This window comes from Aegilops tauschii, chromosome 3 (assembly GCF_002575655.3).
Source record: "Aegilops tauschii subsp. strangulata cultivar AL8/78 chromosome 3, Aet v6.0, whole genome shotgun sequence".
Lineage (NCBI taxonomy): Eukaryota > Viridiplantae > Streptophyta > Magnoliopsida > Poales > Poaceae > Aegilops > Aegilops tauschii.
Genome location: NC_053037.3, coordinates 373,332,609 through 373,404,368, shown reverse-complemented (window position 1 = coordinate 373,404,368; position 71,760 = coordinate 373,332,609). Strand labels below are relative to the sequence as shown.

The window sequence follows — 71,760 nt, the reverse complement described above, 5'->3', positions numbered from 1 at the left end:
TTAGTATGAATTAGTTTTGAGTTTTGCCTTATGATCCTTCTGTGTAATCGAGTCTGTGAGCTATATAATAAACATTAGTGTTGAGTCAAGGGCTTGATTATTTTGCTATGATCTTGAGGAAATAAAAGAAAAGAGTATAGAATAAAAAGAAATAAACGAGATCATATTGATCTTAGGGAGAGTAATGACTTCACATATAAAGAGTATGATGAATAAAAGTTGTTGAGAGTTGACAAACTTAGTTTTGGTCATCGTTGCAATTAATAGGAAGTAATAAAGAAAGAGAGGTTTCCACATATAAATATACTATCTTGGACGTCTTTTATGATTGTGAGCACTCATTAAAAGTATGACATGCTAAAGGGTTGATGTTGGACAAGGAAGACAACGTAATGGGTTATGTTTTCTTATATCTAAAACAAAGTATATTGTCATGGATCATCCAACATGTGGAGCTTGCCTTTCCCTCTCATGCTACCCAAATTCTTTGCACCAAGTAGAGATATTACTTGTGCTTCCGAATATCCTTAAACCCAGTTTTGCCATGAGAGTCCACCATATCTACCTATGGATTGAGTAAGATCCTTCAAATAAGTTGTCATGTTGCTTGCAATAAAAAATGCTTTCTAATTATGTATGGCTTATTAGTGTGGAGAAACTAAGCTTTATATGATCTTGTGATATGGAAGCAATAAAAGCGACAGACTGCATATAAAGGTCCATATCACAAGTGGCAATATAAAGTGACGTTCTTTTGCATTAAGATTTTGTGCATCCAACCATAAAAGCACATGACAACCTCGGCTTCCCTCTTCGAAGGGCCTATCTTTTACTTTTGTCTTACCTTATGCAAGAGTCATGGTGATCTTCACCTTTTCTTTTTTACATTTTATCCTTTTGCAAGCACATTGTGTTGGAAAGATCTTGATATATATATATCCAATTGGATGTAAGTTAGCATGAATTATTATTGTTGACATTACCCTTGAGGTAAAAGGTTGGGAGGAAACACTATAAGCCCCTATCTTTCTATGTGTCCGATTAAAACTCCATACCCATAAGTATTGCGTCAGTGTTAGCAATTGTGAAAGACTAAATGATAGTTGAGTATGTGGACTTGCTGAAAAGCTCTTATATTGACTCTTTCCGATGTTATGATAAATTGCAATTGCTTCAATGACCGAGATCATAGTTTGTTAGTTCTCAATGAAGTTTCTGATTCATACTTGAAATTGTGAATAGATTATTACTTGAGCATAAGGAATCATATGACAATATCCATATATGTTGATGTTAAAAGAATGATCATGATGCCCTCATGTCCGTATTTTATTTTATTGACACCTCTATCGCTAAACATGTGGACATATTTATCGTTATCGGCTTTTGCTTGAGGACAAGCGAGGTCTAAGCTTGGGGGAGTTGATGCGTCCATTTTGCATCATGCTTTTATATCAATATTTATTGCAATATGGGCTGTTATTACACGTTATGTCACAATACTTATGCCTATTCTCTCTTATTTTACAAGGTTTACATGAAGAGGGAGAATGCCGGCAGCTGGAATTCTGGGCTGGAAAAGGAGCAAATATTAGAGACCTATTCTACACAGCTCCAAAAGTCCTGAAACTTCACGGAAGTTATTTTTGGAATTAATAAAAAATATTGGTGGAAGAAAATACCAAAGGGGGCGCACACCCTGGCCACGAGGGTGGGGGCGCGCCCCCTGCCTCATGGGCCCCCTGGCTGGCCCCCGGTGCCCATCTTCTGCTATATGAAGTCTTTCGTCTGAGGAAAAATCAGAAGCAAGCTTTCGGGAAGAAACTCCGCCGCCACGAGGCGGAACCTTGGCGGAACCAATCTAGGGCTCCGGTAGAGCTGTTCTGCCGGGGAAACTTCCCTCCGGGAGGGGGAAATCATCGCCATCGTCATCACCAACGATCCTATCATCGGGAGGGGGTCAATATCCATCAACATCTTCACCAGCACCATCTCCTCTCAAACCCTAGTTCATCTCTTGTATCCAATCTTTGTCCCAAAGCCTCAGATTGGTACCTGTGGGTTGCTAGTAGTGTTGACTACTCCTTGTAGTTGATGCTAGTTGGTTTATTTGGTGGAAGATCATATGTTCAGATCCATTATACATATTAATACCCCTCTGATTATGAACATGAATATGATTTGTGAGTAGTTATGTTTGTTCCTGAGGACATGGGCGAAGTCTTGTTATAAGTAGTCATGTGAATTTGGTATTCGTTCGATATTTTGATGAGATGTATGTTGTCTTTGAAGGAAATATGCCCTAGAGGCAATAATAAAGTTCTTATTTATTTCCTTATATCATGATAAATGTTTATTATTCATGCTAGAATTGTATTAACCGGCAACATAATACATGTGTGAATACATAGACAAACAGAGTGTCACTAGTATGCCTCTACTTGACTAGCTCGTTAATTAAAGATGGTTATGTTTCCTAACCATAGACATGAGTTGTCATTTGATTAACGGGATCACATCATTAGGAGAATGATGTGATTGACTTGACCCATTCCGTTAGCTTAGCACTTGATCGTTTAGTTTGTTGCTATTGCTTTCTTCATGACTTATACATGTTCCTATGACTATGATATTATGCAACTCCCGTTTACCGGAGGAACACTTTGTGTGCTACCAAACGTCACAACGTAACTGGGTGATTATAAAGGTGCTCTACAGGTGTCTCCAAAGGTACTTGTTGGGTTGGCGTATTTCGAGATTAGGATTTGTCACTCCGATTGTCGGAGAGGTATCTCTGGGCCCACTCGGTAATGCACATCACTTAAGCCTTGCAAGCATTGCAACTAATGAGTTAGTTGCGGGATGATGTATTACGGAGCGAGTAAAGAGACTTGCTGGTAACGAGATTGAACTAGGTATTGAGATACCGACGATCGAATCTCGGGCAAGTAACATACCGATGACAAAGGGAACAACGTATGTTGTTATGCGGTCTGACCGATAAAGATCTTCGTAGAATATGTGGGAGCCAATATGAGCATCCAGGTTCCGCTATTGGTTATTGACCGGAGACGTGTCTCGGTCATGTCTACATAGTTCTCGAACCCGTAGGGTCCGCACGCTTAACGTTTTGATGACAGTTATATTATGAGTTTATATGTTTTGATGTACCGAAGGTTGTTCGGACATGAAGATTGATATATTGGAAGCCTATATTTGGATATCGGAAGTGTTCCGGGTAAAATCGGGATTTTACCGGAGTACCGGAGGGGTTACCGGAACCCCCCCGGGGGTTAATGGGCCATACTGGGCCTTAGTGGAGAAGAGGAGAGGCGGCCAGGGCAAGGGCCTTAGTGACGAAACTCTCCCTTAACACTCGGCTGGATCGGAGTTCGAGGGACGTCATCGGGCTGAACGTGTGCTGAACTCGGAGGTGTCGTGCGTTCGGTACTTGATCGGTCGGATCGTGAAGACGTACGAGTACATCAACCGCGTTGTGCTAACGCTTCCGCTTTCGGTCTACGGGGGTACGTGGACAACACTCTCCCCTCTCGTTGCTATGCATTACCATGATCTTGCGTGTGCGTAGGATCTTTTTTTGAAACTACTACGTTCCCCAACAATGGCATCCGGGCCAGGTTTTATGCATAGATGTCATATGCACGAGCAGAACACAAGTGAGTTGTGGGTGATATAAGTCATACTGCTTACCAGCATGTCATACTTTGGTTCGGCGGTATTGTTGGATGAAGCGGCCCGGACCGACATTATGCGTACGCTTACGCGAGACTGGTTCTACCGACGTGCTTTGCACACAGGTGGCTGGCGGGTGTCAGTTTCTCCAACTTTAGTTGAACCGAGTGTGGCTACGCCCGGTCCTTGCGAAGGTTAATACAGCACCAACTTGACAAACTATCGTTGTGGTTTTGATGCGTAGGTAAGAACGGTTCTTGCTCAGCCCGTAGCAGCCACGTAAAACTTGCAACAACAAAGTAGAGGACGTCTAACTTGTTTTTGCAGGGCATGTTGTGATGTGATATGGTCAAAGCATGATGCTAAATTTTATTGTATGACATGATCATGTTTTGTAACCGAGTTATCGGCAACTGGCAGGAGCCATATGGTTGTCGCTTTATTGTATGCAATGCAATCGCCCTGTAATGCTTTACTTTATCACTAAGCGGTAGCGATAGTCGTAGAAGCATAAGATTGGCGAGACGACAACGATGCTACGATGGAGATCAAGGTGTCACGCCGGTGACGATGGTGATCATGACGGTGCTTCGGAGATGGAGATCACAAGCACAAGATGATGATGGACATATCATATCACTTATATTGATTGCATGTGATGTTTATCTTTTATGCATCTTATCTTGCTTTGATTGACGGTAGCATTATAAGATGATCTCTCACTAAATTTCAAGATAAAAGTGTTCTCCCTGAGTATGCACCGTTGCCAAAGTTCGTCGTGCCCAGACACCACGTGATGATCGGGTGTGATAAGCTCTACGTCCATCTACAATGGGTGCAACCCTGTTTTGCACATGCAGAATACTCAGGTTAAACTTGATGAGCCTAGCATATGCAGATATGGCCTCGGAACACTGAGACCGAAAGGTCGAGCGTGAATCATATAGTAGATATGATCAACATAGTGATGTTCACCATTGAAAGCTACTCCATTTCACGTGATGATCGGTTATGGTTTAGTTGATATGGATCACGTGATCACTTAGAGGATTAGAGGGATGTCTATCTAAGTGGGAGTTCTTAAGTAATATGATTAATTGAACTTAAATTTATCATGAACTTAGTCCTGGTGGTATTAGCATATCTATGTTGTAGATCAATAGCTCGCGTTTAGCTCCCCTGTTTTATGTTTTATATATGTTCCTAGAGAAAACTAAGTTGAAAGATGTTAGTAGCAATGATGTGGATTGGATCCGTGATCTGAGGTTTATCCTCATTGCTGCACAGAAGAATTATGTCCTTAATGCACCGCTAGGTGACAGACCTATTGTAGGAGCAGATGCAGACGTTATGAATGTTTGGCTAGCTCAATATGATGACTACTTGATAGTTTAGTGCACCATGCTTAACGGCTTAGAATCGGGATTTCAAAGACGTTTTGAACGTCATGGACCATATGAGATGTTCCAGGAGTTGAAGTTAATATTTCAAGCAAATACCCAAGTTGAGAGATATGAAGTCTTCAACAAGTTCTATAGCTAAAAGATGGAGGAGAATAGCTCAAGCAGTGAGCATGTGCTCAGATTGTCTGGGTACTACAATCGCTTGAATCAAGTGGGAGTTAATCTTCCAGATAAAATAGTGTTTGACAGAATTCTCTAGTCACCATCACCAAGTTAGTACAGCTTCGTGATGAACTATAATATGCAAGGGATGACGAAAGTAATTCCCAAGCTCTCCGTGATGCTGAAATAGACGAAGGTAGAAATCAAGAAAAACATCAAGTGTTGATGGTTAACAAGACCACTAGTTTCAAGAAAAGGGCAAAGGGAAGAAGGGGAACTTCAATAAGAACGGCAAGCAAGTTGTTGCTCAAGTGAACAAGCCCAAATCTGGACCTAAGCCTGAGACTGAGTGCTTCTACTGCAAAGGGACTGGTCACTGGAAGCGGAACTACCCCAAATAATTGGCGGATAAGAAGGATGGCAAAGTGAACAAAAGTATATTTGATATACATGTTATTGATGTGTACTTTACTAGTGTTTATAGCAACCCCTGGTACTTGATACTGGTTTAGTTGCTAAAGAGTAGTAACTCGAAACGGGAGTTGCATAATGAACAGAAACTAGTTAAGGATGAAGTGACGATGTGTATTGGAAGTGGTTCCAAGACTGATATGATCATCATCGCACACTCCCTATACTTTCGGGATTAGTGTTGAACCTAAATAAGTGTTATTTGGTGTTTGCGTTGAGCATGAATATGATTTGATCATGTTTATTGCAATACGGTTATTCATTTAAGTTAGAGAACAATTGTTGTTCTGTTTACATGAATAAAACCTTCTATGGCCATACACACCAACGAATATGGTTTGTTGGATCTCGATCGTAGTGATACACATATTCATAATATTGAAGCCAAGAAGATGCAAAGTTAATAATGATAGTGCAACTTATTTGTGGCACTGCTGTGTAGGTCATATTGGTGTAAAGCGCATGAAGAAACTCCATGCTGATGGGCTTTTGGAGTCACTTGATTATGAATCACTTGATGCTTGCGAACCATGCCTCTCGGGCAAGATGACTAAAACACCGTTCTCCGGAACAATGGAGCAAGCAACAAATTTGTTGGAAATCATACATATTGATGTATGTGGTCCGATGAGTGTTGAAGCTCGCGGCGGGTATCGTTATTTTTCTGACCTTCACAGATGATTTGAGCAGATATGGCTATATCTACTTGATGAAACATAAGTCTGAAACATTTGAAAAGTTCAAAGAATTTCAGAGTGAAGTGGAAAATCATCGTGACAAGAAAATAAGGTTTCTACGATCTGATCGCGGAGACAAATATTTGAGTTACGAGTTTGGTCTTCAATTAAAACAATGTGGAATAGTCTCACAAACTCATGCCACCTGGAACACCACAGCATAATGGTGTGTCCGAACATCGTAACTGTACTTTATTAGATATGGTGCAATCTATGATGTCTCTTACCGATTTACCACTATCGTTTTGGGGTTATGCATTAGAGACAGCTGCATTCACGTTAAATAGGGCACCATCTAAATCCGTTGAGACAGCACCATATGAACTGTGGTTTGGCAAGAAACCAAAGTTGTCGTTTCTTAAAGTTTGGGGTTGCGATGCTTATGTGAAAAAGTTTCATCCTGATAAGCTCAAACCCAAATCGGAGAAAAATGTCTTCATAGGATACCCAAAGGAGACAGTTGGGTACACCTTCTATCACAGATCTGAAGGCAAGACATTCGTTGCTAAGAATGGATCCTTTCTAGAGAAGGAGTTTCTCTCAAAAGAAGTGAGTGGGAGGAAAGTAGAACTTGATGAGGTAACTGTACCTGCTCCCTTATTGGAAAGTAGTTCATCACAGAAATCTGTTCCTGTGACTCCTACACCAATTAGTGAGGAAGCTAATGATGATGATCATGTAACTTCAGATCAAGTTACTACCGAACCTCGTAGGTCAACCAGAGTGAGATCCACACCAGAGTGGTACGGTAATCCTATTCTGGAGGTCATGTTACTTGACCATGACGAACCTACGAACTATGAGGAAGCGATGATGAGCCCAGATTCCGCGAAATGGTTTGAGGCCATGAAATCTGAGATGGGATCCATGTATGAGAACAAAGTATGGACTTTGATTGACCTGCCCAAATGATCGGCGAGCCATTGAGATTAAATGGATCTTCAAGAGGAAGACGGACGCTGATAGTAGTGTTACTATCTACAAAGCTAGAATTGTCGCAAAAGGTTTTTGACAAGTTCAAGGTGTTGACTATGATGAGAGTTTCTCACTTGTATCTATGCTTAAGTCTGTCCGAATCATGTTAGCAATTGCCGCATTTTATGAAATCTGGCAAATGGATAAACAAAACTGCATTCCTTAATGGATTTATTAAAGAAGAGTTGTATATGATACAACCAGAAGGTTTTGTCAATCCGAAAGGTGCTAACAAAATATGCAAGCTCCAGCGATCCATCTATGGACTGGTGCAAGCATCTCGGAGTTGGAATATACGCTTTGATAAGTTGATCAAAGCATATAGTTTTATACAGACTTGCGGTGAAGCCTGTATTTACAAGAAAGTGAGTGGGAGCACTACAGCATTTCTGATAAGTATACGTGTATGACATATTGTTGATCGGAGATAATGTAGAATTATTCTGCAAAGCATAAAGGAGTGTTTGAAAGGAGTTTTTCAAAGAAAGACCTCGGTGAAGCTGCTTACATATTGAGCATCAAGATCTATAGAGATAGATCAAGACGCTTGATAAGTTTTTCAATGAGTACATACCTTGACAAGATTTTGAAGTAGTTCAAAATGGAATAGTCAAAGAAAGAGTTCTTGCCTGTGTTACAAGGTGTGAAACTGAGTAAGACTCAAAGCCCGACCACGGTAGAATATAGAAAGAGAATGAAAGTCATTCCCTATGCCTTGGCCATAGGTTCTATAAAGTATGTCATGCTGTGTACCAGATCTATTGTATACCCTACACTGATTTTGGCAAGGGAGTACAATAGTGAGCTAGGAGTAGATCACTGGACAGCGGTCAAAATTATCCTTAATGGAATAAGGATATGTTTCTCGATTATGGAGGTGACAAAAAGGTTCGTCGTAAAGGGTTACGTCAATGCAAATTTTGACACTAATCCAGATGACTCTAAATCTCAATCTGGATACATATTGAAAGTGGGAGCAATTAGCTAGAGTAGCTCCGTGCAGAGCATTGTTGACATAGAAATTTGTAAAATACATACGGATCTGAATGTGGCAGACCCGTTGGCTAAACTTCTCTCGCAAGCAAAACATGATCGCACCTTAGTACTCTTTGGGTGTTAATCACATAGCGATGTGAACTAGATTATTGACTCTAGTAAACCCTTTGGGTGTTGGTCACATGATGATGTGAACTATGGGTGTTAATCACATGGTGATGTGAACTATTGGTATTAAATCACATGGTGATGTGAACTAGATTATTGACTCTAGTGCAAGTGGGAGACTGAAGGAAATATGCCCTAGAGGCAATAATAAAGTTATTATTTATTTCCTTATATCATGATAAATGTTTATTATTCATGCTAGAATTGTATTAACCAGAAACATAATACATGTGTGAATACATAGACAAACAGAGTGTCACTAGTATGCCTCTACTTGACTAGCTCGTTAATTAAAGATGGTTATGTTTCCTAACCATAGACATGAGTTGTCATTTGATTAACGGGATCACATCATTAGGATAATGATGTGATTGACTTGACCCATTCCGTTAGCTTAGCACTTGATCGTTTAGTTTGTTGCTATTGCTTTCTTCATGACTTATACATGTTCCTATGACTATGAGATTATGCAACTCCCGTTTACCGGAGGAATACTTTGTGTGCTACCAAACGTCACAACGTAACTGGGTGATTATAAAGGTGCTCTACAGGTGTCTCCGAAGGTACTTGTTGGGTTGGCGTGTTTCGAGATTAGGATTTGTCACTCCGATTGTCGGAGAGGTATCTCTGGGCCCACTCGGTAATGCACATCACTTAAGCCTTGCAAGCATTGCAACTAATGAGTTAGTTGCGGGATGATGTATTACGGAACGAGTAAAGAGACATGCCGGTAACGAGATTGAACTAGGTATTGAGATACCGACGACCGAATCTCGGGCAAGTAACATACCGATGACAAAGGGAACAACGTATGTTGTTATGCGGTCTGACCGATAAAGATCTTTGTAGAATATGTGGGAGCCAATATGAGCATCCAGGTTCCGCTATTGGTTATTGACCGAAGACGTGTCTCGGTCATGTCTACATAGTTCTCGAACCCGTAGGGTCCGCACGCTTAACGTTTCGATGACAGTTATATTATGAGTTTATATGTTTTGATGTACCGAAGGTTGTTCGGAGTCCCGGATGTGATCACGGACATGACGAGGAGTCTCGAAATGGTCGAGACATGAAGATCGATATATTGGAAGCCTATATTTGGATATCGGAAGTGTTCCGGGTAAAATCGGGATTTTACCGGAGTACCGGAGGGGTTACCGGAACCCCCCCGGGGGTTAATAGGCCATAGTGGGCCTTAGTGGAGAAGAGGAGAGGCGGCCAGGGCAAGGGCCGCGCGCCCCTCCCCCTAGTCCGAATAGGACAAGGAGAGGGGGGCGGCGCCCCCCTTTCCTTCTTCTCCTCCACCTCTTTCCCCCTCTTCTCCTAATCCAACAAGGAAAAGGGAGGGAGTCCTACTCCCGGTGGGAGTAGGACTCCTCCTGGCGCGCCCCCTCCTGGCCGGCCGCACCTCCCCCCTTGCTCCTTTATATACGGGGGCAGGGGGCACCCTAGAGACACAACAATTGATTTGATCTTTTAGCCGTGTGCGGTGCCCCCCTCCACCATAGTCCACCTTGATAATACTGTAGCGGTGCTTAGGCGAAGCCCCGCGTCGGTAGAACATCATCATCGTCACCACACCGTCGTGCTGACGAAACTCTCCCTTAACACTCGGCTGGATCGGAGTTCGAGGGACGTCATCGGGCTGAACGTGTGCTGAACTCGGAGGTGCCGTGTGTTCGGTACTTGATCGGTCGGGTCGTGAAGACGTACGACTACATCAACCGCGTTGTGCTAACGCTTCCGCTTTCGGTCTACGAGGGTACGTGGACAACACTCTCCCCTCTCGTTGCTATGCATCACCATGATCTTGCGTGTGCGTAGGAATTTTTTTTAAATTACTACGTTCCCCAACAGTCTTTCCTCTAGTGGTGTTATGTGAACGTCGACTACATGACACTTCACCATTGTTTGGGCCTAGAGGAAGGCATTGGGAAGTAATAAGTAGATGATGGGTTGCTAGAGTGACAGAAGCTTAAACCCTAGTTTATGAGTTGCTTCGTAAGGGGCTGATTTGGATCCATATGTTTCATGCTATGGTTAGGTTTACCTTAATACTTCTTTTGTAGTTGCGGATGCTTGCAATAGGGGTTAATCATAAGTGGGATGCTTGTCCAAGAAAGGACAGCACCCAAGCACCGGTCCACCCACATACCAAATTATCAAAGTAACGAACGCGAATCAAATGAGCGTGATGAAAACTAGCTTGACGATAATTCCCATGTGTCCTCGGGAGCGCTTTTCTTTATATAAGAGTTTGTCGTGCTTGTCCTTTGCTACAAAAAGGATTGGGCCATCTTGCTGCACCTTATTTACTTTCATTTCTTGTTACCCGTTACAAATTACCTTATCACAAAACTATCTGTTACCGATAATTTCAGTGCTTGCAGAGAATACCTTGCTGAAAACCGCTTATCATTTCCTTCTGCTCCTCGTTGGGTTCGACACTCTTACTTATCGAAAGGACTACAATAGATCCCCTATACTTGTGGGTCATCACTTCCCTTTACCCTTTTTCTTGAAACTGGTGGTCTTGTTGACCATCAACACTTGATGCTCCTTCTTGATTTCTACCTCCGCAGCCTTTAGCATCGCGAAGAGCTCGGGAATTGTCTTATCCATCCCTTGCATATTATAGTTCATCACGAAACTCTTGTAGCTTGGTGGGAGTGGTTGAAGAATTCTGTCAATGACACTATCATCTGGAAGATTAACTCCCAGTTGAATCAAGTGATTGTTATACCCAGACATTTTGAGTATATGCTCACTGACAGAACTATTCTCCTCCATCTTGCAGCTTTAGAACTTATTGGAGACTTCATATCTCTCAATCCGGGCATTTGCTTGAAATATTAACTTCAACTCCTGGAACATCTCATATGCTCCATGACGTTCAAAACGTCGTTGAAGTCCCGGTTCTAAGCCGTAAAGCATGGCACACTGAACTATCGAGTAGTCATCAGCTTTGCTCTGCCGGATGTTCATAGCATCTGGCGTTGCTCCTGCAGCGGTTTGGCACCTAGTGGTGCTTCCAGGACGTAATTCTTCCGTGCAGCAATGAGGATAATCCTCAAGTTACGGACCCAGTCCGTGTAATTGCTACCATCATCTTTCAACTTTGCTTTCTCAAGGAACACATTAAAATTCAACGGAACAACAGCACGGGCCACCTATCTACAAACAACATAGACATGCAAAATACTATCAGGTACTAAGTTCATGATAAATTAAAGTTCAATTAATCGTATTACTTAAGAACTCCCACTTAGATAGACATCCCTCTAATCATCTAAGTGATCACGTGATCCAAATCAACTAAACCATGTCCGATCATCACGTGAGATGTAGTAGTTTTCAATGGTGAACATCACTATGTTGATCATATCTACTATATGATTCACGCTCGACCTTTCGGTCTCAGTGTTCCGAGGCCATATCTGCATATGCTAGGCTCGTCAAGTTTAACCCGAGTATTCTGCGTGTGCAAAACTGGCTTGCACCTGTTGTATGTGAACGTAGAGCTTATCACACCCGATCATCACATGGTGTCTCGGCACGACGAACTTTCGCAACGGTGCATACTCAGGGAGAACACTTATACCTTGAAATTTAGTGAGAGATCATCTTATAATGCTACCGTCAATCAAAGCAAGATAAGATGCATAAAAGATAAACATCACATGCAATCAATATGAGTGATATGATATGGCCATCATCATCTTGTGCCTTTGATCTCCATCTCCAAAGCACCGTCATGATCACCACGTCATCGGCGCGACACCTTGATCTCCATCGTAGCATCGTTGCCGTCTCGCCAACTATTGCTTCTACGACTATCGCTACCGCTTAGTGATAAAGTAAAGCAATTACATGGCGATTGCATTTCATACAATAAAGCGACAACCATATGACTCCTGCCAGTTGCCGATAACTCTGTTACAAAACATGATCATCTCATACAATAAAATTTAGCATCATGTCTTGACCATATCACATCACAGCATGCCCTGCAAAAACAAGTTAGACGTCCTCTACTTTGTTGTTGCAAGTTTTACGTGGCTGCTACGGGCTGAGCAAGAACCGTTCATACGCATCAAAACCACAACGATATTTCGTCAAGTATGTGCTGTTTTAACCTTCACAAGGACCGGGCGTAGCCACACTCGATTCAACTAAAGTTGGATAAACTGACACCCGCCAGCCACCTGTGTGCTAAGCACGTCGGTAGAACCAGTCTCGCGTAAGCGTACGCGTAATGTCGGTCCGGGCCGCTTCATCCAACAATACCGCCGAATCAAAGTGTGACATGCTGGTAAGCAGTATGACTTGTATCGCCCACAACTCACTTGTGTTCTACTCGTGCATATAACATCTACGCATAAACCTGGCTCGGATGCCACTGTTGGGGAACGTAGTAATTTCAAAAAAAATCCTACGCACACGCAAGATCATGGTGATGCATAGCAACAAGAGGGGAGAGTGTCGTCCACGTACCCTCGTAGACCGTAAGCGGAAGCGTTATGAGAACGCGATTGATGTAGTCGTACGTCTTCACGATCCGACCGATCAAGTACCAAACGCATGGCACCTCCGAGTTCAGCACACATTCAGCTCGGTGGCGTCCCACGAACTCCGATCCAACAGAGCTTCGAGGGAGAGTTCCGTCAGCACGACGGCGTGATGACGGTGATGATGATGCTACCGACGCAGGGCTTCGCCTAAGCACCGCTACGATATGACCGAGGTGGATTATGGTGGAGGGGGGGGTTCCGCACACGGCTAAAAGATCAACTGATCAACTTGTGTGTCTATGGGGTGCCCCCTCCCCCGTATATAAAGGAGTGGAGGAGGGGGAGGGGCTGGCCCTCCTAGGCGCGCCCCAAGGGGAGTCCTACTCCCATCGGGAGTAGGACTCCAACCCTTCCTTGAGTAGGAGTAGGAGAGGGGGAAGGAGGAGAGAGGAGGAAGGAAAGGGGGGCGCCCCCTCCTTGTCCAATTCGGACTAGAGGGGGAGGGGGGGCGCGGCCTACCCTGGCCGCCCCTCCTCTTCTCCACTAAGGCCCAATAGGCCCATTACACTCCCCAGGGGGTTCCGGTAACCCCCCGGTACTCCGATATATGCCCGAACTTGCCCGGAACCCTTCCGAAGTCCAAACATAGTCATCCAATATATTGATCTTTATGTCTCGATCATTTTGAGACTCCTCGTCATGTCCGTGATCATATCCGGGACTCCGAACTACCTTCGGTACATCAAAACACATAAACTCATATTACCGATCGTCACCGAACGTTAAGCGTGCGGACCCTACGGGTTCGAGAACTATGTAGACATGACCGAGACACGTCTCCGGTCAATAACCAATAGCGGAACCTGGATGCTCATATTGGCTCCTACATATTCTACGAAGATCTTTATCGGTCAAACCGCATAACAACATATGTTGTTCCCTTTGTCATCGGTATGTTACTTGCCTGAGATTCGATCGTCGGTATCTCAATACCTAGTTCAATCTCGTTACCGGCAAGTCTCTTTACTCGTTCCGTAATACATCATCCCGCAACTAACTCATTAGTTGCATTGCTTGCAAGGCTTATAGTGATGTGTATTACCGAGAGGGCCCAGAGATACCTCTCCGACAATCGGAGTGACAAATCCTAATCTCGATCTATGCCAACTCAACAAGTACCATCGGAGACACCTGTAGAGCACCTTTATAATCACCCACTTACGTTTTGACGTTTGGTAGCACACAAAGTGTTCCTCCGGTATTCGGGAGTTGCATAATCTCATAGTCGTAGGAACATGTATAAGTCATGAAGAAAGCAATAACAATATACTAAACGGTCGTATGCTAAGCTAACGGAATGGGTCAAGTCAATCACATCATTCTTTAATGATGTGATCCCGTTAATCAAATGACAACTCATGTCTATGGCTAGGAAACTTAACCATCTTTGATTCAACGAGTTAGTCAAGCAGAGGCATACTAGTGACACTCTATTTGTCTATACATTCACACATGTACTAAGTTTCCGGTTAATACAATTCTAGCATGAATAATAAACATTTATCATGATATAAGGAAATATAAATAACAACTTTATTATTGCCTCTAGGGCATATTTCCTTCAAGAATTCTCTTGCAAATAGGACGGTAGGAGTTAAAATAGTTACATGGGTTGTTTGGTTTTACCCCATGCTCACCCACCAAATCTTGGGTACGCCAGAAAAATTGGCGGCCGATATCCCCGCCCGCGTTTCGTCACGAATTGGCCTCAAATAGATGAAAATAGGTGAGGTGGGATGGCACTGTGAAAAGTTGAAGCCCATCCAAACAACCACCTAAATCTTAGTCAACAGCAATATATTGGCAGGTTGATGAGGACTTTGATCCAAACAACCTCGTGCACTCATTGTATTTTTTCCAACCCTTCTAGAAGTTACAGGATTTTAGGAGAACACTAAACACCCACAAGAGGTCATGGATCGAAATGATGTTGTGGCTTAGCCAATATTCACATGCCATGTGCATGCTTGTGGATGTGTGAGTATGTAGCACAGAGGGGATTGCAGAGACCACTATTTGTTAGGGTTGATTTTGTGTAGAACGCTCACTATACGGGTCTGCTGCACAAAACATGATCTATTGGTGGAACTCATTATAGCTAGCTCTAATCCATAGTTTGGTTCGGTTGACATGATTCTTGATTGGTTGCTCCGGCTTCACACGTGGTAAAAATATATTCATGACATGATTTTTGAATGAGCTAGCTAGAAGAAACCCAGAGCCTCTTTGATACATAGGATTCTAAAAGCGCGAAAATAGAAAAAACACAAGGGCTTCTTTGATTCACAGGATTCTGAAAATACAAGAATAGAAAAAGTATAAGATTGAAGTAATATATCCACTTAAATCTAAGGAAGGATTAGCAAGGAGTGTTTGATGTCACTGGATAAACAAAGAAATTACAAAAGGAGGTTGGATAGGATGTTAGATTTTTTATGTAATACAAAAGATTTTATAGAAAAAATTTCTATGAAATCCAATGTTATGAATCAAGGGACCAACATAAGAAAAATTCCTAAGAATTATGATCCTCAAAAAATCTATAGAATTCCTTTGAATCAAAGGAGCCCTATGAATAAAATGTCATGCCTCGTCTCGATCACACATGATTTTGGGTTGTTTGATTGCATCTAGAAAAAACAAATGATTCCTTGAAGGTGTTTGGGTGTATGCTAGAAATCTTATGGAAAATAGTAAGAAAAGAAATCATTAGAAAAAAAATCTTATATGATTCAATCCTATGAATCAAACAAACCAAAACAGGAAAAATTCCTATAGTTTTTTTTGCGGGTGCTGAAGATTATATTCCTCCAAAATTTATACAAAGTTATTTGAATCAAATGAGCCCTAAACATCTTCCAAATCTGTCAAGCAACTCAGTATCTCTCCTGTGCATTTACAAAATGGCACCCATCTGTTAGGAGTCATGTCAACGAAGCGAACGATAGATTAGAGCTACCTGCAACGGATTACATCAACGTTGGTGTTTCGTGCAACAAACTCTCAATAGTCGGCGTTTTCTATTAGTAGAATTTTATTGTGTAGTCCTTGCTTGCCTGTCTTTGTTTTGTACTAATAAAATTTATATATCGGATGTCACGGAGAAAAAACCCAACCAAAATTATGAACTCCAAATACACAGACACACGCGCATGCCTGGCCGCAGCGGCTGCACCAACCAATCTGAGCCGCACGTCCAATTGCAGACGCCGTCTCGTCTGTCTCGTGCTTGCGAGGCTGTGACCTGCGAGGCAGCCCAGACCCCGGCGCAAATCGCACCCTTATTTTTCCTCTCCCCTCCTCTCTCGCCTCGCCCCCCCCAGCCGCGATCGAGGAGGCGAAACTAATATCCGCACCAGGAATCAAGAGGGGATCGACCTCCCCCCCAATCAGCGCCTCCGCCCTGATTCCCCTGCCGCCGGTTCGCCGCCGCCGCCGCCGCCGCACCCGATGGATTTGGATCTGTGGATCTCCAAGGTCAAGGAGGGGCAGCACCTCGCCGAGCACGAGCTCCAGACCCTCTGCGAATACGTGAGCTTCCTCCCCCTATTTATCTATCACTTCCGCTAGGGTTTTGTTCGCGCGGCGCGGCGTGGCCGTGTTAGGGTTCGTACCAGCAGTAGCAGGTAGATGTGCAAAATTAGTTGCTTTTGCTGCTCGCCGAGAGACTTGAGTGAACCGTGTATGTATTCGCGGTGTGTCTGTATGCCTAGTGTGTAACCGATGTGTATTTCCCTGATCACCCAGGTTAAGGAGATTCTCATCGAGGAGTCCAACGTGCAGCCAGTCAACAGCCCGGTCACAGTGTGCGGCGACATCCATGGGCAGTTCCATGACCTTATGAAGCTCTTTGCCACCGGAGGACATGTGCCTGAGACCAACTATATTTTCATGGTCTGGCTTCCCCAGCCCTTCTACTGTTTTCCGTGGTTGGTTTAGATAGCCTCTGATGTTCTTGTGTTGCTGAATTGAGATATGATTGACTCGTAGGGTGATTTTGTCGACCGCGGCTTCAACAGTCTCGAGGTTTTCACCATCCTTTTGCTACTAAAAGCAAGGTATTTGGTTAGTTTTCTCTTCGCAGATAATGAGTCGTCCTTTTGTTTGTTCCAAAGCTTTAAACTTTATAGCGCCTATCTGCGCCTGCAGCTTCTTCACTGTTTTGTGAGTATAAACTCAATTATCATATCACCGTATTTATAATACCCCCTCTCTAAACTAATATAAGACCTTTTAGATCACTAAAGTAGTGATCTAAAAAGCCTTATATTAGTTTACAGAGGGAGTACATGGTAGTGGTACATTCGTAACCGGAATGTAAGCGTTCCTTATATGGAATTAAGCTGTTGAATGATAATGCTTGATTGCAGTTTGATTGTATGTCAAATCCTGCTGTCTCTTTTTAACTTCCTTTCCCCTTATATTGCTGGACAATACCTTGAGTAACCTATGGGGTCGATGGGATTGATTTAGCTTAGCATTTCTCATGAAATTTAAAGTGCTTAATTTTTAATGGTTCTTATACAATCGTACAAAGAACAGGAATTGAGCTAAGACTGGGATGACTATCCATCTCGAAAGCACCGATACGGCAGCATCAGCTGTGTCCCCGTGCGTACATACGCGATGCGGGGATATGTGTATCCCTGAGTATCCCTTTCTTTTTGATTTAAAAGAAAGGGGATACAGCCTGGTATACTTGACAGATCCGGACGTGATACTGTGGGGAGGGAGATGGGGATGGTTGCTGCTGGCGGGGAAGGAGATCCAGACGGGGAGGAGGATGGGAAGGTGGGCGACGACGAGAAAGAAGCCCCAGAAGGATGTGGATTGCGTCTGCCAGGGAGGAAGATGATTCGGTCACAGGGGAAGATGGTGATAGAAACAACTGACGAGCAAGAGGGCACAGACGGCGGTGTGGTTGTCTCATCTCCTGTTCTGCAGTTCTCTGGCGGCGGGAGGGAATGAAGGAAGAGCACGGGAGTGGGAGCGGTTGGAAGAGCTGACTAGGTATTCTGAAGTCGGGCCTATATGGGCTTTGTATGGAGGGTTACATCAATGGTGGTGGGTTTTGAGTGGTGGGTTTTCTTACGTGAATGGACTGCTCAAAGTCTTACATCAATGAAAATGGGGCAACATATATCCAGTAATCTTAGCTAAAAAATCTCTCATTTATAAATTATCATTTAATCTAGCTAAGCTTTAGCTAACTGTTCTAGCTGGAGCTTGTCGGGCTCATGAGCTTGGTATTGGGCTTGAGCTCATCTTGTTCAGCTCTCAAGCAGAGCTCTAGTCGAGCCCAACCATTTTTTGACAGCCTTGCTTGAACTGGAAGTTTGAAAATAAAGATCGTCTCTCACAATTTTGTGCGCTGGACTATGTCACCCTTAATTAGTGAAACAATGACACACCTAGTCAATGTTAGTGTTGGTTGCTCTTGTTTACATTTTTCCCGAAGTGTCATCATACATGGCTAACTCGTCAATATATTTTCTACTACTAGGTATCCTGCCCACATAACCCTTCTGCGCGGGAACCACGAAAGTAGGCAGCTGACACAGGTATGTCCTGCTATGGAACGATTATACTACCTCGGTTCCATTTTATAAGGTGCACTTATTTTCATGGCATTCAAACTTCTCTATCTACAATACCAAATAAACAAAGTATGAAAATATATTTAATGATGGATCTAGTGATACTAATTTAGTATTGTAGATATATTTTTCTATAAACTTGGTCAAAGATGGAAAGTTTGGAGTGTTGAAGAAAAAAATCAATGTACAGCAATTGAAGGAGTATCTGTTATCCACTTGAGTATATGCTTTTCTGTGTTCGCTTATGATGTTTGTTTTGTGCACTCTCCTGTTGCCATAAGATCTTGCAGTTAGTTAAGTTGCATTGTATACTTAATTTGCTCCTGCATGCACCAGACATTTGTAGCTTTCACACTAAAATCTCTTTGATGCACCATGCACTAAAAAGCAGTATGTTTATTGATTCTGGACGAATGAAATACCTTCGTTAAAGTTTAAACAATCCAGGTATTGATGGTTCATTTTCTTCATTTCAGTGGATGCACAAATTCAAGCATACACAACACTTACCTGTGGATATTAAGTCGTATGGTTCAAAATTTCGTCATATGACAAGAAACCTACATCTTCATCCTAATGGTTTTGTTTGGCTAGTTAACAGTCTATTTCACTCACATGACATGTTAGGACTGTTTGGTACCTGTATGTATAATTGCAGCTTGAATTGTACGGTACCACAAACAGGTCAATACACTGATTCAGAACTTAATCACGCAGACAAAATAATACAATGTTACTGATCTGTAGGTATATGGTTTCTATGATGAGTGCCAGAGGAAGTATGGGAATGCCAATGCATGGCGGTACTGCACTGATGTTTTTGATTACCTTACTCTTTCAGCAATCATTAATGGCACGGTAAGCTCCTCTTAGTAGACAATTTCTAGATTATGGAGTTTGTACTGTGTGCTCTATGGTACTGAAATAATATTGTGAAAATTCAGGTCCTTTGTGTTCACGGTGGTCTGTCTCCTGATGTGCGTACTGTTGACCAGGTTAGTTGAACTTCTTTCTTACTTTTTTCTTAGCATCATTCAGCCAAGATGTTACTTCTGGAACTTTGTTTGAGTGATTCTGTTTAGTGATTTTGTTAAGCTGAATGAATGCAGAAACATATTGCACCCGGTTTATATACAGAATAATTAGGTTTCCTAATTCATGTGGACATACTACTGGTTTATATTATGACCTGATTCCAACTCACAAATTTCATGATGTTAGCTTTGGATATATCTTTATTTTGATCAGCAGATAATCTCAGTTGTTCACCGTGCCACTAGCAGCGTGTTTGTTTCGTGGGAATTATAGATGGGGAATGGGAGTTGAGGGGTAAGAAAAATAAAAGTCCACTGATTGTTTGGAGGGAATGGGAGTTTAAGTGGGAAGGGGAATGGGAGTAGAGGGTGCCAATTCCCATCAATTTCTTTCCATGGGGGACCCTGTTAATTCGTGGGCAGACCTTCATCCCAAACTAATTCCCATTATATGCCAAACAAGGGAATGGGAGTAAAATTCTATTTCCCACACCTACTCCCTCAACGAAGTCCCTCGTGTGAACTCCCCTTCCCAGAGGTTACCAAATAGGCTGTAGGTGCTAGCCAGGGGCAGATCACTGTCTGGTGCTTAAATGTCCGTTAGATGGGTAATAAGACAGGAGGGTCCTGCCGAAAGCCTATGCAGCTACTTTTAGAACCATTGTTTTTAAGGCGGTAAGGTGAGGCGGGGCGCCCCACCGCTTAAGCGCTAAAGTGTCAAAAAACGTCTTGCATTATGGGACGGAGGGAGTATATGGCAGCCAATTAGGAGATTTAACAACTAGCATTAACATAATAAACTGTACATACATATATAATAGATGGCAGCCAATTAGAAGATTTGACAACTAGCATTAACATAATAAGCTATTAGCAAAGCATAGGCCTCAAATCATCTTGTGTACATGACAGAATGGCGCATTTGAACTTCAGCTTCATCCTCCTCATCAGTATACTCGATAGCTTTAAACTTTACAATGTTTAAGGAATTGCGCATCTCTATCCTAATCTCCACGGATGCCTCGGGACACTTATACGCATCATTGGAACCCCCAGAAAGGTGCTGTTTCAGCCTTCTCACTCCAGCATGGATTATCTTGCCACACAATGTACACTGGAGTAAGGGCCAGTTCCTTTTGGTGGCTTATAGAATAAGCTGGAATAAGCTGCCCCCTACCCAGCTTATTCTAGAAGCCTAACCAAATTTTTTTTAGAAGCCTAGTAGTTAAGACTTGACTAGTAGGCTTCTAAAAAGAAAATCTTGGTCGGGCTTCTAGGATAACGGTGGTGGGGCAGAGAAAAAGCAGCATCTAACAGCAGAGGAGCTGTGACTAACACATAACAGAGCAGTCAAGCTTTGGTGCTGGATGGAAGAAAGAGCAGAGCGAGGGGAAGGGGGAGGAGAGACAAGAGAGGGCAGGAGGCTGGAGCCATACCTTGCTGTGGTGCTGATCTGGTGGAAGAGGGTTGCGCCAGAGGAGGAGGGGGAGGAGCTTTGGCCGGAGAGGAGGAAGCTGCCGCAGATCTGAGGAGGAAGCTGCCGCCAGAGGAAACAGGAGAGAGACCTCTCGCCTCGAGACTAGGGATTTGCACGATTGGTTAGATTCTCTCTCTCTTCCCCCTCCTCGTAACTGTTCGCGCGTGAGCCAATATTTCCCGCGCGGGCCAGTTTTTCCCACTGGAATCTCTGTTTCCCGTGCCTGACAAACCAGAGCGTCTGATTTGGGCCAAGGCGGACGATTCAGATGCCCTAAAGCCCAAGGCGGACGCCTTACTCATCAACTAACTAAGGCGAGCACAACACCTTGCCATCAGGGAGCCCTGATGCCTTACTCATCATCAACTAACTAAGGCGAGCACAACGCCTTAAAAACAATGTTCAGAACACGGGATATTCTTGAAAAGTTTTGAAAGACTAGTAAACAATTAACATCCTCCGAGTGTTGGACATTTATCATACCCCGTCTTTTCAGTAAGTTTTTTACTACCTTCTTTTCTTTTCTTAAAGTTGGGTTCTGTTATACCTCTATCTCGCGATTATTAATTTGGACATTAGTTGGCCCATAGCATTTTCAGAGTTAGGCTCATAATCTGAAGGATGCATGATTCTATGGTTGATTTGTTTTTATTTGTTTGTTTACTGCTGTCTCATGTAAGATTTGTGGTGTTGCTAGCCAATACAATGGAAGCAATAATCTGACTAAATATCATTCTTGTCAACAGATACGGACAATTGATCGGAATTGTGAAATTCCCCATGAAGGTCCTTTCTGTGATCTTATGTGGAGTGACCCTGAAGAGATAGAGACATGGGCTGTTAGTCCGCGTGGAGCAGGTTGGCTTTTTGGATCACGAGTGACAACAGAGGTGCGCATGGAATCTTTTCATTGAGGATCACCTTTTCATCATCTCTTAACAGTGTTGTTGATTTATTCTATGCAGTTCAACCATGTGAACAATCTTGATCTAGTTTGCCGGGCTCACCAGCTGGTCCAGGAAGGCTTAAAGTACATGTTTCAGGACAAGGGTCTTGTAACCGTGAGTTCCTGTTCACACTTTACTAATCAGTCCTGATAATCGTAGCATCTTTTCTTGTAAGTTACATATTTGATCAATAAAGCCATGTTAATGATGCTCATTGCCTTGCACATTTTGTATTTGCAGGTGTGGTCTGCACCTAATTATTGCTACAGATGTGGGAATGTTGCTTCTATACTGAGCTTCGATGAGAACATGGTATGTTTGTGCATGGAATAATTCATACACAGTACTACTTTCTAAGTGTTCATAATCATTTCAAATAAATTTTTATTAGGTCTTTACTAATTAGTGTGCACTTGTTCTTGTCAGGACCGCGATGTCAAGTTCTTCACAGAGACAGAGGAGAACAACCAGATGCGTGGCCCAAGGACTGCTGTCCCGTATTTTCTCTGACTTGAGTTGTACAATTTTAGAAGTCGCTGTTTTAATGTGTAAGGGTTAAAGATGGACCGGAGGTGGTTATTGTTGTAGGGTTCAGATGATAGTCCAATCTGATGCGTTTTATTTCTGGCTGTTCTTTTTAACCACATGTACAATAGATCGCTGGGAGCATCATTGCTCCTGTATTCCTTCTATGACAGTGTCAAGTTTTGTTTCCTACTCCCTCCGTCCGGAAATACTTGTCATCAAAATGGATGAAAATGAATGTATCTAGAACAAAAATACATCTAGATACATCCACTTCAATGACAAGTATTTCCGGACGGAGGGAGTATAATTTATCATATATGTATGGGTCTTGACATACTACTTGATGCATTTCTCAACATACACATTCGGGTTGGGAGTTTGTTTACAGCTTTTCCCGCCAAGATAAGATTCCTGTTGTGGAACACATGTCTTGAAGATGTGTACACGAGTTAAGGTATTTCTTTACTTGTGAAAAGAAGAAATACAGGCACATGTTGTGTCGGGCATCTGTACGATGGACCACTCTTTCTTGCACTTAGAAAGGCAGGTATATGTTCTTTTTTGAAGATGAGAAGAGGTATATGTTCTGTTGAACATGTGGATGATGACCACTCTTTATTCGCAGGCGTTCCGTCCTTTTTTATCGAGTGACACTGCAATCAGGGACGGTCATTGGCGTGGTTAGGCCATTAGTCTCGATCCACCTGGAAGATAATGTACGTTCCAATGTACGCAGGGCTTGGTTCCGCCACCGCCCACCGGCCGGCGTGGCCATGACACGGAAGAGATTTGCCACCGACGGCGCGCGCACCGGGGTCACGGTCACAGGTCACCCCGTGGCATCGTACCAAGATGGTGACGCGTCTCCTCTTTGCTGCAACCGTGGTGGGCGGGTGAAGGTATATGCCCACCCAACCGATATCCATAGAATCTCGGGCGCAGCTTGCACGCGCACTCGGACGCGCCGAGCTAGCTTTGCTGTCGCGGGGTCGGCACCCCGGCCGCGTCACCGCCACCCGGCAAGCCCGAGTCGACAGCGACGGCACCTGCGTGTCCGCCTTGCGCAATTAATTACCCTCGGTTCGCTGCCCGGCGGAGTCTCTCTCCACTCACTCGTTCGCGCGTCTGGACGGGACTGCTCGCGGCCTCGGATCATCGACTCATTGTCGGACACCGCGTGACCTGGACTGGACCGGGGCGAGGCGCTGATTAAGTGATGATGCTCGTCTCGTCCCGCTCGAGTAAATAAAGAGTGTTTCTATCTAGGAATGAAAAAGGGGTGCGTAGTAAATAAAGAGTGCGCTGCTTGCACAATGCATGCCATGTCGCGGCGTGCCCGCGTATCAAGACAACTCGTGGTACGCCATGCTCCAAAGTTTTTTCTAGGTAGTTAGGCAAGAGCATCTACAGCCAGCCAGCCAGCCAGCCAGCCTCCTCAAACATTGCCATGTCAGTGACCGGACAACAGAGCGAAGAAAAAAAAGGGCCCAATCGGACTTTTTATATCATCACTATACATCCAAACTGTCAGCAAATCCTCGTATTAAGATCAAATGCAGGGAGGATACGAGGGATCGCAGACGACCCAGTAAATTCTCGTATTAAGATCAAATGTCAAATGCAGGGAGGATACGAGGGATCGTAGATGACCCAGTAAATCCGCCACGTAAGAGGTGGACCACTCCATACCTTTTTTTTTCACTTTATCTTCACCAATCACATACAAATGACCGGAATATAAGGATAAAGTGAACAGTATGGCAAAACGGACCGAAATTACTTCACACACGACGTTTGCTGGGACGATGCTTGCACGATGGCTAATCTAACAGCTTTCTGCAGTTTGGTCTTTTGCATGGATGGTGGGATATGCAGCGTCGTGCGTGTATCGTCAGTGAAGTGTCGTCCGTGTAGCAAGTCTCAAACGGACACACCCCGACACTAACCGGGAGTGTCGTTTAGAGGGCCGAGTTTGCTAAGTAGGGCTGTCGATTCTCTGATGCTCCAAAACTAGGATTGGATTCGGAGGGGGCACCTTTCGGCAGGCTGCTGGTTTCTTTAACACTGACCTCCTGATCGTCCAGGTGGGGATGGCAGTACAAAGTTAATTTGTTAACTGCTCGCCGTGTCAGACACCCCCTTGGTTGTTTAATACTGGTAGTAATTGCAGTGGCCTCTCATTGAAAGAGAGAATTAAGACGTTGTTTAATAATGGATCGCATGTTTGACTCTTAACTGACGAACTGCAACGGGTCATTTTTCCTCAGCAGTGCTGGTAGCAGCAGTTCGTGCCCACTCGCAGTTTTCACCGGCTTTCCATGAGATAAAGCCCGTGATACCATACCACTACCAGTGTTTTTAGGGCAGACAGTGATGGGAGAGGTAAGAGTACAGTAATGCACTCGCTTTATTTTTGGCGCAACCATCTCAAACCAATAAATCATCCCAAATCATCTAGACTACAATCTACAGTAGATTGAAAAATCTGGACAAGGCAATGTGGTGCCGAATGTGCACTGGGCAGCAACCTTGCTTCTTTGCCGAAATTTCTGGCTGATCATCGGCGTGAGCTAACCACTAACCGACGGCGAGAATGAGAGAATGAAAGAAAGCGAAAAGAGAGAGAGAGAGAGGCCGCACAGATCGAAACGGCTCATCATCCTACTTGGCAGATCACAGCAAAACTGGAGAAAAACCAATCAGCCTAACTAACAAACTCGCTACCTATCTCCTCCGATCCTCCCGCGGGGGCGGTTGCCGCGGAGACGCCGGCGATCCGGCCCGGCCGTTGTCCTCCTCCGCCATTGTCCGCACCCGCCCCTGCCGGAGGTCCCCGAGCTCGGCGTCGGAGAAGGACGAGGACCCTCCGGGCGCGAGGCGCCGCGCCGGGCGCCGCCGCCGCCTCAGCCGCCAGCACCGGCGCGCGGCGCGGACGGGCGCGCGCGCCACGCAGCAGAGCACGGCCACGGGCAGGCACGCGCAGAAGACGCAGCACGAGACGGCGCACTCCGCCAGCGCCCCGTCCTTCCCGGCGTCCTCGCGGGGCGCCGCCGGCGAGTCGTCGCGGCCCCGCGCGGCGCCCTCGCCGTCCCACCGCTTCCCGGCGCCGGCGGCCGGCTTCTTGCGTGGCCCGCCGGCGTCCGTCTCCTTCTCGGCAGCGGCGGCGTCCATTCCCGTTCTCGTCGATGGTTTCTTGTCCCTGGCTCGTGGGTTTCGTGTGAGAGATTCGAACGGGACGCGTGGGGTGGTGGTCGGGGGCACGGGCGCGTCGTGGGAGGGAGGAGCTCTCTCTCAAGAAACTTTGTCCGCTCCCTCGGATTTAAATTGCGGTGCTCACGAAAGCGTCTCGTGTGGTTTCCTCCCTCTTTTCGCCATCGCTGTTGGTTACTGGTAGGAGATAAAACAAATCAAAAGGAAGCTAAGCTAGGGTAGCCACTGAGCCGACCTGGAGTCATTTCATCGATTAGGATCTTATAATCCTAAGAGATTGATTAAAGTGTGGCTTAGCTTAAAAAAAGATTAAAGTGTGGCTTGGGGTCTGGGTCTTTTCTATTTGGATTTGCGAACCGAAAGATGGTTAAGTGGGATAGGACAGCTGTTGGCGAGGCATCACACTCGGAAGATCTCCTTTCTTGATCCAGCAAAACTGACACTAAGAAACTTGGTCAAAACGCTCTAATCCGTCCAGGTGTACACATTAATGATCGATTATTGTGGGACTGTGCTGTGGGACTGGACGTAGCCGCACGGTGGGCGCCGGGCAGGGCACGAGACGGGAGTAGGGTGTGGCCCCCGGTGCCCGGCACGAGGCTGTTCGCGCAGCCACCGGCGTCTCTGTCGACGTTGCTGGACTGGTGGTGGCCGGCGCTCGCTTTTTATTCGGTCACTGTCATTGTCATGGAGTACCTTAAGCTCAGGGTCAGGGCCCTACCTTTTGCTTCTCCTCAGCTGCAACCACATCAAAGCCCTGCTCTCACTGTTTCAGCGGCGGCAGCATTGGCAATGAATGAATGGCCAAAGTACTGCACGACACGAAAAATCTAATTTCACGGCATCACAATGATTACGACTTCACGATGAAAACTACCAGCAATCTTTTAGAGCAACCCAACGCACCGATCCAAGCGGACGCGCGTCCGCTTTTTGTCTGCTCGCCGATCCATTCCTAGCTCAATTTTGAGCCTCATTTGGACGCATGCAATGCCCGCCTACTCCTCCTGACCCGCTAGTCGGTAACACATTGGCCATCCTCTGCCACCCCAAGATCAATAGCAAACCCTCGCCGTCTTCGCCACGTCGCCGCCGCCGCCCACCATTTCCGGTGCCTCTGTCAGCAGCCGGTGCCGACACACCTCCCCCCAACGCCGCCACCTCCCACGTCGCCGCCACCACCGTCTCGCCGGCGGGGCACCGAAGCTTCCCACCCCCATGTGACGCCCCCGATTCAATCGTACACTAATCATACACGCAAACATGTACGATCAAGATCAGGGACTCACGGGAAGATATCACAACACAACTCTAAACACAAATGAAAGTCATACAAGCTTCATATTACAAGCCAGGGGCCTCGAGGGCTCGAATACATAGCTCGATACACAAGAGTCAGCGGAAGCAACAATATCTGAGTATAGACATAAGTTAAACAAGGGTGTCTTAAGAAGGCTAGCACAAACATCAACGATCGAAGAGGCAAGGCCTCCTGCCTGGGACCTCCTAACTACTCCTGGTCGTCGGCGGTCTCCATGTAGTAGTAGGCGACAGGGTGGCATCTGGCTCCTGGGATCCACCATCTGGTTGCATCAACCGGAAAGAAGGAAGGAGGAAAAGGGGTAGCAAAGCAACCATGAGTACTCATCCAAAGTACTCGCAAGCATCAGATCTATACTAAGTATGCATTGGTATCAAATGGAAGGGCTGTATCTGTGGACTGAACTGCAGAATGCCAGAATAGAGTGGAAGGCCTAGCCTATTGAAGACTAGCATCTTCAAGCAGCTCCAAGCATCTTGCAGCATATAGAAGAGTAAAGAATAGCAGTTTATAATTAACAAGCATGTTGTAGAATTAATGCCCAGAGATCCTTCCTCGACTCCCTGCGAGAAAGCAATCTCGGAGCCAACATATCCATCACATATCAAGTATTCATTTCTAGTTGTATAAGATCAGGATACAAGTCTGAACGTCCATTACCGTGGACATGGTATTCGAATATATATATATATATATATATATATATATATATATATATATATATATATATCTTCCCTGCAGGGGTGCACCACGTTACCCAACACGCTCGATCACTCTGGCCGGACACACCTTTCTGGGGTCAATGCCCGGCCTCGGAAGATCAACACGTCGCAAGCCTACCTAGGCTCAGCAGAGAGGTCCCCGCCGGTCTACATCCTAAGCGCTCCGGGGTCTCGGGCCCATCGCCCGTTGCACTCCGGGTCGTTGCGCGCAGGGTGAATACCAGCACCGCCTCGAATGGCCAGCACGATCCGACCGTGCCGCAATGCTGAACTGGACGTCTGACAAAGCTTCGGCTGATACCACGACGTCGATGCCCATAACTATTCTCGCATGATGGTTAGTGCGTAAAGGCCAGAGGCCAACTCAGAACAAATACCCAAACCTGTTAGTGCATTATTAAAAGAAGTGACGACTGTCGGAACAAGTCCGGAGCTATCACCCCTCCTGGGTGATACCGCTAAACAGCCAGCCGCCACTGTCACATCGCACGGGTGCTCTCCGGGCCCGCCCGGCTTTCACAACGGTCTCAAGTAAAGTCAAGGTAACCGTGTGTCCAGACATCAAGGGGAAAACCCGAGGAATCACCCCTGGTGGATTCCACTCAATGTAATCATCAAGGTGAACGTAAGAGGGACCACCCTCGAGGTTCACACTTGAGGTGTTGAACGACAGAGCCGTATCGGGAATGGTGAAAGAGGAAATCACCCTCGATGACCACAACCGAATAGCTACACTACAGAATTATCATCAGCAGTGTGTTATGAGGGATCACCCTCGGCACTCGATAGTAGCTCTGCAGAGTCGAGCAACAAAAGGGGCGTGATGTGATGTGAGGTGTCGGGCTCTGGTCGTCGATCACGTTGATCGAGTCGTCGATGATGAAGCAGGGCAACAAGGACAAGGTGGGGGTCACTGATGGATCACTAACCAACATATACTAAGCAGTTTAGGATAAGCAGGTAGGTAACAATAAGCAGGTTACAAAAGCAGGCTATGCATCAGAATAGGAGCAAACAATAACAGTAGCAAAATCCAATGCAAACATGAGAGAATGGAATGGGCAATATCGGGATGATCAAAGGGGGGGCTTGCCTGGAAGCTCTGCTGAAAGGGAAGAAGGGTCGTCGTCGACGTAGTCGATCACAGGGACATCAACAACGGTCTCGGGGTCTATCGAAGAGAAGAGGGGGAAGAAACAGTAAATACATAGCAAGCAAGAGCATAACATGACAACAGGCAGAGCTAGACGTGTTCTAACGCGGTGCTACACGATACCGGCGAAGGGGGATAACATCCGGGAATGCTTTCCCGGAGTTAGGCATTTTCGGACAGATTAAACGAAGGGGGATGGTTGCAGGTTCGCTATGCTAGGGACATGTGACAGATGAACAGAGAGCGGATTCGAATTCGTCTCGTCGTTCTGAGCAACTTTTATGTATAAAACTTTTTCATTCGAGCTACAGATTAATTTATATGATTTTTCGAAGTTTAAAACAATTCCTGATTTTATTTTTAATTCAAAAATATTGCTAAAAAGCTAAGCGCACCCAGCACAGTGTACACAAAAGTGTACCCAGTGGCTGACAGATGGGCCAGGTGGTCCTAGTTGACCAGTCAACGTTTGACTGGTCAACATGGGGTGGGGTCCCCCTGTCATGGACTTATCTAACTAACTACAATTTAGGTAGTTTTATTAGCAGGTTAAGTTAACTAAGTAAACTTTAATTAAGATAATTGATTAATTAATTATACGTTTTTATTTATTATTATTTTTATACATCCTTTTTTATCTCCTTTTTTTAAGGGCCAGGGCGCTGGGCCCCAAAGGCCAGTGGCTCAATCGAGCCACATGGGCGCTGCGTTAACGGGGCGGCGAACCCGCCCGAACGACCACGGGCGAGGGGACGCGCCAGGGCGCCGGCGACGAGCGGTGGAGCAGGGGCCTAGGAGGGCGGCGAGCAGCGCGAGGGCCGACGGGTGTATGCGGGCGCGGCGGCCGGAGGTGGCGGGTCGCGCGCGGGTGGGGCGTGGCGACTGCCGTAGCCGGCAGCGTCAGCGGCAGAGGACAAGAGCAGCACGACAGCGGGAGGGCTGCGCGGGCGCGGCTACGCGGGCAGAGGGGTGCGACGAGATGCGCCCAGGGGCGGCTAGAGCCTGCGGGCGTGCGAACAAGCTGCGGGGGCCGGCGTGTGAGCAGAGACGGGCAAGCACGGCGGCGGGCGAAGCGACGCGGAGCAGGGCGCTGGCCGTGGTGGTGGAGCAGCAACATCGGTGGCGGGCTTGACGGGTGCGGCAGGGCGCTGCCAGGGCGGGCGAGCAGCGTACAGAGGGGGACGCCGAGGAGGCGATGCGCGGCTGGAGCGCGGGCGCATCGGGCGGCAGAAGTGGGCGGCGGCGACGCGAGCGGTCGCAGGCGGAGGCACGGGCGCGGGGTGCGCGTGCGGCGGCGACCTTCAACGACAGCAGCAAGCACGGCGAGGCGACGTGGCCTGACAGAGGTCCGACGCGGGGAGGCGGGCACGCAGCACGCACAATTAGCAAAAGCAGCAGCGACACGTATAGAGGAGCTCGGGTTCCGGCCATGGCGACTATAGACGAGCACGAGAGCGGCGACAAACGGCATAGATCGAAGGGGAAAAGCGAGGGAATCGACAGAGAGGCTCATGGTCGTTGCAGAGAAGGCCCGGGGACGACTCGAGGTGCTCGGGGCGGCGCGGATCGACGGCGAGCTCCGATGCGTCCGACGGTGGAGCGTGTTGGAGCCGAGGAAGAGGAAGAAGATGCGGCGGGCGCTCCGGTGGCTCCGAGCTCGAAGTCGAGGGCGCAGGCGACGTAGCGGTGCTCGGCGAAGCTCTTGGGTACGACAACGTGGCAAGGGGCGGGCGGTGGCCGTGGTCAGCTCGGCGGCGAGGCCACGGTGGCGCTCGGCCGGAGCAGAGAGGAAGAGGGAGAGAGCGTGGAAGAGTAGGGGGCGAGGCCAAAATATCTGCGCGGGCGGGGGAGGGAGCTCACGAGGCAGAGGGGGGGGGCTCCGTTGGGGAACGTAGTAATTTCAAAAAAATTCCTACGCACACGCAAGATCATGGTGATGCATAGCAACGAGAGGGGAGAGTGTTGTCCACGTACCCTCGTAGACCGAAAGCGGAAGCGTTATAACAACGCGGTTGATGTAGTCGTACGTCTTCACGATCCGACCGATCAAGTACCGAACGCACGGCACCTTCGAGTTCTACACACGTTCAGCTCGATGACGTCCCTCGAACTCCGATCCAGCCGAGTGTTGAGGTAGAGTTTCGTCAGCACGACGGCGTGGTGACGATGATGATGTTCCACCGACGCAGGGCTTCGCCTAAGCTCTGCAACGGTATTATCGAGGTGTAATATGGTGGAGGGGGGCACCGCACACGGCTAAGAGATCTCAAGGATCAATTGTTGTCTCTCTGGGGTGCCCCCCTGCCCCCGTATATAAAGGAGCAAGGGAGGAGGAGGCCGGCCCTAGGAGGGGGCGCACCAAGTGTGGAGTCCTACTAGGACTCCCTAGTCCTAGTAGGATTCCACCTCCCATATGGAATAGGAAAAGAGGAAGGAAAAAAGAGAAGGAAGGAAGGGGGCGCCCCGCTTCCCTAGTCCAATTCGGACCAGACCAAGGGGAGGGGTGCGGCCACCCTTGAGGCCCTTTTTCTTCTTTCCCGTATGGCCCAATAAGGCCCAATACGTATTCCCGTAACTCTCCGGTACTCCGAAAAATACCCGAATCACTCGGAACCTTTCCGAAGTCTGAATATACTCGTCCAATATATCGATCTTTACGTCTCGACCATTTCGAGACTCCTCGTCATGTCCCTGATCTCATCCGGGACTCCGAACTCCTTCAGTACATCAACATACATAAACTCAATAAAACTGTCATCGTAACGTTAAGCGTGCGGACCCTTCGGGTTCGAGAACTATGTAGACATGACCGAGACACCTCTCCGGTCAATAACCAATAGCGGGACCTGGATGCCCATATTGGCTCCCACATATTCTACGAAGATCTTTATCGGTCAGACTGCATAACAACATACGTTGTTCCCTTTGTCATCGGTATGTTACTTGCCCGAGATTCGATCGTCGGTATCTCGATACCTAGTTCAATCTCGTTACCGGCAAGTCTCTTTACTCGTTCCGTAACACATCATCCCGCAACTAACTTATTAGTCACAATGCTTGCAAGGCTTATAGTGATGTGCATTACCGAGTGGGCCCAGAGATACCTCTCCGACAATCGGAGTGACAAATCCTAATCTCGAAATACGCCAACCCAACAAGTACCTTTGGAGACACCTGTAGAGCACCTTTATAATCACCCATTTACGTTGTGACGTTTGGTAGCACACAAAGTGTTCCTCCGGTAAACGAGAGTTGCATAATCTCATAGTCAGAGGAACATGTATAAGTCATGAAGAAAGCAATAGCAACATACTAAACGATCGGGTGCTAAGCTAACGGAATGGGTCAAGTCAATCACGTCATTCTCCTAATGAGGTGATCTCGTTAATCAAATGACAACTTATGTCTATGGCTAGGAAACATAACCATCTTTGATTAATGAGCTAGTCAAGTAGAGGCATACTAGTGACACTCTGTTTGTCTATATATTCACACATGTATTATGTTTCCGGTTAATACAATTCTAGCATGAATAATAAACATTTATCATGATACAAGGAAATAAATAATACTTTATTATTGCCTCTAGGGCATATTTCCTTGAGGCTCGTCCTTATCCCCGGCACTGCCGGCGAGGGGGTTCTGCGGCGACTAGCCCCTCGGTCGGATGAGCAGTGTCGGGGGAGGAAACGACCACAAGGGGGAAGTGGGATGGGCTGGCTCGGGTGGGGGTGGGCCGAGGCCCGGGGGGAGTCAGGGGCCTTTCTCTTTTTATTTACTTTGCATTTTCTTTTCTTTTTCTTTTTTCTTTCTCTGTTTTCTATTTAGCTTTATTCTACTTTTACTTTTCTTTTAAATACAAACCTAGACACAGAATTAGTACTATTAAATAAACCACTGCCACATTTAGTTTGAGGTTCAAAATAAAATAATTTAGTACTTTTATAATTTAAAAAGCATTTAATAATTATTTTTAGCCACTGTTATATTCACAAAAGGGCATTTAAATACTTTACAAAATTGTTGGGTCAACACCATAATTGGTTATGGAATATTTTCCACACTTTGAACATTTTTGTTTTCATGTTTGAGAATTTTGAATTTTGGGCTTTAGTTTGAACTTGAATTTGAATTAAGATTTGGATCAAGCGAGGATTAGCAACAGTAATGTGATGACAAGGCACCATTAGCAGAGAATTACTCTAGGTTAATTATACGGGCGTCACACCCCACCTCCAGACGCCGACGCGAGCAGGAAGCCGCCTTGCCGCCAGCCAGCTCCTTCGTCCTGACGCCGGCACGCTCGTCAGACGCCTCCAGGGCAGCCACCTGGTCCAAGGAGGCGCGCGTCTCCTCGCCGGTCGGTTCCTTCGTCGACGCCCGCAGGCTGTTGGACAGTTTGCCAAGGTACTAAATGGACTCTGCCGACAAGTTTTTTTCCATAATTTTCTTTGTTACTCCGATGATTCCTCGTCCGATGATGATGAGGAGATCTTGGCTGTCCTGTTGGTCCATCACCAACTTAATAGCCAGCGGCCGTTGTTCCGTGGCTCGATCCCGGGGCACCTTCAGGCGTTGAATCGCAACCGGGAGAGCGGCCATTTCCTTCTTTGAAAGGACTACTTTGACACAACCAACCCGCTGTTCAAACATCAGAAATTCCGGCGGCGTTTTCTATGAGTAGGAATCTTTTCAACCGTATTAGAGAGGGGGTAGTCGGATACGATGACTATTTCGAGTGCAAAGAGAATGCCCTAGGAAAGATTGTCTTATCATCTTATCATAAACGCACTGCAATCGTCCGGATGCTTGCATACGGAGTGCCCGGTGATCTTATTGATGAGTACATCCGTATGAGCGAGTCTACATGCCTAGACTCCATGTACAAATTCTGCAAAGCTGTGATTGCTGTGTTTGGCTCTGAGTATTGAGAGAGCCGACTCCTCAAGATACAACCCGCTTGTTGGCGATGAATGCCAACAACGGCTTTCCAAGGATGCTTGGCAACATAGACTGCATGCACTGGGAGTGGAAGAACCGCCCTTCTGCTTAGCAAGGGCAGTATAAGGGCCATGTCAGGGCTTGCACTGTCATACTTGAGGGCATGGCCTCACAAGATCTCTGGATCTGTCACTCTTTCTTTGGCATGGCCGGATCACACAATGATATCAACGTGTCAATGCTCGCTGGTGTTTGCAAGGCTTGCCGAAGGCAATAGCCCACCGATGAATGTTACCATCAACGGCCACAACTACGACAAATGATACTACCTAGGTGACGGTATATATCCCCAACGGACCATTATTGTGAAGACAATCCCCAACCCTGTCGGAGAGAAGAGGAAAAGGTTTGCCCAAGAGCAAGAGAGTTCTAGGAAGGACGTCGAGCGTGCCTTTGGTGTTTTGCAATCTCGATGGGGCATCATTCGGTATCCTGTTAGGACTTGGAGCACCAAGAAGCTGTGGGAGGTGATGACTGCTTGTGTAATCATGCACAATATGATCATAGAAGACGAGCGCCCAAACGTATCTACGATCAAGGGTTTCAGTTTCAGGGTGAGAATGTTGTGTCTAAGCATGGAGGAGCGGCAACGTTTGAACAATTCACCTAATTTCATCATGAAATGCGTGCTTGGAAAACTCACATGCAGCTGTAAAATGATTTGGTTGAGCATATGTGGGCTCATGTTGATAACTAATAAATGTATCATTTTTATTCGGCTTGTAAAAATATGTGAGACAATTTTATTTTTTTCGGCTTGTAAAACTATGCTTAATTTATTTGGTTGTGAATCTATGCTTTATTTGGTTGTGAAACTATATGTTTGCTTGTGAAGTAATGCAAAATATGTGCATATTTGTTAAAAAGGACGGCCAACCTGCCACGCCGACAAATATGGGTTGGCGTGTTGGACGCACTGCCGACCCAAATGATAACAGACATAGAGCGGGCGGCCGACTCAAACGGACAAAAAACGGATAAAAGCGCCGTTCGCTTGAATCGACGCGTTGGAGTTGTTCTTACTACTCCTAACAAACTTCAGGATACTCCGTGATTTGATACGCCAAGCAGCCATCTACGTTTACGAGTTAAGGCACGATCGATAACCATGATAAGAATGGTGTGACCAGCTCCAAGCAGCAGCGCCACATGATTCTGCTCGGTCAGCATGGTCGTGCACAACTCCGCGAGGCCATGGGCTGCCGATGGTTTTGCCGTCCGCCGCGGCCAAGTGCTCTGTCCACGCGACAACGTTATCTGATACTGCTACTTTGAAGTATTGTTTTGTTTCTCTGGAAAGGGAGAGACCCCTGGACACACACGCACATACACACTGTCAACACTAGGGATTACAAGATTAGGATTCATACAAAGTAAAAAAGCAACCCGCTCCCAGATATCCTGACGAGTGACAAGTAACAACCATCACACAAAAAGCAAAGCAAAATAGGGACCTAACACCGGTTACTGAAACGTGTAGATTACAGGCTGGAAAAGATCTGCTCGGGGGAAAATACTAACCGCGAACCATTCCAGATCCGAATTCAGATTTTGTGAAAGGAAAGATGGTGGCCAACTCTTGTTACCCATTGGTGCAGCACGCATGCAATAATAATGTACTTGTGCCTAAAACAACCTGGATCCCTTCAGTCCTTGGGCGTGTTAAGCTTAATACAGATGGTTTGGTCCTCAATGGAATTGCGGGGACGGGTATGCTTCTTCGGGATCACATTGACATTATTATTTTCAGCTCATGCAAATTTCTGGAAGAAAGTGATGATGTTTTGGAAACAGAAATTCTTGCGCTGCAGGAAGGGATTTCATTGGCTTTGCAGTGGAGTAATTTACCCATTGATGTTAAATCAGACTGTTTGGAGGCGGTGGCTATGGTGAAGAGTAGTGAAACAAATCTATCAAAGTATTCTTTTATTATCAGAAAGATCAAGCAAAGTATGGAGGAACATGATTCTTCTATTACTCATATACGCCGTAGTGGCAATAGTGCTGGCAAACTTTGGTAAGGCTAATGGTCGAACTATGGTTTGGCTAGGGTCCGGCCCAGAGGAAGTCCTTAATGTTGCTTTACGAGATTGTACTCCCTAAATTTTTTAGTAATAAAGAGTTATTTCGCAAAAAAAACCCGAAGAGATTACTAATTTTTTCTGCAAGAAAACCCGAGAGATTACTAACCACAAAAAACCAGCTCACGCGCGATCCTGAATCTTGATACAATTAAGTTCCATCCTTTGATTGTTAAACATGCATTCTATCAGTTGTCACATATATTTTTTAAGAGTTCTCCCAATCTGCAATAGCGGACTTTGGTGTGGTAATACGTGATCATCGGGGAAGGGTGCAGGCGGCGAATAGAGGTTACTTTGAACGAATTCAAATTCCTGAAGTAGCAGAAGCTATGGCACTTCGTCAAGCCTCAATCCTTGCCAATAACCTTGGCATACGAAAGATCATGGTAGCATCAGCTTGCCTGTCATTGATCAACAAGGTCAAGGGTTTAGGTGTTGATAGGTCCCCTATTGAAGCCATAGTCCATGATATTAGAAAATGTGCCACAAAGTTTGTATCTTGTACTTTTATTCATGTCAGTCGTACTTGTAATGTGGCAGCACATGTTCTGGCGAAATCGGCAGAGCATGATGTTTGGTCCTCCTGGATTAATGAGTTCCCTGATGTAATCAGAACCATTATTTGTAATGAACTAATTATGAATGAATGAAAGGGCGTAGCTGCCCATTACCTAAAATAAATATTTTTTAAGAGTAAATTGCGTTCCTTAGCTTTATAGAAGAAATAGAGTTAATTACAACATATGAACTAGTTCTCAAACCACAATCCGGTTGAGAGCCATACTCCACTCCTAATCCCACACAACCATGCTATTCCTCAGAAAAGACCAGTCACTCATCTCCCGCCTGTCAATGCCCAAGTCCCGAGCTCTTGTGTAATATGCGACCCCAGCTGACATGACCATTCCGTTGCCTCCAAAGGTTCCAGCAACACTAGTGATTCGAAGCCTTTGTGATGCTCCTTGGGAATGCATTTTTGAGATGCACTCCACCAAGTTTCAGGACGATCATCCATTGCAGGCACCAACATTGCATCAGTCCTAGTCCTAGAGAAGCTCAAGTGTCAAATCAGACGAGACTAGACGCAAGTTGCAGGCTGTGATCAACTAGGTCCTCCTTTTGTTCACAAAGATAACAAGACGAAACCTCGTCTTGTAACCCATGTCTTAATCTCTGATCCGATGTCCATATGTGATAGTGGATAGCCAACCATAGGAATATCTTGCAAGATAGTGGTGCCCAACATCTCCATCCTTGTCCGCGATGCATGCCCCACCTCCGTGAGCTATGGTAGGAGCTCGTCATCACAAACTTGCAATGCTCGTGCCCTTGTCATAGCCAGTCCCGTCTCAGTCGTTGTCCTTTTGCGAAAACATGAAAGAATCTATCTGATGATATTTACACATCTTTTTAGATTTTCTTAGGGGTACTATTTTAGACGATTGTTTTAAAAATAAAGACCAAGTATGATCACTTGTGCTAGGATTTCAGAGTCTGCCACAAACTAAATAACACGGGTGTTGTTCAGCCAGGAATATCCTATTTGACGCATTATGCTTCGAACTATCAACCTTTCGCATAGAGCTGGCGATCGAGCTGTGACCTAGGCCGGCCCATTAACATGTTGCAGTGTTTCTGGTTTGAAACCTTCTAGAGTTTTCCAGCCGTTTTTTCAGGTTTTGGACCGTTTTTTATTTTCTTGTACCGGTTTTTCTATTTCTTTTTTGGGTTTTCATGTCCCCCCTTTTTTATTTTTGTTCTTTTCTTCTCCATTTCTGTTTTTTTTTCTATTTCAAGTTTATTTTCCTTTTTTAAAAAGTTCATGTTTCAAAAAAGTTGTGGAAATATTTAAAATGTTCTTGCTTTAAAAAAATGTTCAAATTTCCAAAAATTGGTATGTTTTCAAAAGTTCACAAATTCAAAAAAGGTTTGCACTGTTCTAAAATTATTCAGAAATTTCAAAAATGTTATTGTTTTCCAAAATTATTTGGAATGTTCTTGTTTGATTTTTTCACAACTTTTCAGAAAATTTTGGGCATTCCAAAAAATGTTCCCGTCATAAAAAATTGTTCACAAATTTCAAAAAATATTCTTTTTTTAATTTATGTTCACATATTCAAAAATTGTTTGCACATCCAAATTTGTTTGGATTTTCGAAGAAATTCTAGAAATTGGCAATATGTTCTTGATTTAAAAAATTGTTACCATTTTGATTTATTTCCACAAATGCAAAAAATGTTTGTGTTTTAAAAAAAGTCAGATATTTCAAATTTGTTCGCCATTTTAGAAAATTATTCAGGTTTTTCAAAAAAAGTTCAAAAAATAACTTAGTTTTAGATTATTGTTTGGGATTTTTCAAATAGTGTTAAGTCTGCTACAACTATTAGTTTTTAAGTCTTGCGATATATTTGTCACCAGATCTTTTTGTCGTAGTAGCTAGCAGCAAGGGCGCTTGGGTACGCAATTGCAGGTTTGAATCCCAGCAACCGCGCTACCTTTTTGCGACTTTCACCATCGCATTCGCGGCGCACCGCAATGGGCCGGCCCAGTCGGGCGCACCTTGTGCGTTGGGGCGTGTATTTGCCGCATTCTAGTATTCTCATGTTCCACAAATACATCATTCCATGTTTTAGCCATGCCATGTTTTAGCCCACCCCCTAGAGCCTCGTTCTCGGCCCTGCCCAGGGAAATAACTCTTTGCTGGGCCATCAGCCATGCCAGGAGCCAGGTCTAGTCCATCCGGCTTGAATTGACACTGCTCTAGTGTTCTCATGTTCCACAAATACATCATTCCACGAGTATTTCTCTAATTTCCTAAAAAAAACGAGTATTTCTCTAAGAAAAACTTACACAAGGATTCATATTAATTATCGCTGATTTAGTACATGACAGAGGTTGCTGAAAAAAAGTACATGACAGAGACTACAGTTTCAGTAACAGGGTTACTCGACGGAGACTCCGTGGCACTGAAATTTCCGGGGGATAAATCATGCTATCAGCGTGTTATCCCACTGAATACATTATTCCACTTCAATTTCTTTACTGAACACAATTACATATGAACACTCCAACTGAGAACTCCTCACACTTCCCTCTCTTTATTCAACACGCACACCTCTAAGCAGAGCTTTAAATATTTCTCATACGAAAATGTAGGAGAGGCTCGCAATTAGCTAGAAGCAGCAGGTGCAGCCAGTTTCGCGAGAAACCCCTTGTAGTGCTCCATGATCCTCACGGCTTCGGGCATCACCTCCTCCACGGCGTCCACGGCCATGAACCGCTCGGCCCACGCCGCGAGGCCCGGGACCCTGGCCTCGTCCAGCAGGCTGGTGCCGCCGAACTCGTCCACCGCCCTGATCCACACCACGAAGCTTCCGAGCGCGAGGTCGACGATCCCGACGGCGTCGCCGCCGAAGAAGGCCTTGCCCTTGGAGCACTCCGTGAGCGCCCGCTCCAGCGTCTCCACCTGAGGCAGCACCTTCTCGTACGCCTCCGCTCTCTGCTCCGCCGTCGTCGCCCTGAACAGCGGCCTCCACGACGGGAAGAACTGCAAGCGGATCACACGGACTCAGCAAGTCGTAGAACCAATCGGTGTCTGTCCGCTGATTTTACAGTACGAAACTCGAAGTACGATGAACAAACCGAGCAGAGGGTGTTTGTACCGTGTCGTTGACGTAGGTGGCCCAGAAGCGGGCGACGGCGCGGTCGTGGGGGTCGGCGGGGAGGAGCGGCGTCCCGGCCCCGGCCCAGGCCTCGTCGACGTACTCGAGGACGACGAGCGACTCGCACACCGGCCGGCCGTCGTGGATGAGGACGGGGACCTTCTTGTGCACCGGGTTGGAGCCGAGCAAGAGGTCGCTCTTGTGCTGCAGGTCCTCCTCGATGTACTCGTAGCTGAGGCCCTTCATCTGCAGCGCCACCTTCACGCGGATCACCCAGGGGCTCATCCACGCGCCCAGCAGCTGCAGCTCGCCTTCTTCTCCTCCTCCTCCTGTCATTGCAGAGTGCAGAGGGAGCCTTCAGAGTTCAAAGAGACTTGTGTAGTGCTTTCTTGTTCGATTTTGTGCTCAGCCGCTCAGGTGATATAATCCGGTTTCTTAGTTTGACCAGTGGATTGATTTTGACTGGTTAACTTGGAAGTGGAGAGTCGTGGAAACTTGTTGAAAATCAAAAACATGTACTCCCTCCGTTCCGAATTAGTTGTCTTAGATTTGTCTAGATACGGATGTATCTAGACTCATTTTAGTGCTAGATACACCCGTATCTAGACAAATCGAAGACAAGTAATTCGGAACGGAGGGAGTACATGATAGGCAGGAAGCTTCACGTGGGGACAGGCAACCTAACCAGGTTGTGGAAAGACTCTATTAATGGGTTAACTCCTTTCCAAGAACAATTCCCATACCTCTTTGATATTTGTATTGATCAAGATTGTACCCTGGATATGCTTAGCTCCATAACCAGTGGTCTAATCTTAGAGATCAGGTGCGCAATCTGAACTTACCGAATGCCCCTGACTCGGTGTATTGGTACCTGAATAAATCTGGCAAATACACTACCAAATCCATGTATAAATGGCTTGAAAACCCCCTTAGCGGATGCAGCTATAGGTGGATTTGGAAAGCCAAAATCCCTCTCAAAATACAAGTCTTTCTTTGGCAACTCTCACAAGATGCCGTCCTGACTAGGCAGGTGATGCGGCATCGAAAATGGCCAGGGAACCCTGTGTGTTCCTTCTGCCAACAAATTGAAACTTCCCAGCACTTGTTCTTTGAATGTTCTGTTGCCAGAGTGGTTTGGAGGTCTATTGGAGTAACTCTGGGGACTGATCTTTGCCCTAAGAACTGCTGGCAATTTTTTGTTTGGTGCTACTCTTTCATCCCCGACTACGAACGTTTCTATACGGTGGCCTTGTGCGCGATTACCTGGTCCATTTGGCTGGCGCGAAACCGTGCTACTTTTGAGAACAAGATGATCAAATCTCCTTTTGAGATTGTGTTTACGGTGGTTTCCTTCCTTCTTTATTGGGCAGGGCTCCAGGGCGGGGACGACGTCAAGCAGCTTCGGGCAGGGGCGGAGATGATTCGCGACGGGACGATGAGGCTGATGCGAGCCTGTGATGCAACTATCAAGATTGGAGACTAAACATCAAAAATAGGGAAGGAGATCGACGGATTATCCCCCAAGCACCTCATACCCACGCTGCGGCCCGTTTACCCCGGTCGTCAGGACAGAGAACTACTGTTTTGAGCTACGGCTACTGGTGTTTTGCTGTCATACTTTCTGGTGGCTTTTGGACTGTCGTTTGTAATAGGTCTAGATGTTTGGTGCTACTAGGTTTTCGCCCCATGGCGCCCATTTCGATGGCGGGCGGGTGCCGTGGGTTTCCTAGTAGTGCGTTGAACTCGCTCTCCCCTTCTCCCTGTTCTTAGTCTCATCTCTGTTTCTCAGACTGGTTGTATTTCCGTTCTAAGTAATGGAAAGGGGGTTAGCCCGGTTCAAAAAAGTGGAGAGTCGTGCATGCTTCAGGTGTCGTCGTTTCATTGTTCGAGAGAGTTGCATCACTCGTCAGCGTTGTCGTATGCTCAGGAAAGGAATAGGTGGCAGGTAGTGAGGTCACTGGTGCTTCATGAGGAGTAGTTGGCTTGTGTCCTAGCTCATGTTGTGTCAGCCGTCTCCAACGCTCACCGCAAATTTGCTCCTGCGGAGTTCAAATGTTTAAATGCAGTGTAGTTCTAATTTAAAATGTTTAAATATTAAACTTCAATATTTTGTCTCTCTTAACTGTCGACTGATGCTCAATAGATCTTCTTTTAGTTGTTCGTGAGTTACTCAATGCCGAATTTGTTGATGCATTTGAACAAACTCTTTAAATATGGTCGAAAAGTATGATATGATCACTCACGTTCCTAAATCCAAGACCCGCCACAACATTCTCACCCTCATCCTCCACGATTATGTTGTGCATGACCACACACCATGTCATCACCTTGATCAAGGTCTACAGATCGCATTACTCCAAATTCTAGACATTCTTTCTAGCTGCTTCTTGTCTTTGCGCAAAGTGAGACTTTTTCTGACCAATTGGGTTAGAGATGATGTTCCCAAAGGTAGCCCAAGGAGGATAAATAACGTCAATCAGATAGTAGCTCATGTTGTACTTATGCGCATTGACATTATAGTGGGAAGGAGCAGTTTTTTCCTTCAGCCAGCCCAACAGACAATGGTGATCGCTGCAACACATTGATGTCATTGTGAGACTCAGGCATGCCAAATCCAAAGATCTTGTGATGCAACTGCTTCAAGAATGATGGTGGGCTTCTTAACATGACCTTGATATTCCCCTTGCAAAGCTTTTGGACAGTTCTTCCATTTCCAATGCATGTAATCAAGCGATTCGAGCAAACCTGACCACCCTCTTGCTTCTGAGATTGCCAAGAGCCTCTTGGTGTCTGCCACAGTTGGTTCTCTCAGGTACTGTGGCCCAAACACCGAGACCACGACAGTTGCAAACCTTACCATGGCATATTCGCATGTCCTCTCGGACATCCGCAGGTACTCGTCCCACAAATCAACGGTCGTGCCATATGCAAGCATCCGCAATGCGGCCGTGCACTTCTGGTAACTAGAGAAACCAATCCTTCCCATGGCGTCCTTCTTCAAGATGAAGTACTCATCAAAGGACCAGATGCCATGGTAGAGACGATCGAAGAAATTTTTGCGCATCTGAAAGCACCGACGAAAATTGTCAGCGAAGAGGGCATTGGGGGAAAAGTAATCATCGATCGGCGTCGGTCGCGCCCACTTGCGATTGAGCACTCGATGACCCTTAATCGATCCCTTAAAATTGAGAACATGCTCTTCCGCACACTCCGCGTCTGCAAGTACCGCCTACATCATCGCCGTCTCATCCGTGTAGTCCTCCTTGTCAGAAGACTAAACATAGTGCTCGTAGACGTACTCCATATCCGAATCCATTGCTTCAAAGAAGAATGGATATTTTTTTTAGCTCAGGCAATTCACGAAACAAATGTTGGGCATGGTGAGCATTCACTGGTACAACAAGGTGCTATACAAACGGTTTTTAACCCCTTTCCACGATGATGTTTTGAACCGTCGCCAAGTGAGTGACTGCGATAGGGGTGTCCTTCCCACATGACCCAGAAACTGTCGGGGAAAGGCCCTCCTGGCACACATGCTCGGAAAAATGAGGTCGTCTGCGATGGGCGAGTGATGAAATACGATTATACAGGCCCAATCGGTTCCGGTCGTAAGTACATCCCACACAGTCAGTCCCAAACAAACGTTTATGTTTGTTATGTACATCCCACACAGTCAATCCAGAGAAAACGTTTGCGTTCTTATGTACATCCCACACAGTCAATCCTGGGAAAACATTTTCGTTCTTATGTACATACCACACGGTCTGCCTCTGGAGTCCACTCCACGGGTCCTGCCTTCTTCAAAATCTTGAAGAACGGCAAGGCGCGCTCGGGAGACTTGGAAATGAATCTACTAAGTGCGGCAACACATCCAGTCAAACGCCTCACATCCTTAACCGTCTTGGATGCTTGGATTTGCTCGATAGCCTTGATCTTATCGGGGTTGTCCTCTATCCCTCGGTGGGACACAAAGAAGCCAAGCAACTTGCCGGAGGGAACGCCGAACACACACTTCTCCGGGTTCAACTTCAAGTTGATCTTGCGCAGATTAGCAAACTTTTCTTCTAAATCTTGAATGAGGGTTGACCTGTCCTGGTCTTGACCACAATATCATCCATGTAAGCTTCAATGTTTCCGTGCAACTGTGACTCAAACCAATCTGGACTGCCCTTGCAAAAGTGGATCTGGCGCTTTTCAACTCGAAGGGCATACATACAAAGCAGTACGTGCCGCATGGAGTGATGAATGCCATCTTCTCTTCATCTTCCTTGGACATAAAGATCTGGTGGTATCCTGAGTAGGCATCCAGAAAGGAAAGCAAGTCGCACCCGGAGGTAGAATCCACAATCTGATCGATGCGCGACAAGGGAAATGAGTCATTTGGGCAGGCCTTGTTCAGATCAGTAAAATCTATGCATAGTCTCCATTTTCCATTAGCCTTGTGTACCACCACAGGATTGGATAACCATGTTGGATGCAGTACTCATCTAACCATACCAGCTGCCTCAAGTTTCTTGATCTCCTCGGCAATGAACTGCTGCCGCTCCAAGGCTTGCTTCCGGATCTTCTGCTTGACGGGTCGGGCATGAGGGCAGACAGCAAGGTGGTGCTCACTTACCTCCCTGGGAACACCGGGGATGTCAGATGGTTGCCAAGAAAATACATCGACATTCGCCCGCAGGAAGGCAACGCGCGCGCTTTCCTATTTGTCATCGAGGGTGGCACTGATAGTGAAGGTACCATCAGTGCCAGCCTGCCCTGCCAGGACCTTTTTCACAGCGGGTGCACCAGCCTTGGATCTTTTGCTGTTAGAACTCTCTGGCAAGTCCTCGACGGGCGCAACGTACTCCGAAGATGTACGTTTGCCGGATTCCTTGCGGGCATCCTTGCTATTTCTCTTCTTCTTGCTTTCCTTGGCGGGATCCTTAGCTTCTGTGGCATCCGCCGCGACTGCGTCCCTGTACATCTTGTCCATGCAAATGATTGCATCCTTCTCATCGGATGGAATGGAAATGACGCCTATTGGCCCTGGCATCTTCAAGGTGTTGTAGGCATAGTGGGATGCCGCCATGAGCTTGGCCAGAGCTGGGTGATGATGACATGTACCTAGGGTAGGGTCTTAGGCCTGACCTAGACACCCTACCCAAGGACACTGCCCTAAAGTCAGAGACATACAAAGTACAACAGGAAATACCGACTGAAACCACCCTGAAGTGCAATCCACTCGACGGAAGATTCCACTCGGATATCCCAATTCCACTCGACCATACAAAAACCCACTCGGTGTACAGAAGGCCTAAAGTCACCCCAGGATGGAAACGGTCAGGCATTCACTCCGTCGTCATAAAGATCATTTACTATGGGCGTTACCAGTAACGTTCAAGTTATAACTCACATTGAACCCTTGTGTAACTGAGGGCCGTGAGGGACCTGGAGCACTCCATATAAGCCACCCCTCCCCTCTGGCACAAGGTTCGCACCCCCTGTAACTTCAACACATATCCAGTCGACAAGCCTCGGCGGCACCGAGACAAAGGGCTTTTACCTCCTCTGAGAGGGGCCTGAACTCGTAAACTTGTGTGTACAACCTCGCCGTAGCTAGGACACTGCCTCCTCCTACGTACCCCCTACTCTTACTGTCAGACTCGTTCCCTTGACAGTTGGCGCCCACTGCGGGGCAGGCGTCTGAGCGACTTCCGGTGAGGTTGCGAATTTCGTTCTCCGTCAACATGGTATCCGGCGGTGGTTTGGCTCTGGGCCGCGAGATCCGTCTCGGCGCGCTCGTCTTCATCACCGACGACTCCGCCTGGCTCCAAGAAGCCCCCTCGATGTCGAGGCCCTTCCCATCTGTGGGGCAGCGCACTTCTGTGCGAGTTCCTGCGGCATCCTTCTGCAGCAGCCGTCGACCCAGTATCGGTTGGCTCCCACGGTATCCTTGCTCCCCGTTGGTCACCACCACAAGCGATCTTTTCGTTCGCGGCTCCAGGGATGGGCATGCGGTGGCTCGCCAGTCGGCCACCCCTCAAGTCACGGCAATCGAGCCTGACGAATCTCTCTACGGATCATTCGACCCGCCGATTGGTCACCCGGACACTCTTTCCGAGTGCGAGAGCAACAACCCTGCGGTCGAAGTCCTCATGGTCGACTCCCGGCGCAGCCCGCCCGGATTCCATCGCGGCGGCGGTGGCGGCGACCCGTCGCGCGATCATGATTAGTATTATCCCCAGGCCCTCACTGCAGAGCAGAGGGAGGAGCTGCATCGCCGCAACGTCCAGGCGCTCCAAACCCCCATCGTTGGGGAGACCTCCGAGGCTCGGGCCCTGGAGGCTGCGCGCTTAGCCACCTTGGCTGAGCGTACGCGTCTCGAGAATCTCCAGCAATCGCTTGACGAACGCGCCCGTTAGCAGATCCCTGGATCCAGTCGACGGCCACGACAATTGTTTCTGACTGAACCTCGGGACGAACCTCAGGTATACTGTACTCCGATCCAAAATGTCGCAGCAACAGAACTCATAGCAGAGTCAATATAGCCGTCACGTTTAGAAGCTGGTAGAGGTTTGCTGCAAATCTGAGCGTTGCTTCGGGAAGCAGGGGAACAGAACTCGGTTGTTTCTCAGTCGCCCAACAGAATCCATAGCAGATTTGTGGTAGTGGACACAGTTCAGTCAGTGCATAGCCCAAGATCGCCTCTGCGGCGTGAAGATCGTGGTCACCGCCAAGATCAGTACCTTGGTCGGAGCCATGTGGCAGTTTGATCCTCGTCATTCCCGTGATGATCGCCGTCGAGTGCCCATGCCTCCTCCGGGGGGGGTCGTATGCGCCCAGGCGGTACAATGACAGGCGCACCTTCGGTGACGAGCGGAGGGTTCCAGTCCACCCAAGAGAGCCTGGGTTCGATGCAAGGTCACTCCTCGTACAAGGTTTGGTTGACGAAGGCCGAGCTAACAGAGAAGGACTTGACAGAGATCGTCCGGATGGACGAGAGGCGTTCATTTCTGGTCCCGAGTGTTTCAGCAGAGCCATCCGAGCCGCTGAGATCCCGCCCAACTTCAGATTAGCTACTGGTGTGAGTAAGTTCATCGGTGAGTCGAAGCCAGACACTTGACTAGAAGATTACCGAGTGGTAGTACAGATTGGTGGGGGCAATGATGACGTGGCCATGAAGCACCTCCCCTTGATGCTTGAAGGCTCAGCCAGAGCTTGGTTGAATCAGTTGGCTCCTGGGAGCATCTTCTGTTGGGAAGATTTGGCTCGAGTGTTCATCAAGATATTCGAAGGCACTTGCAAGAGACCTGCTGGACTGACTGAGTTGCAGCATTGCGTCCAGAAGCCGAGTGAAACTTTGAGGAATTTTATCCAGAGATGGACCACCCTACACCATGTGGTGGAAAATGTGTTAGAGCATCAAGCAGTTTGCGCCTTCAAAGAGGGCGTCAGATACAGAGAGCTTATCCTGAAATTCGGTCGTTCGGGAGATATGTCTCTGAGCAGAATGATGGAGATAGCCACTCGGTATGCAAATGGTGAAGAGGAAGACCGACTCCGCAATGGCAAGGGGAAAACAGTCGACCAAGACACCGGAGGTGGAAACACCAGTCGGAAACAAAAACGTAAGACTGAACCTGCTGGTCCTGCCAAAGCCGCAGTTCTGAATGCTCAAGGGAAGTTTAAAGGAAAACCTAAGGGGTCATGGGTGCCCAAAAAGGTGAAGAATCAGTCTGGCCAAGATGTCCTGGACTTACCGTGTCATATTCACACGAAGAAGGATGAAGAGGGTAACTTGATTCTGCCCAAGCATACCAGTTGACAGTGTCGACTCCTGATTCAGCAGCTCCGAGAGGGTCAGCCCTGTGAAAAGGACTCTGATAAGGACGAGGAAAAAGAAGAAGAAGATGATGGTTACCCTATGGTCAATGCTACCTTGGTGATTTTTGCTGATGTTGAGAGCAAAAGTCGACCGAAAGTCATTAACAGAGAAGTGAACATGGTTGCCCCGGCAACTACGACGTACTTGAAGTGGTCTAAAACACCCATTATGTTTGACCACTGAGATCACCCGGCGCACGTCGCTACCCCTGGGCGGCAAGCGATGGTGGTCGACCCATTCGTTGGGGGCACCCGACTAACTAAAGTCCTCATGGATGGCGGCATCGGTCTAAACATTCTATACACTGAGACTCTCCAAGGGATGGGCATTCCGATGTCCAAACTCAGTGAGAGCAACATGTTGTTCCACGGTGTCATCCCGGGGAAGAAGGCAAAGTCACTCGGTCAGATTGCTCTTGATGTGGTTTTCGGTGATTCCAAGAATTACCGCAAAGAGAAGCTAACGTTTGAGGTGGTGGATTTCCACAGTGCCTATCACGCTATTCTGGGTAGGCCCGCATATGCTCGTTTCATGGCCCGACCATGTTACGTGTATCTTAAGTTGAAGATGCCTGGGCCCAGAGGTGTGATCACAGTCACGGGGAATAGACAGAGAGCAGAGGAGTGCCTCCAAAAAGGTTCCAAGATTGCTGGTGAGCAAATGGCAGTGGTAGAGCTGGAGGAAAACAAGAAAAATGCCGATCCAAGTGATCAGTTGCGAGCCAAGAAGCCTGCTTCAGAGTCAGCATTTCAGTCGGCCGGCGAGACGAAACCAGTTCACATTCACCTGGATGACCCCTCTGCTGCTCCGACCCGCATTTCATCGACACTCGATAGCAAATAGGAAGAAGCGCTCATCCAGTTCCTCCGTGAGAACTGGGACATCTTTGCATGAAAACCATTGGACATGCCGGGTGTACCCAGGGGGACTGGCTGAGCACCGTTTGTGCGTCGACAAAAGCAAAACCTGTCAAGGAACATCTCCGTTGGTCCGCCATCGAGAAGAGGAAGGGGATTGGCGAGGAAGTGGCTCGGGTCCTGTCAGCTGAGTTTATCTGCGAGATATACCACTCCGAGTGGCTCGCCAACGTCGTCATGGTCCCCAAGAAAGATGATTCACTTCGTATGTGTATCAATTTCAAGCATATCAATCGGGCCAGCCCGAAAGATCATTTACCTCTCCCCCGCATTGATCAAATCGTCGACTCAACTGCGGGGTGTGAGTGTTTATCTTTTTTAGATGCATATTCTGGGTACCATCAGATCCGACTGTATGGGCCCAATGAAATAAAAACGGCCTTCAACACCCCATTCGGGTGTTTTTGCTATGGCACCATGCCTTTTGGTCTCAAGAATGCCGGTGCCACGTTCATGCGCGTGATCCAGAAGTGCCTGCTTACTCAAATCAGTCGGAACGTGGAAGCATATATGGATGATGTCGTGGTCAAGTCACGCAAGAGTTTAGACCTCCTGTCCGACCTCACTGAAACCTTTGCCAATCTAAGAAGATATGATATCAAGCTTAATCCGTCAAAGTGCACATTCGGAGTCCCAGGAGGGAAGTTACTCGGTTTTCTCGTTCCCGAACAAGGGATCGATGCAAAACCCGAAAAGATTGGAGCAATTCTCCGAATGAAACGCCCTGTGCGTGTGCATGATGTTCAGAAGCTTACAGGTTGTTTGGCTGCATTGAGTCGATTCATTTCCCGCCTAGGTGAAAAGGCGTTGCCTCTTTACCGACTGATGAAAAAGTATGACACATTCGAGTGGACTCCTGAAGCTGAAGCAGCGTTTGTAGAGCTCAAAACCCTGCTTTCCACCCAGCCGGTGCTTGCTGCTCCGGTCAGCAAAGAACCTCTACTGTTGTATATTGCGGTGATACGTCTCCAACGTATCTATAATTTTTGATTGCTCCATGCTATATTATCTTCTGTTTTGGACATTATTGGGCTTTATTATACAATTTTATTTTATTTTTGGGACTAACCTATTAACCGGAGGCCCAGCCCCGAATTGCTGTTTTTGCCTATTTCAGAGTTTCGCAGAAAAAGAATATCAAACGGAGTCCAAACGGAATGGAACCTTCGGGAACATGATTTTCGGAACGAACATGATCCAAAGGACATGGACCCTACGTCAAGAAAGCTACCAGGAAGCCACGAGGTAGGGGGCGCACCTACCCCCCTAGGCGCGCCCTCCACCCTCGTGGGCCCCATGTTGCTCCACCGACGTACTCCTTCCTCCTATATATACCTACGTACCCCCAAACTACCAGATACGGAGCCAAAAACCTAATTCCACCGCCGCAACCTTCTGTACCCGTGAGATTCCATCTTGGGGCCTATTCCGGAGCTCCGCCGGAGGGGGCATTGATCACGGAGGGCTTCTACATCAACACCATGGCCTCTCCGATGATGTGTGAGTAGTTTACTTCAGACCTTCGGGTCCATAGTTATTAGCTAGATGGCTTCTTCTCTCTTTTTTGATCTCAATACAATGTTCTCCCCCTCTCTCGCGGAGATCTATTCAATGTAATCTTCTTTTGCGGTGTGTTTATTGAGACCGATGAATTGTGGGTTTATGATCAAGTTTATCTATGAACAATATTTGAATCTTCTCTGAATTCTTTTATGTATGATTGGTTATCTTTGCAAGTCTCTTCGAATTATCAGTTTGGTTTGGCCTACTAGATTGATCTTTCTTGCAATAGGAGAGGTGCTTAGCTTTGGGTTCAATCTTGCGGTGTCCTTTCCCAGTGACAGTAGGGGCAGCAAGGCACGTATTGTATTGTTGCCATCGAGGATAACAAGATGGGGTTTATATCATATTGCATGAGTTTATCCCTCTACATCATGTCATTTTGCTTAAAGCGTTACTCTGTTCTTATGAACTTAATACTCTAGATGCATGCTGGATAGCGGTCGATGTGTGGAGTAATAGTAGTAGATGCAGGCAGGAGTCGGTCTACTTGTCTTGGACGTTATGCCTATATACATGATCATACCTAGATATTCTCATAACTATGCTCAATTCTGTCAATTGCTCAACAGTAATTTGTTCACCCACCGTAAATACTTATGCTCTCGAGAGAAGCCACTAGTGAAACCTATGGTCCCTGGGTCTATTTTCCATCATATTAATCTTCCAACACTTCGCTATTTCCGTTGCCTTTTATTTTGCTTTTATTTTACTTTGCATCTTTATCATAAAAATACCAAAAATAGTATCCTATCATATCTATCAGATCTCACTCTCGTAAGTGATCGTGTAGGGATTGACAACCCCTTATCGCGTTGGTTGCGAGGATTTATTTATTTGTGTAGGTGCAAGGGACTCGTGCGTAGCCTCCTACTGGATTGATACCTTGGTTCTCAAAAACTGAGGGAAATACTTACGCTACTTTGCTGCATCACCCTTTCCTCTTCAAGGGAAAACCAACGCAGTGCTCAAGAGGTAGCAAGAAGGATTTCTGGCGCCGTTGCCGGGGAGGTCTACGCAAAAGTCAACATACCAAGTACCCATCACAAACCCTTATCTCCCGCATTACATTATTTGCCATTTGCCTCTCGTTTTCCTCTCCCCCACTTCACCCTTGCCGTTTTATTCGCCCTCTCTTTTCCGTTTGCCTCTTTTTGCCCGTCTCTTGTTTGCTCGTGTGTTGGATTGCTTGTTTGTCACGATGGCTCAAGATAATACCAAATTATGTGACTTTACCAATACCAACAATAATGATTTCCTTAGCACTCCGATTGCTCCTCTTACCGATTCAGAATCTTGTGAAATCAATGCTGCTTTGTTGAATCTTGTCATGAAAGATCATTTCGCCGGCCTTCCTAGTGAAGATGCCGCTACTCATCTAAATAGCTTCGTTGATTTGTGTGACATGCAAAAGAAGAAAGATGTTGACAATGATATTGTTAAATTGAAGCTATTTCCTTTTTCGCTTAGAGATCGTGCTAAAGCTTGGTTTTCGTCTTTGCCTAAAAATAGTATTGATTCTTGGAATAAGTGCAAAGATGCTTTTATCTCTAAGTATTTTCCTCCCGCCAAGATCATCTCTCTTAGAAACGATATTATGAATTTTAAGCAACTTGATCATGAACATGTTGCACAAGCTTGGGAGAGGATGAAATTAATGATACGTAATTGCCCTACACATGGTTTGAATTTGTGGATGATTATACAATTTTTTTATGCTGGATTGAATTTTGCTTCTAGAAATCTTTTAGATTCGGCCGCGGGAGGCACTTTTATGGAAATCACTTTAGGAGAAGCTACTAAACTCCTAGACAATATTATGGTTAATTATTCTCAATGGCACACTGAAAGATCTACTAATAAAAAAGTGCATGCGATAGAAGAAATTAATGTTTTGAGTGGAAAGATGGACGAACTTATGAAATTATTTGCTACTAAGAGTGTTTCTTCTGATCCTAATGATATGCCTTTGTCTACTTTTATTGAGAATAATAATGAATCTATGGATGTGAATTTTGTTGGTAGGAATAATTTTGGTAACAACGCGTATAGAGGAAACTTTAATCCTAGGCCGTATCCTAGTAATTCCTCTAATAATTATGGTAATTCCTATAACAATTCTTATGGAAATTTTAATAAGATGCCTTCTGAATTTGAGACTAGTGTTAAAGAATTTATGATTTCTCAAAACAATTTCAATGCTTTGCTTGAAGAAAAATTGCTTAAAGTTGACGAAATTCTTTGAAACTTAGATCTATTCCACCTAAGCATGATATCAATGAGTCTCTCAAAGCCATGAGAATTTCCATTGATGAGTGCATAGAAAGAGCCGCTAGGATGCGTGCTAAGAAAGTTGCTTTGTAAAAGCGTGTTCTTCTAATTTTTATGAGAATAAAGATGAAGATCTAAAAGTTATTGATGTGTCCCCTATTAAATCTTTGTTTTGCAACATGAATCTTGATAATGATGGGACTGGAGATGAGTCAACTTTAGTTAGAAGGCGTCCCAAAAATTCGGAGTTTTTAGATCTTGATGTAAAAATTGGTAAAAGTGGGATTGAAGAGGTCAAAACTTTAGATATTAATGAACCCACTATTTTGGATTTCAAGGAATTTAATTATGATAATTGCTCTTTGATAGATTGTATTTCCTTGTTGCAATCCGTGCTAAATTCTCCTCACGCTTATAGTCAAAATAAAGCCTTTACCAAACATATCGTTGATGCTTTGATGCAATCTTATGAAGAAAACTTGAGTTGGAAGTTTCTATCCCTAGAAAACTTTATGATGAATGGGAACCTACTATTAAAATTAAAATTAAAGATCATGAATGCTATGCTTTGTGTGATTTGGGTGCTAGTGTTTCCACGATTCTAAAAACTTTGTGCGATTTGCTAGGTTTCTGTGATTTTGATGATTGCTCTCTAAACTTGCACCTTGCGGATTCCACTATTAAGAAACCTATGGGAAGAATTAATGATGTTCTTATTGTTGAAAATAGGAACTATGTGCCCGTAGATTTTATTGTCCTTGATATAGATTGCAATCCCTCATGTCCTATTATTCTTGGTAGACCTTTCCTTAGAACGATTGGTGCGATTATTGATATGAAGGAAGGGAATATTAGATTCCAATTTCCATCAAAGAAAGGCATGGAACACTTCCCTAGGAAGAAAATAAAATTACCATATGAATCTATTATGAGAGCCACTTATGGACTGCCTACCAAAGATGGCAATACCTAGATCTATCCTTGCTTTTATGCCTAGCTAGGGGCGTTAAACGATAGCGCTTGTTGGGAGGCAACCCAATTTTATTTTTAGTTTTTTGCTTTTTGCTTCTGTTTAGGAATAAATATTTTTTCTAGCCTCTGGTTAGATGTGTTTTTATGTTTTAATTAGTGTTTGTGCCAAGTTAAACCTATAGGATCTTCTTGGATGATAGTTATTTGATCTTGCTGAAAATTCCAGAAACTTTCTGTTCATGAAACAAATTGTTAAAAATCACCAGAACGTGATAAAATATTGATTCCAATTTCTACTGATCAATAAACAAATTGTATAGGTCTTCCTATTTTGGCTGATTTTTTGGAGTTCCAGACGTTTGCGTTAGTTACAGATTACTACAGACTGTTCTGTTTTTGACAGATTCTGTTTTTCGTGTGTTGTTTGCTTATTTTGATGAATCTATGGCTAGTAAAATAGTTTATAAACCATAGAGAAGTTGTAATACAGTAGGTTTAACACCAATATAAATAAAGAATGAGTTCATTACAGTACCTTGAAGTGGTCTTTTGTTTTCTTTCGCTAACGGAGCTCATGAGATTTTCTGCTGAGTTTTGTGTTGTGAAGTTTTCAAGTTTTGGGTAAAAGATTTGATGGATTATGGAACAAGGAGTGGAAAGAGCCTAAGCTTGGGTATGCCCATGGAAACCCCAAGATAATCTAAGGACACCTAAAAGCCAAAGCTTGGGGATGCCCCGGAAGGCATCCCCTCTTTCGTCTACTTCCATCGGTAACTTTACTTGGAGCTATATTTTTATTCACCACATGATATGTGTTTTGCTTGGAGCGTCTTGTATTATTTGAGTCTTTATTTTTTTAGTTTACCACAATCATCTTTTCTGTACACACCTTTTGAGAGAGACACACATGATTCGGAAATTATTAGAATACTCTATGTACTTCACTTATATCTTTTACAGCACGGTGGTGGATTTGTTTTATAGAAACTATTGATCTCTCATGCTTCACTTAGATTATTTTGAGAGTCTTAAATAGCATGGTAATTTGCTTAAATAATCCTAATATGCTAGGTATTCAAGATCAGTAAAAACTTTCTGATGAGTGCTTTGAATACTAAGAGAAGTTTGATACTTGATGATTGTTTTGAGATATGGAGGTAGTGATATCAAAGTTGTGCTAGTTGAGTAGTTGTGAATTTGAGAAATACTTGTGTTGAAGTTTGCAAGTCCTGTAGCATGCACGTATGGTAAACGTTATGTAACAAATTTGAAACATGAGGTGTTCTTTGAGTGTCCTCCTTATGAGTGGCGGTCGGGGACGAGCGATGGTCTTTTCCTACCAATCTATCCCCCTAGGAGCATGCGCGTAGTGCTTGGTTTTTGATGACTTGTAGATTTTTGCAATAAGTATGTGAGTTCTTTATGACTAAAGTTGAGTCCATGGATTATATGCACTCTCACCTTTCCATCATTGCTAGCCTCTTCGGTACCGTGCATTGCCCTTTCTCACATTGAGAGTTGGTGCAAACTTCGCCGGTGCATCCAAACCCCGTGATATGATACGCTCTTTCACACATAAACCTCCTTATATCTTCCTCAAAACAGCCACCATACCTACCTATTATGGCATTTCCATAGCCATTCTGAGATATATTGCCATGCAACTTTCCACCGTTCCGTTTATCATGACACGTTCATCATTGTCATATTGCTTAGCATGATCATATAGTAGACATAGTATTTGTGGCAAAGCCACCGTTCATAATTCTTTCATACATGTCACTCTTAGTTCATTGCATATCCCGGTACACCACCGGAGGCATTCATATAGAGTCATACCTTGTTCTAGTATCTAGTTGTAATCGTTGAGTTGTAAATAAATAGAAGTGTGATGATCATCATTTTCTAGAGCATTGTCCCAAGTGAGGAATATAAAAAAAATGAGAGAAAAAGAGAGAAGGGACAATGTTACTATCCTTTTACCACACTTGTGCTTCAAAGTAGCACCATTTTTAATCTCATGATAGAGAGTCTCTTGTTTTGTCATTTTCATATACTAGTGGGAATTTTTCATTATAGAACTTGGCTTGTATATTCCAACAATGGGCCTCCTCAAGTGCCTTAGGTCTCCGTGAGCAAGCAAGTTGGATGCACACCCACTTAGTTTCTTTTGTTGAGCTTTCATATATTTATAGCTCTAGTGCATCCGTTGCATGGCAATCCCTACTCCTTGCATTAACATCAATCGATGGGAATCTCCATAGCTCATTGATTAGCCTTGTTGATGTGAGACTTTCTCCTTTTTTGTCTTCTCCACATAACCCCCATCATCATATTCTATTCCACCCATAGTGCTATGTCCATGGCTCACGCTCATGTATTGCGTGAAGGTTGAAAAAGTTTGAGATTACTAAAGTATGAAACAATTGCTTGGCTTGTCATCGGGGTTGTGCATGATGAGAGCATTCTTGTGTGAAGAAAATGGAGCATGACTAAACTATATGATTTTGTAGGGATGGACTTTCTTTGGCCATGTTATTTTGAGAGGACATAATTGCTTAGTTAGTATGCTTGAAGTATTATTATTTCTATGTCAATATTGAACTTTTATCTTGAATCTTTCGGATCTGAATATTCATACCACAATTAAGAAGAATTACATCGAAATTATGCCAAGTAGCATTCCACATCAAAAATTCTGTTTTTATCATTTACCTACTCGAGGACAAGCAGGAATTAAGCTTGGGGATGCTTGATACGTCTCCAACGTATCTATAATTTTTGGTTGCTCCATGCTATATTATCTTCTGTTTTGGACATTATTGGGCTTTATTATACACTTTTTATATTATTTTTTGGACTAACCTATTAACCGGAGGCCCAGCCCAGAATTGCTGTTTTTTTGCCTATTTCAGAGTTTCGCAGAAAAAGAATATCAAACGGAGTCCAAACGGAATGAAACCTTCGGGAACGTGATTTTCGGAACGAACATGATTCAGAGGACTTGGACCCTACGTCAAGAAAGCTACCAGGAAGCCACAAGGTAGGGGGCGCGCCCTCCACCCTCGTGGGCCCCACGTTGCTCCACCGACGTACTCCTTCCTCCTATATATACCTACGTACCCCCAAACTACCAGATACGGAGCCAAAAACCTAATTCCACCGCCGCAACCTTCTGTACCCGTGAGATCCCATCCTGGGGCCTGTTCCGGAGCTCCGCCGGAGGGGGCATCGATCACGGAGGGCTTCTACATCAACACCATGGCCTCTCCGATGATGTGTGAGTAGTTTACTTCAGACCTTCGGGTCCATAGTTATTAGCTAGATGGCTTCTTCTCTCTTTTAGGATCTCAATACAATGTTCTCCCCCTCTCTCGTGGAGATCTATTCGATGTAATCTTATTTTGCGGTGTGTTTGTTGAGACCGATGAATTGTGGGTTTATGATCAAGTTTATCTATGAACAAGATTTGAATCTTCTCTAAATTCTTTTATGTATGATTGGTTATCTTTGCAAGTCTCTTCGAATTATCAGTTTGGTTTGGCCTACTAGATTGATCTTTCTTGCAATAGGAGAAGTGCTTAGCTTTGGGTTCAATCTTGCGGTGTCCTTTCCCAGTGACAGTAGGGGCAGCAAGGCACGTATTGTATTGTTGCCATCGAGGATAACAAGATGGGGTTTATATCATATTGCATGAGTTTATCCCTCTACATCATGTCATCTTGCTTAAAGCGTTACTCTGTTCTTATGAACTTAATACTCTAGATGCATGCTGGATAGCGGTCGATGTGTGGAGTAATAGTAGTAGATGCAAGCAGGAGTCGGTCTACTTGTCTTGGAAGTGATGCCTATATACATGATCATACCTAGATATTCTCATAACTATGCTCAAGTCTGTCAATTGCTCAACAGTAATTTGTTCACCCACCGTAAATACTTATGCTCTCGAGAGAAGCCACTAGTGAAACCTATGGTCCCCAGGTCTATTTTCCATCATATTAATCTTTCAACACTTAGCTATTTCCGTTGCCTTTTATTTTGCTTTTATTTTACTTTGCATCTTTATCATAAAAATACCAAAAATATTATCCTATCATATCTATCAGATCTCACTCTCGTAAGTGACCGTGTAGGGATTGACAACCCCTTATCGCGTTGGTTGCGAGGATTTATTTGTTTGTGTAGGTGTGAGGGACTCGTGCGTAGCCTCCTACTGGATTGATACCTTGGTTCTCAAAAACTGAGGGAGATACTTACGCTACTTTGCTGCATCACCCTTTCCTCTTCAAGGGAAAACCAACGCAGTGCTCAAGAGGTAGCATGCGGCCACTGGACAAGTTGTCAGTACAGTGCTTACAGTCGAGCCAAAAGAAGAAGGCAAAGACTATAAAGTGCAATGCCTAGTATACTACATTTCTGAAGTCTTGACTCTGTCCAAGAAAAGGTATCCACATTACCACAAGCTTGTCTATGGAATCTATTTGACTACGAAGAAAGTTGCACATTACTTCAGAGACCACTCGCTTACAGTCGTCAGCGATGCTCCGTTGTCTGAAATTTTGAACAATCGAGATGCAACCGGTTGATTGGCTAAGTGGGCGATTGAACTTTTCCTCTAGATGTCAAGTTTGAAGCTAAAAAGGCAATCAAATCTCAAGCAATCGTAGATTTCCTGGCCGAATGGATTGAGCAACAGCAACCGACTCAAGTTCACCCGAAACACTGGACCATGTTCTTTGATGGGTCCAAGATGTTAAACGGTTCTGGTGCTGGAGTGGTCTTGGTATCCCCAAGAGGCGACAAACTCAGTTATGTCCTCCAGATTCACTTCAATTCCTCCAACAATGAAGCTGAGTATGAAGCACTCCTCTACGGGTTGCGTATGGCCATTTCACTCGGCGTCCATCGCCTGATGGTATATGGTGACTCAGATTTAGTGGTTAATCAAGTGATGAAGGAATGGGATGTCCGGAGTCCTTCCATGACCGGATACTGCAATGCAGTAAGGAAGTTGGAGAACAAGTTTGAAGGGCTAGAGCCATGTTCCTCGACTCAAAATCAAGCAGCCGATGATCTGGCAAAAATAGGTTCCACTCGGAAGCCTATTCCCAATAATGTGTTCTTGGAGCATCTCCACGCCCCATCAGTACAAGAAGACTTACGGAGGAGCCCCCACGGCCAATAAGTGCTACCAATCCGACCGAGGTCGAAGTACCAGTAGTGGTCGACTTAATCATGGAAGTTCTGGCAATCACCCCCGACTGGACAGTGCCATATATTGCATATTTGCTCAGACATGAGCTTCCAGAGGATGAAGATGAGGCACGTCAGATAGTCCGAAGATCCAAAGCCTTCACAGTCATAAGCGGACAGCTTTTCAAAGAAAGTGTTACTGGCGTAGCTCAGCGATGTATCTCTCTAGAAGAAGGTCGACTGATCTTAAATGAGATTCACTCGGGGACCTGTGGTCACCATGTGTCCTCCCGGACCATCGTGGCCAAATCATACCGAGCGGGATTCTACTGGCCACAGGCTAATGAAATGGCAAAAGAGATAGTCGAGAAGTGTGAAGGCTGCCAGTTTTACTCAAACATGTCCCACAAGCCTGCATCAGCCTTGAAGACTATTCCACTCGTCTAACCGTTTGCTGTGTGGGGACTAGACATGATTGGGCCTCTAAGGACCGGCAGAAGTGGCTTCACTCATCTGCTCGTGGCAGTCGACAAGTTCACTAAGTGGATCGAAGCTAAACCTATCAAGAATCTTGACTCAAGCACAGCCATCAGTTTTATCAGAGAGTTGGTGTTCCGATATGGAGTTCCGCACATCATCATCACACACAACGGCTCAAACTTTGATTCTGATGTTCAGAGCATTCTGCGCTTCCTAAGGTACTCGGGTCGACTACACATTCGTTGCCCACCCGTAGTTGAACGGACAAGCCGAAAGAGCAAATGGTCTGATCCTCCAAGGACTGAAACCCCGATTGAGGCGTGACCTCAAACATGCACTGAAGCTTGGGTGACCAAGTTGCCGTCTGTTCTATGGGGATTGAGGATGACTCCCAACCGGTCGACATATCAAACCCGTTTCTTCATGGTGTACGGGGCTGAAGCCGTGCTTCCAAGTGATCTGCTGCACAATGCTCCCTGAGTGGAACTCTTCTTAGAAGCCGAGACAGAGCAAGCACGCCAGGACGCTCCTGGAGGAAGATTGAGAGATGGATTTGATCCGGTCGACCATCTATCGGCAAGACCTACGTCGATTCCACGCCCGACACGTCAAAGGTCGAGCATTTCAAGAAGGAGATCTGGTGCTCTGAGTGGATCAGCAGTGACCCCATAAGCTCGCCCCCGCCTAGGAAGGACCCTTCATCGTCACCAAGGTGCTCCACAACGGGGCATATCACATTTACAACGTATCCAAGAAGAAAGATGAACCGCACTCTTGGAACGCGGATCTGCTCCACCGCTTTTATACCTAAACACTCGGATAGTCGAGATGTAATAAGAGTACTTTTCAGATTGTTTATCAAAGACATGATTTCTGCAGTCTCCTAATGATTGTTTTTCACATAAACATGTGTCCAAATCCCCCAGTGGGTGGCTTAGCTGTGAACCAGATTCGCCTAAGTTTCAAAAACACTCCGAGTGGAGAGCAATCCTCCCACTCAGGGGCTTAGCTGCGAACCAGATTCACCTAAGTTTCAAAAACATTCTGAGTGGAGAGCAATCCTCCCACTCGGAGGCTTAGCTGCGAACCAGATTCGCCTATGTTTCAAAAACATTCCCAGTGGAGAGCAATCCTCCCACTCAAGGGCTTAGCTGCGAACCAGATTCGCCTAAGTTTCAAAACATTCCGAGTGGAGAGCAATCCTCCCACTCGGGGGCTTAGCTGCGAACTAGATTCGCCTAAGTTTGAAAACATACTCCGAGTGAAGAGCAATCCTCTCACTCGGGGGACTTAGCTGCGAGCCAGATTCGCCTAAGTTTCATAACATACTCCGAGTGAAGAGCAATCCTCTCACTCGGGGGCTTAGCTGCGAGCCAGATTCGCCTAAGTTTCAAAACATACTCCGAGTGAAGAGCAATCCTCTCACCCGGGGGCTTCGCTGCGAGCCCGTACTCACCTAAGTTTCAAATATACTCCGAGTGAAGAGCAATCCTCTCACTTGGAGGCTCAGCTGCGATCCCGTACTCGCCTAAGTTTCAAATATACTCCGAGTGAAGAGCAATCCTCTCACTCGGAGGCTTAGCTGCGACCCCGTACTCGCCTAAGTTTCAAATATACTCCGAGTGAAGAGCAATCCTCTCACTCGGGGGCTTAGCTGCGACCCTGTACTCACCTAAGTTTCAAATATACTCCGAGTGAGGAGCAACCCTCTCACTCGGGGGCTTCGCTGTGACACCATACTCGCCTAAGTTTCAAAAACATTCCAAGTGAAGAGCAATCCTCCCACTCGGAAGGAGCAATCCGCAAGTACGACGAGGTGCACTCTGAGCTGCACCACAAGTACAACGTCCGATCCACCCCATACTCGGGGACTTAGCCGTGAACCAGCTTTGCCTAAGTTAAAAAATCCAGCACATTGGAGGCAACAAAGCTGCATTCAGATAAAACAACCAAGTTCAGATAAATCCAGCAAAGTTTAGAACCACAAGCAAAAGTATTCGTGCGTCAGGCTTGAAAGAGTTTAATGGTTACATAATCACTCGGCATTCCGAGGCAAATATATTCAAATCTTCAAGTTTTTCATTCGGGGGGAGGAGGGCTTGCTGGCTCGACGAAGGTGTCCAGGTCAATACCGCCGGCGATCCGAGTGGCTGCGTTGATGAAAGTCTCCATAAAGTCTTCAAACTGGAGCTTCTTTGTGTTAGCCACCTGGAGAGCCTTCAGCTTGTCCTTCCTAGCCTCCTTGCAATGGACTCGCACGAGTGATAGGGCCACATCGGCTCCACAACAAGCAGGTGACTTCTTCCAAGCTTGCACTCGACCAGGGATGTCATTAAGGAGAGTTATCAGAGACTCGAGGTCATTTTGAAGATCGTCCTCTGGCCATAGCTCCTTGTCCACCCGAGTCAGCGCGACCTTAAACCGAGCGATATAGCCCAATACACTGGCAAGGCGAGATTCCAGTCGCAGCACGTTCATTGCAGCTTCGTCTCCGACAGGAGAGTTGATGGGGGTCCAAATCCGTCTCGATCCGCCCAGTTTCCTCCTCAAAATTTTGGCAGAACTCTGCACGGAGGGAAAAAAGTAATGAATTTGCAGCAACATTGTGAGGAAATTCTTTGAAATCAGTCAGATGAAGAAAGGTACCTTCGAGCATGAGGAACATATTCTTGGCAAGGCCTCCCAGATAGACCTCCAATTCATCCCTCTTCCGAGTGAGCGCCTCCACCTTGTCAGCCAGGACCACCTTCTCCTCCTTCAGCTGCGCAATTTCTTTCTTCGCCTCGTCAACGATAGTCTTCAGCTTGGCATTCTCCTCCTCCAAATTACCGACTGAAGCTAACTTCCTATCAGCAAGTTTAGTCTTCTCACGCGCCATCTTTTGCACCCCCACAAGGTCAAGGTCCTTCTGCTCCAAAGCCTGGTTCATTTTGTCTAAAGAAACAACATTCCTTAGTCGGGCTTGGAGTTGACGGTTTTCACTACGCACATCTGTTCGAGTGGGATCACTCACTCGTCTCAAAAGAGGATGGAAAAGGGAAAAGTAACAAGGCATGCAGTCGACAAGTCGTCACCTCCCATGATTGCCACTTCATCTTGAGCCTTCTTCAGGTTCTCCTTGGCCAGATCTAGGTCAAGCTTGAGCTGGATTTTATCCTGTTCCAGGGCAGCATACTGAGTCCCAAGCTCGCAAGATTTCTGCAATCAACAACAAGACAAATCAATCAACAGAAACAAAGATCAGTTATTTCCGAGTGAAAAAAGCGCAAAATCAAATGGCTATGACAAAAGAGTTCTAAGACTGCCACCGAATCAAACATTCAATAGCAGTCTCGGGGACTACACCCAGTGGGTGCACTTAGCATGCCCCCACTGGTTCGATTTCCCACTTGGCAGGGTCCGCCCAGCCCGAGTGGAAGGAGCAAAAAAACATTTATTCTCAGACCATCATCGACTGCCCGCAGCCGACGGCGGTCTCGGGACTACACCCAGTGGGTGCACTCAGGGTGCCCCCACTGGACCAAGATCTCACTCGACATGACCTGTCTAAACTCGAGTGAAAGAGCTACACAGCTACGTGAAAAAACACCTAGTGGGTGTACAGATGCAAGGCTCAGATCCATGATAGATACACAATGAAAGTTCCAAAACGGACATCTTACGAATAATAAAGCAGTGGTTTTCAAGAAACATATCCTAACAGAGCAAGGATCAAGCTGGAAAAGCCAATTGGAAATCAACTTACAGTCCCACTTACTCGGACATTAGCTTGGAGAGCAAAGCTGGCGTCGTAGGCGGCCTTGCTGGTGTCAAACACCACCTTCAGTCGGTCCATCATCAGACCCGCCTGGATCATGGCTTCCTTGGCGGTTCCTACTTGGTCCTCCAGGACGTGATGCATAACAAATGGAGCTGATGATGTGGTCAGTGGAGTCGGAGCTTGAGGTGATGTAGTCGGACCAGAAGTCTGAACAGTCGACGTTGAGGGTTGGTCAGTCGACAGAGGATGAGGAAAAGAGACAGTAGCCCGCACTGGATCCTTAAGTTGTTGTACTATAGGCTCGGATGCCGAGTGAGACGCTCTATTGGCAGGTACCCTCTTGCTCAAAGCTCTGCCCCTTCTCCCTGTATTCCTTGGAGGCACATCCTCATCGTCATCATCTGGAAGCTGGATAACATTTGTCGGCACTACAAAACACACGACAGTTTTAGTCATCCATCAAAATAGTTGACAGAGTAAAACCATGACTGTGGAATCATACCTGCCCGAGAAGTGGCTGCATCTGCGGTCTCTGCATCACCCCGCTCCTCCTCAATATCCATAGATGTTGCACAAGTAGCAGCACTGAAAGTTTCAAATTTCACTCAGTCAAGCAAGTAAAAGAGTTCACAGTGGTAACAAAAGACAAGAAAAAAGAAGCACCTACACTGAAGCAACGACCACAACCACCTTAATCTTGGGCAGGGCCTTCTGGGGCTTGGGTGGAACAATTTTGGCCTGCTTTGTGGCCTTTTCTGCCGAGTCTGGGGTTGACGCCCGAGTGCGCTTCTGAATCTTCGCACTCAACGGAATTGCTTTGCCATGTCCTCCCGTAGGATCTTGCGACTGTTTGGAACGTCGTTCCAAGAGGGGCGGCGAGTCGACTTCCTCGCTGCTGCTAGAGTCCTCACTGTCATCTGCGTATTGCCAATCAACACTTCCACCATCGCTCTCTACTCCTTCCTGGGGCCGCTCCCCGTTCGGCATTGAGTACATTTTTGTGAAAACCTGCAAGGCACAAGTTACAAGTATCAGTCGGATTCGAGAACAATTGCGTATTGCAAAAACACTCGACAGTTCGGGCATGACCTCTCCGGGAGCGTTGTTGGCGTCGAATGGCAAGATCCTTCTGGCCCCGCGTGGGTTGTCCTTATTTCCAGTGATGCTTCTCAACCACTAAGCCACCGTCTCCTCGGAGACCTCCTCTGGGTGGACCCGAGCGGTGTCTTTAGGGCCCGAATACATCCACATCGGGTGGTCACGTGCTTGGAGAGGTTGAATGTGTGGACTAAGGAACACCTCCAGTAGATCCATGCCAGTCACTCCACCCTGGACTAATGCAATGACCGTGTCGACTAACATTTGCACCTCCCCCTTCTCCTCATTCTCTATAGTCAGTGAGCAAGGAGTGCAGAGTCTCTCTAGAGAGAAAGGAGGAAGACCAGTCGACTGACCAGGAGTCGGAATATGTTTGCAATAGAACCAAGTCGACTGCCATCCCTACCTGATTTCGGAAAGGTCATGGGAGGAAAAGTGCTCCTACCTCTCGTTTGGATCCCTAACCCCCCACACATCTGAATCACGTGCGTCTTTTCGTCATCTGGGTTAGCTTTTTTCACCGACTGAGATCAGCAAGTGAAAATGTGTTTGAACAGACCCCAGTGCGCTTGATAATCGAGGAAGTTCTCACACATGGAAACAAATGTGGCAAGATACGAGATTGTGTTGGAAGGAAAGTGATGGATCTGAGCATCGAAGAAATTCAAAAAAACCCGAAAGAATGGATGCGGGGGCAGAGAGAAACCTCGGTCGATGTGGGTGGTGACGAGGATGCACTCACCCTCGCGCGGCTGGGGCTCGGATTCCCCCTCCGGCAACCTCCAGGACCCATGAGCAATCAAGCCATCGGCGGCGAGATTCTCTAGGTCTTCCCTCACGACGATGGAGCGGATCCAGTCCCCCTGGATCCAACCAGGGGGTAGACCGGACCGCGACGACGACCCCCGAGCCGCCTTCTTGCCCCTCGTCGTCGCCTTCTTTGCACGCTCCAGAGCCGCGGTCTTCTCCTTCACCATGGCGGCGGAGCTCGAGAGGAACGGGCGAAGGCGCGGGAGCAGGAAGGGACGAAGCGGAGGAGCGAGGAGAAAGGAGAAAGGGGAACGAAGGGAGTGCATAGTACCTCGCATCGGCATCATCACGTTTTATGGACCCGCTTCCGAGTGGCTCACTGATAACCCACAAGTATAGGGGATCAATTGTAGCCTCTTTCGATAAGTAAGAGTGTCGAACCCAACGAGGAGCTAAAGGTAGAACAAATATTCGCTCAAGTTCTATCGACCACCGATACAACTCTACGCACGCTTGACGTTCGGTTTACCTAGAACAAGTATAAAACTAGAAGTACTTTGTAGGTGTAACGGGATAGGTTTGCAAGAATATAAAGAGCACGTAAATAAAAACTAGGGGCTGTTTTAAGTAAAGAAGCAATAAAGTTAGTATAACGAGTGTGGAAAAGTGGTGGTAGGAGTTGCGAAATTGTCCCTAAGCAATTGACTAGTTACTAGACCTATAGCAAGTTTTATGTGGGAGAGGCCACTGCTAGCATGTCATCCCTGACTTGGAATTCTATGCACTTATGATTGGAACTATTAGCAAGCATCCGCAACTACTAACGTTCATTAAGGTAAAACCCAACCATAGCATTAAGATATATTGGTCCCCCTTCAATCCCGTATGCATCAATTTCTATGCTAGGTTGAAGCTTCTGTCACTCTTGCCCTCCAATACATAGTCCTATCAACATACAACTAACCCTATGGTGTGATCCACGCGCGCGCTCATATGATGGGCACCAAAGGACAGCAACATAACCACAAGCAAATTAAACCAATCACAGCAATTCACCAATTACCGACAGGACAACGAAAATCTACTCAGACATCATAGGATGGCAACACATCATTGGATAATAATATGAAGCATAAAGCACCATGTTCAAGTAGAGGGTACAGCGGGTTGCGGGAGAGTGGACCGCTGTAGATAGATGGGAGTAGGTGATGAATATGTTGGTGAAGATGACGGAGGTGTTGGTGTAGATCGCCGTCACACGATGATGGCCCCGGCGGTGTTCCGGCGTCACCGGGAGAGAGGGGGAGAGAGCCCCCCTTCTTCTTCTTCTTCTTCTTCTTCTTCTTCTTCTTCCTTGACCTTCCCCCTCGATGGGAGAAGGGTTTCCCCTCTGGTCCTTGGCTTCCATTGCGGCGGAGGGGCGAGAGCCCCTCCGAGATTGGATCTGTCTCTCTCTGTTTCTGCATTCCAGATTCTGGCCTTTCACCGTTTCTTATATTCCCGGAGATCCGTAACTCCGATTGGGCTGGAATTTTAACACGATTTGTATCCGGATATTGGCTTTCTTGCGGAGAAAGAAGGGCACCAAACGCCTTACGGGGTGGCCACGAGGGTCAGGGGCGCGCCCACCCCCCTGGGGCACGCCCCCTGCCTCGTGGCCCCCTCGGGCATCGTTTCACGTTGATTCTTCTTCCCAAAAATCACATATATTCCAAAAAAATCTCCGTAAGTTTTTATCCCATTTGGACTCCGTTTGATATGGATTTTCTACGAAACAAAAAACATGCAACAAACAGGAACTGGCACTGGGCACTGGATCAATATGTTAGTCCCAAAAATAGTATAAAAAGTTGCCAAAAGTATGTAAAAGTTGTAGAATATTGGCATGGAATAATAAAAAATTATAGATACGATGGAGACGTATGAGCATCCCCAAGCTTAATTCCTGCTCGTCCTCGAGTAGGTAAATGATAAAAAAATAATTTTTGATGTGGAATGCTACCTAGCATAATCTTGATCATGTAATCTAATCATGGCATGAATATTAAGACACGAGTGATTCAAAGCAATAGTCTATCATTTGACATAAAGACAATAATACTTCAAGCTTACTAATAAAGCAATCATGTCTTTTCAAAATAACATGGCCAAAGAAAGTTATCCCTACAAAATCATATGGTCTGGCTATGCTCCATCTTCGTCACACAAAATATTCAAATCATGCACAACCCCGATGACAAGCCAAGCAATTGTTTCATACTTTTGATGTTCTCAAACCTTCTCAACTTTCACGCAATACATGAGCGTGAGCCATGGATATAGCACTATAGGTGGAATAGAATATGATGGTGGAGGTTGTGTGGAGAAGACCAAAAGGGAGAAAGTCTCACATCGACGCGGCTAATCAACGGGCTATGGAGATGTCCATCAATTGATGTCAAGGTGAGGAGTAGGGATTGCCATGCAACGGATGCACTAAGAGCTTTAAGTGTATGAAAGCTCAAACTGGAAACTAAGTGGGTGTGCATCCAACTTGCTTGCTCATGAAGATCTCGGGCATTTGAGGAAGCCCATCATCGGAATATACAAGCCAAGTTCTATAATGAAAATTCCCACTAGTATATGAAAGTGATAACTCAAGAGACTCTCTATATGAAGAACATGGTGCTACTTTGAAGCACAAGTGTGGTAAAAGGATAGTAGCATTGTCCCTTCTCTCTTTTTCTCTCATTTTTTTGGTGGGCTTCTTTGGCCTCTTTTATTTTTTTGTGGGCTTCTTTGGCCTCTTTTATTTTTTTTGTAAAGTCCAGAGACTCATCCCAACTTGTGAGGGAATCATAGCTTCCATCATCCTTTCCTCACATGGGACAATTCTCTAATAATGATGATCATCACACTTTTATTTACTTACAACTCAATATTACAACTCGATACTAGAACAAAAATATGGCTCTATATGAATGCCTCCGGCGGTGTACCGGGATGTGCAATGATCTAGCGTAGCAATGAAATCAAAAAAGGACAAGCCATGAAAACATCATGCTAGCTATCTTACGATCATGCAAAGCAATATGACAATAAATGCTCTAGTCATGTATATGATGATGATGGAAGTTGCATGGCAATATATCTCGGAATGGTTATGGAAATGCCATGATAGGTAGGTATGGTGGCTATTTTGAGGAAGATATAAGGAGGCTTATGTGTGATAGAGTGTATCATATCACAGGGTTTGGATGCACCGATGAAGTTTGCACCAACTCTCGAGGTGAGAAAGGGCAATGCACGGTACCGAAGAGGCTAGCAATGATGGAAGGGTGAGAGTGCGTATAATCCATGGACTCAACATTAGTCATAAAGAACTCACATACTTATTGCAAAAATCTATTAGCCATCAAAACAAAGTACTACGCGCATGCTCCTAGGGGGATAGGTTGGTAGGAAAATACCATCGCTCGTCCCCGACCGCCAACCATAAGGAAGATAATCAATAAATACCTCATGCTCCAACTTCGTTACATAACGGTTCACCATACGTGCATGTTACGGGAATCACAAACTTCAACACAAGTATTTCTACAATCCACAACTACCCACTAGCATGACTCTAATATCACCATCTTTATATCGCAAAACTATTGCAAGGAATCAAACATATCATATTCAAGGATCTACAAGTTTTATGTAGGATTTTATGACTAACCATGTGAATGACCAATTCCTGTCATCTCTCTAAATAGATATAAGTGAAGCAAGAGAGTTTAATTATTTCTACAAAAGGTATGCCCACGCTCTAACAAATATAAGTGAAGCAAAAGAGCATTCTACAAATGGCGGTTTTCTATGTGTAGGGAAACAGACAATCCAAACTTCAAATGATATAAGTGATGCACATGAAGCATTCTATAAAGTCGTACTCAAAAGATATAAGTGAAGTGCAATGAGCATTCTATAAATCAACTATGAACTATCATACCAGCATGGTGCATAAAAGAAAAAGGGAAAAACTAAATGCAAAAGACGCAAGATTTGCACATATCACATGAACGAAACGAAACCGAAAACATACCGATTCTTGTTGAAGAAAGATGGGATGCCTTCCGGGGCATCCCCAAGCTTAGACGCTTGAGTCTCCTTGAATATTTACTTGGGGTGCCTTGGGCATCCCCAAGCTTGAGCTCTTGCCTCTCCTCCTGCTCCTCATATCGAGACCTCCTCGATCTTTGATCACTTCATCCACACAAAACTCAACAGAAAGCTCGGTAAGATCCATTAGTATAATAAAGCAAATCACTACTCTAAGTACTGTTGCAAACCAATTCATATTTTGTTTTGCATTGTAGCTACTGTAATATAACTTTTCCATGGCTTAATCCACTGATAGAAATCGATAGTTTCATCAAAACAAGCAAACAATGCATCAAAAACAGAATCTGTCTTAAACAGGACAGTCTGTAGTAATCTGAACATTCACCATACTTCTAGTACTCCAAAAGTTCTGAAATTCCAGATTCTGGCCTTTCACCGTTTCTTATATTACCGGAGATCCGTAACTCCGATTGGGCTGAAATTTTAACACGATTTGTATCCGGATATTGGCTTTCTTGCGGTGAAAGAAGGGCACCAACCGCCTTACGGGGTGGCCACGAGGGTCAGGGGCGCCCCCCACTGCCTCGTGGCCCCCTCGGGCATCGTTTCACGTTGATTCTTCTTCCCAAAAATCACATATATTCCAAAAAAATCTCCGTAAGTTTTTTATCCCGTTTGCACTCCGTTTGATATGGATTTTCTGCGAAACAAAAAACATGCAACAAATAGGAACTGGCACTGGGCACTGAATCAATAATTTAGTCCCAGAAATAGTATAAGAAGTTGCCAAAAGTATGTAAAAGTTGTAGAATATTGGCATGGAACAATAAAAAATTATAGATACGATGGAGACGTATCACTGACCTGTGGGCCCGAGCGATCCTGTCACATCCCATAACAGGCGCTGGCTCGATACGTGGCGAAAAAGGCGGCGCGAAGATTGAGGAGCCACTATCTACTCGTTCTGTTTACTGCGCCACGCCCCGTCCCGCCCGCTTCTCCAAAATTTTGAATCCCGTGAGATCCGGGTGTTGGGGAACGTAGTAATTTCAAAAAAAATCCTACGCACATGCAAGATCATGGTGATGCATAGCAACGAGAGGGGAGAGTGTTGTCCACGTACCCTCGTAGATCGAAAGCAGAAGCGTTATGACAACGCGGTTGATGTAGTCGTACGTCTTCACGATCGACCGATCCTAGTACCAAACGTACGGCACCTCCGTGATCCGCACACGTTCAGCTCGGTGACGTCCCACAAACTCACGATCCAGTAGAGCTTCGAGGGAGAGCTTCGTCAGCACGATGGCGTGATGACAGTGATGATGAAGCTACCGGCGCAGGGCTTCGCCTAAGCACTACGACGATATGACCGAGGTGGATTATGATGGAGGGGGGCACCGCACACGGCTAAAAGATCAATGATCAACTTGTGTGTCTATGGGGTGCCCCCTTCCCTCGTATATAAAGGAGTGGAGGAGGGGGAGGGCCGGCCCTCTACTATGGCGCGCCCTGGGGAGTCCTACTCCCACCGAGAGTAGGATTCCCCCCTTTCCAAGTAGTAGGAGTAGGAGAGAAGGAAGGGGAAGAGAGAAGAGAAGGAAGGAGGGGGCGCCGCCCCTCCCCCTAGTCCAATTCGGACTAGGCCTTGGGGGGCCCGCAGCCTGCCTTAGGAAGCCCCTCTCTCTCTCCCCTAAAGCCCAATAAGGCCCATATACTCCCCAGCGAATTCCCGTAACTCTCCGGCACTCTGATAAATACCCGAACCACTCAGAACCTTTCCGATGTCCGAATATAGCCTTCCAATATATCGATCTTTACGTCTCGAACATTTCGAGACTCCTCGTCATGTCCCTGATCTCATACGGGACTCCGAACAACCTTCGGTACATCAAAACACATAAACTCATAATACCGATCGTCACCAAACGTTAAGCGTACGGACCCTACGGGTTCGAGAACTATGTAGACATGACCGAGAATCATCTCGGTCAATAACCAACAGCGGAACCTAGATGCTCATATTGGCTCCTACATATTCTACGAAGATCTTTATCGGTCAAACCGCATAACAACATATGTTGTTCCCTTTGTCATCGGTATGTTACTTGCCCGAGGTTTGATCGTCGGTATCTCAATACCTAGTTCAATCTCGTTACCGGCAAGTCTCTTTACTCGTTCTGTAATGCATCATCCCGCAACTAACTCATTAGTTACATTGCTTGCAAGGCTTATAGTGATGTGCATTACCGAGAGGGCCTAGAGATACCTCTCCGACAATCGGAGTGACAAATCCTAATCTTGATCTATGCCTTTTTTATGGCCTCTTTTTTTCTTTCTTTTTTCTTTTTCGTCCGGAGTCTCATCCCGACTTGTGGGGGAATCATAGTCTCCATCATCCTTTCCTCACTTGGGACAATGCTCTAAAAATGATGATCATCACACTTTTATGTACTTACAACTCAACAATTACAACTCAATACTTAGAACAAAATATGACTCTATGTGAATGCCTCCGGCGGTATACCGGGATATGCAATGAATCAAGAGTGACATGTATGGAAGAATTATGAACGGTGGCTTTGCCACAAATACGATGTCAACTACATGATCATGCAAAGCAATATGACAATGATGGAGCGTGTCATAATAAACGGAACGGTGGTAAGTTGCATGGCAATATATCTCGGAATGGCTATGGAAATGCCATGATAGGTAGGTATGGTGGCTGTTTTGAGGAAGGTTTATGGTGGGTGTATGATACCGACGAAAAGTGCGCGGTATTAGAGAGGCTAGCAACGGTGGAAGGAAGAGAGTGCGTATAATCCGTGGACTCAACATTAGTCATAAAGAACTCATATAATTATTGCAAAAATCTACAAGTTATCAAAGCA

The 71,760-nt window shown here is 45.8% G+C and overlaps 4 protein-coding genes across 4 annotated transcripts; 1 reads left to right on the top strand and 3 right to left on the bottom strand.

The window, feature by feature from the left end:
- Nucleotides 1–16,328: 16,328 nt before the first annotated feature.
- Nucleotides 16,329–22,923, top strand: LOC109764915 (phytochrome-associated serine/threonine-protein phosphatase). Its single transcript, XM_020323698.4, has 10 exons — nucleotides 16,329–16,707; nucleotides 16,924–17,070; nucleotides 17,167–17,234; nucleotides 18,680–18,737; nucleotides 19,521–19,631; nucleotides 19,718–19,768; nucleotides 22,031–22,174; nucleotides 22,250–22,345; nucleotides 22,472–22,543; nucleotides 22,658–22,923. The coding sequence occupies exons 1-10, from the start codon at nucleotides 16,627–16,629 to the stop codon at nucleotides 22,739–22,741; spliced, it is 912 nt and encodes a 303-aa protein (XP_020179287.1). The 5' UTR covers nucleotides 16,329–16,626; the 3' UTR covers nucleotides 22,742–22,923.
- Nucleotides 22,924–25,148: 2,225 nt separating this feature from the next.
- LOC109764920 (uncharacterized) lies at nucleotides 25,149–26,332 on the bottom strand. Its single transcript, XM_020323701.4, has one exon. It carries the CDS (start codon nucleotides 25,928–25,930, stop codon nucleotides 25,484–25,486), a length of 447 nt encoding a protein of 148 aa, XP_020179290.1. The 5' UTR covers nucleotides 25,931–26,332; the 3' UTR covers nucleotides 25,149–25,483.
- Nucleotides 26,333–39,211: 12,879 nt separating this feature from the next.
- LOC109764919 (probable glutathione S-transferase GSTU6) lies at nucleotides 39,212–40,372 on the bottom strand. Its single transcript, XM_020323700.4, has 2 exons — nucleotides 39,913–40,372; nucleotides 39,212–39,797 (listed from the first exon to the last, which is right to left on the bottom strand). The coding sequence occupies exons 1-2, from the start codon at nucleotides 40,246–40,248 to the stop codon at nucleotides 39,420–39,422; spliced, it is 714 nt and encodes a 237-aa protein (XP_020179289.1). The 5' UTR covers nucleotides 40,249–40,372; the 3' UTR covers nucleotides 39,212–39,419.
- A 2,139-nt stretch (nucleotides 40,373–42,511) lies between these two features.
- On the bottom strand, nucleotides 42,512–44,878 carry LOC109764913 (uncharacterized). The gene is made up of 2 exons (XM_020323696.1): nucleotides 44,681–44,878; nucleotides 42,512–42,976 (listed from the first exon to the last, which is right to left on the bottom strand). The coding sequence occupies exons 1-2, from the start codon at nucleotides 44,876–44,878 to the stop codon at nucleotides 42,512–42,514; spliced, it is 663 nt and encodes a 220-aa protein (XP_020179285.1).
- Between the last annotated feature and the right edge of the window lie 26,882 nt (nucleotides 44,879–71,760).

What these genes read in the sequence shown, in the direction of transcription:
- LOC109764915 (XM_020323698.4), top strand. Translation starts at nt 16,627, where the DNA reads ATGGATTTGGATCTGTGGATCTCCAAGGTCAAGGAGGGGCAGCACCTC. An exon ending in AGACCAACTATATTTTCATG is followed by an intron (nt 17,071 to 17,166) that starts GTCTGGCTTCCC and finishes ATTGACTCGTAG; the next exon opens with GGTGATTTTGTCGACCGCGG. An exon ending in CTTTTGCTACTAAAAGCAAG is followed by an intron (nt 17,235 to 18,679) that starts GTATTTGGTTAG and finishes TTCTACTACTAG; the next exon opens with GTATCCTGCCCACATAACCC.
- LOC109764919 (XM_020323700.4), bottom strand. Translation starts at nt 40,248, where the DNA reads ATGACAGGAGGAGGAGGAGAAGAAGGCGAGCTGCAGCTGCTGGGCGCG. An exon ending in CCACCTACGTCAACGACACG is followed by an intron (nt 39,798 to 39,912) that starts GTACAAACACCC and finishes ATCCGCTTGCAG; the next exon opens with TTCTTCCCGTCGTGGAGGCC.
- LOC109764920 (XM_020323701.4), bottom strand. Translation starts at nt 25,930, where the DNA reads ATGGACGCCGCCGCTGCCGAGAAGGAGACGGACGCCGGCGGGCCACGC.
- LOC109764913 (XM_020323696.1), bottom strand. Translation starts at nt 44,878, where the DNA reads ATGTACAGGGACGCAGTCGCGGCGGATGCCACAGAAGCTAAGGATCCC. An exon ending in GTGCACCCGCTGTGAAAAAG is followed by an intron (nt 42,977 to 44,680) that starts GTCCTGGCAGGG and finishes CGGTGCTTTCAG; the next exon opens with ATGCGCAAAAATTTCTTCGA.